General features: G+C 34.6%; 3 protein-coding genes across 5 annotated transcripts; all 3 read left to right on the forward strand.

Annotated features, from left to right (window-relative positions):
- Positions 1-11,078: 11,078 nt before the first annotated feature.
- LOC120334656 (uncharacterized) lies at positions 11,079-15,128 on the forward strand. 2 transcript variants are annotated; one of them, XM_078109619.1, is made up of 6 exons: positions 11,079-11,313; positions 11,500-11,614; positions 11,963-12,090; positions 12,509-12,588; positions 13,022-13,090; positions 13,285-15,128. In XM_078109619.1, the coding sequence occupies exons 2-6, from the start codon at positions 11,501-11,503 to the stop codon at positions 13,395-13,397; spliced, it is 504 nt and encodes a 167-aa protein (XP_077965745.1). In that variant the 5' UTR covers positions 11,079-11,313; position 11,500; the 3' UTR covers positions 13,398-15,128. The 2 variants fall into 2 exon arrangements, with proteins under 2 accessions (XP_077965745.1, XP_077965744.1); XM_078109618.1 differs by lacking the exon at positions 11,079-11,313 and having other exon boundaries at positions 11,483-11,614; positions 13,285-15,126.
- A 324-nt stretch (positions 15,129-15,452) lies between these two features.
- On the forward strand, positions 15,453-21,590 carry LOC144411894 (uncharacterized). 2 transcript variants are annotated; one of them, XM_078109579.1, is made up of 2 exons: positions 15,453-18,390; positions 18,529-21,590. In XM_078109579.1, the coding sequence occupies exon 2, from the start codon at positions 19,075-19,077 to the stop codon at positions 19,663-19,665; it is 591 nt and encodes a 196-aa protein (XP_077965705.1). In that variant the 5' UTR covers positions 15,453-18,390; positions 18,529-19,074; the 3' UTR covers positions 19,666-21,590. The 2 variants fall into 2 exon arrangements, with proteins under 2 accessions (XP_077965705.1, XP_077965704.1); XM_078109578.1 differs by having other exon boundaries at positions 15,453-18,251.
- Positions 21,591-26,550: 4,960 nt separating this feature from the next.
- LOC144432471 (uncharacterized) lies at positions 26,551-34,554 on the forward strand. Its single transcript, XM_078120640.1, has 5 exons — positions 26,551-28,201; positions 29,432-29,494; positions 29,566-31,322; positions 31,384-31,528; positions 31,682-34,554. Exons 3-4 carry the CDS (start codon positions 29,795-29,797, stop codon positions 31,509-31,511), a joined length of 1,656 nt encoding a protein of 551 aa, XP_077976766.1. The 5' UTR covers positions 26,551-28,201; positions 29,432-29,494; positions 29,566-29,794; the 3' UTR covers positions 31,512-31,528; positions 31,682-34,554.
- Positions 34,555-72,089: the final 37,535 nt, after the last annotated feature.

Below are 72,089 nucleotides of genomic sequence, written 5' to 3' on the forward strand. Positions count from 1 at the left end.
TTAATAAACGTATGTACATTCAAACTTTATAATACCGAATATAACCTTGAGTGACTTGACATCACAAAGTTCTCACCAACACTTAAGATCAGGTAATCTGCAAGTACATCTCAAAGCTTTTTATTTTACATAACACACGAGAAAAAGAGCTTGAGATATGAATTTTTCGATATAAGACATCTTTAAGATCGCAAGAAAAGTGCAAATAGATTGCCGATGCGAATATAAATTTGTTTGAAGAAAAAAAAAATTTCCAAACAAAGTTCATCTTCGGTTTTCGTCAGATAGATTTCAATGTTTATGAAAAATTTATGAAAAATGTATTCGAATAATCTGTTATAAATGTGTCTTCATTACACAACCCAGCATCATATCACAGCATGCAGATAGATGCACAAGGTGTTCTACGATGTATTATGAGATTTGATAAATGTAATCAACCGATAAAGTCTGTATGAAATCTATCTGACGAAAACAGAAGATGAACTTAGTTCGGAAATTTTATTCTTTGTCTCCAATCAAATTTATATTCGCATCGGCAATCTATTTGCACTTTTCTTGCAATTTCAATAGAGAAAATTTTTAGATTTGTTTACTCCACAAATATTTAGCTGATTACAAATTGAACTTTTTTGACATCAATAAAATTTTATAAACAGTTCTCTCAACTGTAAATCATTCAATTTTCTAACCTGCTTTGTTACAAATTGTCAGGATTTTGTATGTGGGCAAAAAAATGAAATTGAATAATTATTTTATTCTTTAAACTTCAAGAACTAGAAATTTCAAGCAAAATATTTTGTATCTCAAAACGACAAAAACTACACCAATACTTTTTATGGACTGAATTATTTAGCCTACAAGTCAACGTTGCTAGCTAGGTAATGTTACTAAGGTCATATTTTTGAATGGATAATTTTCATCTCTGGTTTTGATAATGCCCACGTACTAACATTTCATATTTGACTGGTTTTGGATGATTCAGTTTTAATTCAAGGAGTGGAGATGCGTCGGGGTCAAACCTTGTATACTTTTCCAGGTTATTTTGAAGCATTTAGATTAGATGAAGTAGCCCATCAATTTACATTCGTTTTGAGCTTTGAACATAAAAAAAAAAAAATAGGTAACCCTCAATTTTCTTCCAACCTAAATGACTTTGCCATTTTTTTCCATTTTTTTTTCCATGTCTTCAATTTTAGATATCGCTACCAAACTCGAATCATGTAATTATTGTAGCCTATATCAAACTCGCCATCCTAGCACATGTTTTGCCTGCGATAGCGATATTGCCCATCGAGCTGATAAGACATTGCGGTCTTGTACAAATAATAGACACCACTCAATATAGCTAGGGCCGGGTACCGGCGAGTTAACCATTGGCAGCAGCAGATGTCAGCCTAGAAGAGCTATTCAAGAAAATTGCTTAAATTGATTTCAGGGCGCGCGGTCAGGTAGAAATCTTGTACGCGGGCATACGTCATAAAGCAGTTATTAGAAAATATATTTGGAACTATAAGCGCGTCTGGGTTGTTACAATTTTGGTAATATGGGAGCAATTACAAGACAATATATGGCACTGTGGCATTGTTTACAGGATTGGAGTCATTGGAGATAAAGATTTAAATTGGATAAAAATACACCGAAAATCGAAGAATATATAAATAACAGGTAAAAACATTCTCGGATGTGAACTGAGAAATCCAAAAAGTTAAAAATACCAGACTACACAATCAGACAACAATATGATTCTTTGTCTTGTAGGATGTTTCAGCAATTGTGTTTATACCAGTGTCAAGAAGGCGTCCCATGTAGAGTCATCGCGATAACTGATATTCTACTGAATATAAAAAAAAATGTCCGGCATTCTCAACACAAACAGCAGGAGAAAAAAAAGCAATGAATTTGACCATAAATATTTTCCTCTCGGTAATCAATTGTTAAAGTTCATAATTGATTATAGCATGATAGTCAAGCGTTCCGTTGATCACTCATGTTACCAACGTTAAAACTTGTAGCGTAAAGGAAAATCTATTCCATTTAATAATCCGTTTTCTATACGACTATCAAACTAAAAGTCCAAGTAATTATACTAATAAATGAAAATGCCCTAAAAATAAAAATTAATTTTTCATTACTGAGACAACATTATAATAATATAGGCCCAGTCCATATTTTACTTCTCTCTTGTTCATGTTGGAAACGTTAAATATTTTTTTTTGCTATATTGAGTTATATACTAAACTGATCGTGCTTGTTTCCGCCATTTTGATGATGGTACAAACACAAGCGCATTAAATATACAATCCTAAATTTATCATAACACGACATAACATATCTTTCTGCTATAACAAACAGGGTGGTTACATTTATAAATATTATATTATTTCATTCATCATCTGAGTAGAATATGCTGACAAAGTCGGCTTACTGAGACGGTCACTTTCGCTCAGCGAAATACGAATAAAAAAAATTCTAAACTACATACTAAACAATGAAACATCATCTTAATAATTTCTTCATATTCAGTGATAATTCAGCACGTTTTAAATTGACGATAATAACAAAACTACTTGTGATTTTATTTTGTCGTTACTTCTGCGATAAGAAGATATGGTAATTGGTGATTAGTAAATATCCATAATTGTTACCAGTCATAGGTTTTGGACAGTTATATTTTGTGCTTGCTATCCAGACTTATACAGATGAAATAAAAATTGTTTTTCAACGGTCAAAACGTTTTGCTAATAATGATTCGGCAATGTTTCATATGCGCGGTTTAAGTTATTCATTAGATCAGTAGACAAGCCTTGGGCGCATCAGATCCCAAAAAATCGATGTCTGGCGAAAGTTGTGGCCTATTAGGGTCATTCGAGTTAAGCGCATTCTGTACACACTGACTGACAAAGCAATCAAAACCCCAAAAGCTGTGATTGGATTGATCAATTTTTGCTTAGACGATTTGCAGGCCATTTAGCTGCCCGAAAGTGCTTGATATGTTTATACTATTGTCAAAAAGAGAACCAAAATTGGGTCATTGTGACAGTCATTATTCAACTCATTATAAAACAAAATGTCCGAAAAAGGGAAAAAGTAATGAATTTGACCACACATATTCTCATCTAGGTAATCAAATATTAAAGTTCATAATTGATTGATTGTAGCATGACAGCATGACTTTTCTCACGCGGTTGATGACTATGTTAAGTTTGTTTTTTTTGTAACATTAAGTTATATACTAAACTGGTCGTGCTTGTTTCGTTATACTGCACCGCCATTTTGATGATGATACAAAGCGCAGTAAATATATAATCCTAAAATTACCATAACACGACATAACATATTTTTCTGCTGTACGAAACAGTGTGGTTACATTTATTAATACTGAGAACCTACTATTTTGCAATATTGTCTGAAAATTAATTTACATCATCATTACAATGAAGTGATGTGTGGCGACTAATCCAATAAATTGACTTCTGAAAAAAATATCTCATGTCGAACGCTTTTTGAAATGAAATGCTGGCTTGTTTTTAGTATTTTTTCTAAAATGCAAAAGTTATTAAAATGCATTCTTTCATATTATTTTGTAAAAAATATACAACTTTGTATAATATTATTGAACTCTGCTTCACAAACTGTATAAATTTAATATGATAAATCTGTTTTATATGTACAATAAGAAGTTTAAAAAACTCTGCAATAACTCCGATAATTTTGAACTGTATTTTTTTCCTTCGCCGTCACTTATGCAGATTCCTGTTGCAGTAAGCAATACATTTCAAACATTCAAAAAATTCAACAAAAAACAAATGAACCTATCTGTCCACTTTATCAGTAACTTATATAATTAGCATAGCAAATAAATACTGGAAACTCGCCTGATAAGAAATTATTATACAATATAGTGTGGACTGTTTTTCCTCGACACTGATTATTTTGTATGACGTCACGCCCACAGAGATGTCATAGGGCTAAGATCACATATATATTGTAAGATTACATACGTCAGTCCAGAATTATAATTAAACTCAATTGTTTTTTGATTAATGCAAACTCTGCATTTGGATTTTGTGTGATATCTTCGTTTTTATTAACATTATCAGATGTTTTTTCTCGAAAACGATGTATGAGTTCTTTTATTCAAGCCTGTTGAGTATCTTACGGTGGTGCTCCAGAAGTATGCACACCAAAATGTCGTACAACCTGAATCCTAACCGGTACACACATACTATGTTCATGTTGTGCGCCATCTTGGTGCGCGTACTTCTGGAGGTCTCTTACGGTTTTTACGCGAGACATTGAACGGGATGGATCATCAAAAATGGACTTTCAAAAAAATCAGAGTGAAAACTGGCATTCAAATTATATCACGCCAAACCTGAAACTCAGATAATACCGTACGCTATTGTCATGAAATAATTGGTTTGTATATACTAAAATTCTGTTACCACACTGTTTGCTGTCATACAGCTGAATGTGATCTTGCGTGCAATGGAGGTTTGAGGAATATATATTTATTGAACATGTGTTTGTACGATAACCTAAATAATTGCCAATTATATATATACATGTCACCGTGACAAGTATTTCTAAGCACATTATTACACAAAAATAAGTTTCACATTTCTAACATGATCAAGATTAGGAAATGAACAAGGAATGAATTGTTCCTAACCACAATACTTTTCCCCTGGTAATCAACTATTACTCATTATCCAGTGATTTCACAAATGAAGTCTTCTATTGTATACATTGTTGTTTTATTACATGCGAACGATTTTTTTACTTTTAAGATTTTATGCTTTCTCTGTGAATTTAATTTTGGCAATATGATTTGTATTGATAGAAAAAAAATGTTAAAACTATAGATGTAATATCTGAGATTTTAATTAGCTATAAAAGTTTGAAAAATACAAAATCAATGCATTCGATCTTTACAGATCTTTCACAAAAATTCATAGTTATCATAGTTACCTTTTCATAGTTTATTGCTAATATAAAATTGAACTATATGTTTGTCTCCATTTCACGATTTTCTCGACAAAAAAAAGGAATTTTTTTTGTTATAGCTGACAGGCCCATTATACAAACTTTCAATCACGATTTCTTTGCTCATCGACGTACATGTATATCATTTATAGAATAGCTCGAAGCCGTAGAATCAGACAGCGTAACGAGGAGAAAAAATCATATTTTCCCCGGAGAGCGTCAAATTTTTTCCTAAGATGTATTTAGAACCTACATTTTTTAAAAAAAATTCACTTAATCAAGTCATTTCTTGTGAGTGGTAAAATTTCGTGAAAACACGCAGATGTCAAAATTTATAGTTTGGAGAAATGAGAAAAGCTACTAAATAAAGATAAAGCTCTAAAAATGAATATAGTAGCAATATATATTCAATACATTAAAGAGTCCTTGTATTGTAGTACAATATCGAAGATGTTATAAAGGTATAAGTACAGGGTGTCCAAAAAGTTTCGCCCGATTATAAATATATATATAAATATAAAAATCAGAAATTCATATATATTGAACCATGAGCTTCTAGTACAAAGCTGTTAAAATTCCCTTATTAAGTAAATATTATTGACGTCTAATCAGGAACTATTAAATAATGGTGGGACATGCTAGCAAAATTAATCTTCAAAAATAAAAAAAATTGTGTAATTAAAAGGTGAAAGTACTTACAAATAATTATCTCATAAGCAGCTTTAACTATCATTGATAGAAAGCATGAAGCTGAGCAAACTCGCAAAAACATATATTTGTACCATACGTTAGCTCTTGTAACTCTGGATCGGAATGTGTCACGTCTTTTCCAGCTAAAGTGGACAAGTTATATTATTATTTACGTTATTTTATTTTCATGTCAAAATGATCGATGTCAGGTAATTGCATAATATAGTTTAATAACAAAAATCTCATTTGGTGTTCCGCCACAATTTTAGATTAAAAAAAGTGTTCCGCGGTACAAAAAAGGTTGAAAATCACTGCAGTGATAGAACTCTGGACACAAAATGGCGTGTGTGACGTCACGCAAGCGCTTATAACGTTACCAATGAAAGATCCTACGAAAGTTAGGGTAAGAAGTGCATGCATTTAGACCAGTGATTTTAACCGCCAGTCCTTGGGCTGATGTTGGTCATCGTAGTGTTTTGATGTTGTCCGAGAGAATTTTTCTGTCGGCGCAGCGCCTGGTTACAAAGTTCACACAGTTCGCAGATTAGAAAACATTTCGTTGTATAAAAAAGCATTGTCGGCCGCCGTTTATATTGAATTTTGACAATATAATGATTTCCAGACGGTGTATAGATAGACAGACCAGCAATCAATCTTTTCATTTTACAATCCATTGCTGCGGCCTTATGTTGAATTTATTCAGTGTTGAGAAATACATGTTTTAAATCGTGAAATAAGAAGCGCGTTCGACGCTTGCACAGATCGATTCACACAATACCCTGAATGGTCGGAATTATACGATGAGAGAGACATAATTTCACATGTATATGGTTCACCAAAAAACGTTTAAACAAAAATATGTGTCCTAAAAAACATAGACAGCCGTCAAAAATACAAACGCCTTTAATCCAGCTGCAATACTGAATCCTACAACCACGGAAAATGGAAAGTTGATTGAACATATATTGCAATAAATAGATTTCAATTTCATTTCATCATAATCAGCAATAAACTCGATTATGGGAATAATTTGATTGGTTTCGTTTGAAATCGACAATTTACAATATAGCGCATTGTGCAAAGTTAACGTTTTTCTTTTTCGGTGCTATGGTATAGCTGCCGTTGGCAACTGAAATTAGGCAGGATATGATAGGATTTACGGGAAATTTTCTAACGTCATAATTTGCGCATAACTTTGAAAACAGTAAAACATTATTTCGTCTGATTCTCCGGTTCTGTAATCGGTCCTTCTGTTATATTGTCGAAAGAGAAATTGTAACTTTGTGATTTATGTACCTACAGTCGTCTCGACCTCAGATACGTTTAGCTCAAAGCGCCATATTAAGTTATTGACTAAGAAGTAATTATGTATTTAGACGGGGTTATTTATTGTTTACGTTCGGTTTTCTAGCGAGGAGAAAATGATCCAAGTCTGATATGAATCGACGCCATCTATTGTTTACGTTTAAACAATCGGGACAATGTGCTTTTTTTTTTTATCCCGGCTGGATTTCGGCATATAGTTGTGTGTTTTGGGATTTTTATAACGAGTTGGGAAGATGAGGTAGTGGTGAATCTGCCTGAAAAGTTCACGCGACACAGGCCGTATCCACTTGAAAGGCGTCTGGAAAGTAATATTTCCGGTATTTCATATGTTTTAATTAATCTGAAGTAAATAACATGCAATTTTAAAAACATAATATAGTATAGCAGTAATTTTTATATTAAGTTAAGCGCATTCCTGATAACACAGTATGTTTTAGGTAAAGCACAGTATGATTTCAGGCAATGCCAGTCATTCCCAAATAATACATATCGTTAATATCAGCATATTTCGTTCTGTGCTTTATCGAAAGCGAATGCATGAGTCTGAATTAGAACGTATAAACTATTTGAGATGTAAGTTTGAGTTAGTCTGGGTTCGAATGTAATGATGAAGTTTAGTACGACATGTTGTTAAGAGTTTTTATTCTGTTCTGTATTTAAATTCTGCGCATTATTTGGTTCAAGGTTATCCTTACTAAATCACACTATAAATATGAATAAACATACATGTGAAATATGCTTGAAGCAAATCTCATTAAAAGATATAATGACGACACAGCAGAGTTCCGTACATAACAAACGAAAATATAAAAGGGTTATAAATGTAGGAAAATATTTTCAAGGACTGACAGTCTAAAGAGGCATCGTGAAAAATTTTACAGACACCACAGAAGATGGCGCGTTTCACAATCTTCGAGTGTGCCCGAGTGGAAGAAGAGACAATGAACCAACCTTCTGAGCAAACTGGTACAGCCATGTGTGTTTCAAAATCTATTGATATGAGCCTGGAATTTAACAATAGGAAACATTCTTAAAATCAAAGCCTCGAGAAACACTTTTTGTCGGAATTAACGACAGAACCCCATGAATCGGGCTCACAAAAAATATCGCCACAAAACTGCCGTGTTCCCCCATATACTCTAGAAATCCTAAAAGTTAGTAATATTTGTCATATGCGTTAAAACGTTATCCATTGAATCGACAATTCGACAAATATTCCTACATGAAAATACGGAGGTATTCTATTCTACATATCTCTCTTTAATAATTGTAATAATAAAGAAATTCTGCATCGCGCAGTTTGGACCAGAGCAAACTTTAGCGCACCGCACCAGCTTCAACTGTGTTTTGACTGCTTATGAATTTCTTAATTGGACTGCAACAATTTTCTGAATCTCAAGTGAAGTCTGTCTGGTATTTAATCAGCCTTTACAGAACAGATAGCAAAGTTAAAACAAAGAAATCCAACAATGAGTATTTTGGGAAATTGTTATTCCCTTCAGATAACTAACGAGTACTACAAACTATACTGAACCTGCAAACACTGATCCACACCAAATACTATGCCAGACTGAGACAAATCATCCATCTATTTCGCTTCCAATTGAGCAATTATCGTAATTAATACCATTGTGTATAGTACGTCAGACGCGCCTTCATTGATTAACGTCAAAATTTGCTCTGGCCAACATAACGATGGAACAATAACAAGCTATGATGAATTAAGAATGCATGCTAGTAGTGATTTCAGGATAGCGTTTACATGATTTTTGACTTCTCAATTGGGCACACGTTTTGTGCCTTCTTTTTAGTAGGAACACTCCTCTAGTTCCAAGCCTTGGCTATGTGACGAACCGCAGAGCTGACTTTTTTAGATGTTTCCGTTGTCCCAACTTAGACGGTCTTGGTTGTCATTTGACGACAGCAACAGACCTGCTCACGTTACAACTAATATAATTAGTCAAATATAAGAATTCATCATACAATGAGTGTAAAAAAGTGACCTAGAAAACTGGGTAGATACGTATTTCATTTCACACAACAACGTTCAACCACAGTGTCTGGTGTGTTTTCAAGTAATATCTGTCACGTGAGAACAAAATTTTTGAGCACATTACAAAATCAAACATGAGAAAAGATACCGGTATTTGCGCTGTGCTATTGGTGTTCTTCGCAGTCATGAAAAATTACCAGCATGCAGAAATTGCTCAATTACGTCTTTGAAATGTTACGATAAGACTTCGATTTGCACAAAACGATGTTGATAACTGGAAATTCGAAGTAGGCAGTGGTATAAATATAACTGGTAAAAGCAACATCAAGTACATACAACTTTTCAATGAAGTACCATAATGCTAATCTTTTCAACAATTGCCCCATGACCTACGGTTTAATTTTTTATGTTTTAAATCGACTCCGAAGAGAAGCAACTAGATGGAAGCAGGTCACAAGATTCTATAACGCACATGCACGAATATGCCAATTGACTATCAACGTTAAGTTGCTTTTATTTAAACATCATTGTTACAGAATAGGTGACGAACCAAATATATACTCAATTAAACATTATCCAAGTCATCCCTGAATATTTACTAAATTTCATAATACTGACCTAATGGGCCAGTGAATGCGAAAGACTGATCTGAACATAATATAGTCAGTATTCAGTCGGAGACCGAAATTGACATTAATATATGGCATTTGAGAATATTTTTTTCAAATGACGGAAATATGCAGAGCGTACAACGACTTAGTAGTAACAGATTTAAAACTGAACTGAATTGTCTGAGCTTTCATATCTCCAAAGTTGCCTTTTTTCCTTTCTACCCACACGAGTTATACAACATAAAACATCTTTCCAATAAGTCGCCTGCCGCGACTCCATTGTGGCACAACAATGGTTATTTCGATGGAGTGTATGGACGGACATCACAATGATCAGGTGGTTGCTAGTTTGTCCGAAAAACGAGAAATTTGTTAACAAACATGGGCACATTGTCGGATGACTATGTGCAATTAATAGTTCTCTTGTTGCAATTTATGTTCCTTATAAAGTTTTGGTTGCGCCCCTGGTTTTAACTGTTCAAGCGATCGGGATCCGACAGCAGCATACATAATAACGCAGAGGTTTGATGCGTTTGCAAAGTTTAGGATCCACTGCTCTAACCGCATACCGGAAATAACGTTGAAGTCATAGACGCTTATGTTTTAACTCAAGAAGCATTGAATAGGTATAGCATATCAATTCACGGTTTTGCTGAATTTTTATTCACATGTATGAAAAAATTGGGTATGTAACAAATTTTCAATCCCAACATAGGCATATGCCCTGAAAATATATTTCCGTAGCCAATGTATGTGGGATTTTCGTGAATAGTCAATTGATAATTCCCAGGCGAAAATTTTAAATTGTAATTCTATTGGAAGAGATAAAAAAAATTTGTTTTATTCTTTTGAATTCTGATGTTGATAAATATCTTCAATATTATGCATCTGAAGTTCAATAATATTTTCACCCTAAAATTTGATTCTCATCGAATTCTCATACATATGTGTAAACAATGAAGTGACGTATTTCACAACGCACTTCCGTTCGTGACAGGTAGAATTTGATGTGTTTCAGAGTCTTAGATTTCTCGATTCTCAAGTTTCATTATCAAACAAAAAATGTTTTAAAACAATTTGCACTCAGCGTATCCGTTCTCTTTTAGCAAATAGCTCTGCCGTAGATTTGGGTACAACAAGGACATATTAAGGAGAGAATATAATCTAGCACAATTTGTTGTTTTTCTGTTTTCCACAAATTTATCACCAAAGCGGGTCTAAATTCACACAGAGATTCTCCACGTAGTCCACTCAAGGACAGCAAAATTGGTTTAAATAAAATCACACTTTTAGAAATATAGTGCACGTATTCTCGCGCAAGTGATGGCAGTTTAGTACAATAGCGTGGGCCAAAAATTGTAAAAACTGGTAACATATTTTGGCCCACAATGTACATGTTTCAACCTTTAGTATATCAAGCGAATAGGCTGGCTTGAATTTTGGAACTTACAGTATATATTGCGCAACAATAAAACAAAACCTTCATCTCAGTCTCCACGTACGATTGTTTGTACATATTGATTGTGAACTGTGAGATATTCATGTGTGCAAGGTATAAATAGGAGGCATAATAACATTTTTGGTTTGCAACTTATTTTGTGGACATAGAATTGTGAACTGCGAAAAAAGCATAATATTGTGCTCATTATGCTTATAAATGCTGTAGTTATTTGCAGTGAAGCATTTTCTTCGAGGAAGTAAAGAGTAAGAATCGTTTTGAATATTTTATTATTTTGAATAGCAAATTAAAATTATTTGATTTGTGAATAATACTTGGATTGCCTCTTAATACTGTTCATTTATCATCGTTAAAAAATAAAAAAGTTGATTATACGGAATCTTATATATCACAAGTTTGTCGTCAGATCTCTACATGCGTTTAATCTCCAGAATGAACATTGTCGCAATTTTGGCGGTGTGCCTAGCAACATATGTTGGAGAAGCTGCATCCCATGCAGATAGCGAATGCAGGTTGCCTGTTACAAACAAAATCAATTTTGCACAGGTAATTTTATATACGTTTATTTTTTACGTGAGGAGAATAACAGGTTCTTAGTTTCTCCATAGTTACCTCTTGGAGTGAATGGTTTAACAAAGTCCATATTAATTCTCAAAGTATAAGCTTTGTTGAATTATCTGAGAAGAGTAGAATGAACACCACGAAATATACATCAATTGATCCACACTCTTGCTGAGATCTATTTTCTGAGACCAATTCAACTGAAAGAAACAATCCTACTTCAAAACTATTTTTAAAACAAAGATTTCTTCGTATAAATTCAATACAATTGAATTGCTTTTATGGTATATACGAAAATATTGGCAAATGCTTTGATATACTTTACCTTTCCAGCTTCGAGGAAAGAACTGGTTCACTACGTTACGTAATATATATAGCGGGACCAGAAAGGGTGTCTGTGTTGTTATTTCTGATGTAGAAGAAACGAACAGAGGATTGGATATTTATTTTAAAATGTTCAAGTAAGATAATGTGCTATTCATTTTACCCAAAATAGTAAATTTCTAAATCAACGACTTAACAACCAAATATACAGAAAGTATACGCTTTGTTTATGTACCTTTATTTCTGCCTTGCTACAAGATTCGCGGCTTGTAGGAAACATAAATGAGTCTTAATAGAAAAATCCAAACAAACAGTAAAAATGTTTGTGTTGTTTGACTCTGTTCATCAAAATGGTAGTAATACACACGCAGTTAAACCCGAATTGTAGCTGTGAATTAGTATGCGGTTTATTTATGGGATCATTAATAAATTGAATTATCTTCAAATTCATATTTTAATTGACAGAATTTTGTCTTAAAAATACGACTTTTCAAAAATTTTTATGCTCAAACCCGTTGTTTTTGATTTTACAAATTATTTTATTTTCTGTCATAGAAATTCTGAAATTGTGAATAATTTCACAATACATAACAAGCTTCAACCCTCAGGAAGATACATCTGGGAACCAACATCGGGTAAGGCAACTTGATCGTTAATGTTAAATAAAATGTTGCTTAATTTTCTTCACAAATTTAACATGAGCAACCTTAGAAAGGAGTGCAAACATTTTCTTCTCTAAATCTTTACTCAAATCCTATCAAAAATCCGACTAATTTTCTGAGTTAATTAAAATTGTATTTCTGACTCAACACGTGAAGAAATTTCAATTCCCATTTCGGATCTGAGCTTAGTGGTAATGAAAATTTTTATTTCTAAGTTTGTTAAATTTGACTGCGACAAACTGAAGACTCGAGTACTTGGGGCATACCTTGGTAAAACCAATCACATCCGGCACAGTAAAACATTTGTTTATGGTGTTATTTTTAACTAGATTTATTTGTTTCATTTCAATAAATCTCTAATATTTTGGAATAAATGGAATTAAAAGTTTGTACATATATATCACAGACACTGAAAAAGACCCATTCTCACCTATCGGTGAAGAGACTGAAAGGAAAAAGGAAAGAAACCATATAAGTAATTTATATATTGTTTTCAGTATTCTATGTCTAAATCGTGGATGCACACTTCGAAGATTCGTTTAGGGCAGTAAATGTATTATTCCTTTTATTCATGTTTGTACGTTAAAATCATTCGAACTTCGAGACAGTAAACAAGGGTTTGCTTACAGAATGAATATTACCTGACGCAAATTCGCAAATTTTTTTTAGAGTGGCTTTCCGACTACACGAAACAGCATACCTATCTGACTGATTACAAAACATACCTATTTGAACTTGAGTGTGATTTTGAAGGTAAGGATATTTCTCACAAGCAGCAATGAGACCTAGAAAATCGATTTGTCTGTGAGATGGTTGGAAGGGAAGTAGGTGACTAAGGTGGCTTTATGTGGATTACGCTTGGATTCATACTTCAACTCAATATCCTACAGCTGATGACATCATTCGTATTCATAACCGTTTGTTGGATATCGGATTCAGATGGAGTGATATTTATTTAGAGTCTTCGGTTTGCACTGTAATGCAGCCAATTGACTTCAACTCCGAATAATACTACGGAAAATTATATAAATATATATATATATGCATATGAAATTTATATTCGGCACACATCTAAATACATACGTAGTCTTATATATTAAGGCAAATATCAGTGTTATCGCATTAAAAAATTTACCCAAGATATTTTTGTTGCACTTTTTACCTCGGGATATCACATGGTGAATAGAGGATCAGGGCATTGTCACTCTAACTGCGTCCTGAAAAGTACAGTAAAGTAGTAAACGCTTTTGCATTTACTTGAGAATCATACATTGAGTTTGTATAGCATAATAATTCACAGCATCACTGAATCTTCGATTAATATGCAAGAACAAAACGCATGATGAAGTTTGTTTAGTGTCAGTTAAAAAACACATCGATCTGATGCCCGTGTAAATTTATTACTGTGTTGTACTCTTGAACAATTTTTTGTCTCAAATATAAACATAGTATGCATGAAAAAACTCTAAATTGTAATTCTAATGAACGAAATTACATTTTTTTATTCGATTTTGATGTTGATAATTGTCTTCATTATTATGATTTGAAAAGTAACATTTTTATTCTTAAATCTGATTACACCGCGAGTCCGAATAGCACCAAAAGCATTCGTTTTATTTTTATCCAATATTACTAGGGCTTTTATACATAAGTGCAAACATTAAGACTAGGCATATGTGTTCTTGAAATATATATGTCACAACAATGAAGTGACGTATTTCACAACGTACTTCCGTGCGTGCCAGGTAGCTCTTGATGCGTTCTGGAACGAAGACTCATTGATTATCAAATTTGAATTCGCGTAGAACAGAGTTCACTTCTCATGTTCCACTATATATAAAGTTTTCACGGGATTGATTATGTAGGTAGGTAGGTATAATCTTTTCCACGCAGTTCAGATGGGAATGCGCGAATGTATCTAAGAATCGCTAATATTGGTTTGTAATGCGATGAAATCCCATCTTGGCATTTCTGCCTCTCGCAATTGCTGTGTATATTTTTCGGAGAAGTCCTGTGGCGTGGTTATCAAATAAAGAAAACATGGGAGTATTTTTCTACTTCTCTACTACTCTCAAACCTTGACATTTCGTGAAAACTTTTTTTCATTCAATCTTTTTTTGAAACATCCCCAACAACCACAATTGATTCTGTCATTAAACTTCCGAAACAAACACATAAAATCATCAACAGATGCATATCACCAAGTCCTAAGTAGATATTGCTGAATTAATCTTTATTTTACCATTTTACATGTAATGCTTTTGGGTAACCCTGTTATCTGTCGTAAATACAGCACATTTGACTATGTTGTAGTGTAACTTTTTTGGCCTCACTTTTTGATATTTGTAGTTAGATCTCTTGGAGCTCTGTCAAACAAAGTTATAATATTGGTTGTAAATTGCAAAACATGATCCTGTTGTTGGAATAACTTGGCATTTTACCACCCGTATATCATTCATTGTCGAGAATATTAATGAAATCTTAAAATCTAAAACCCGTTTTCGTGATTTTTTTGTTGTAGCTGAATTCGAGGGACAGCATGACAACAGGCAAGAAAAACACGGTCGCCTCTTTTAGTTTATGACAGGGTTTCTTAAAATGGGACTCCGGCCTCCTTTGAGGCCACGGATCGGTTATCTGGGAGCACGAACAAGCAGATGGAAATGCGAATATATAAAATCTATGTATTTTTATAGAAGAGAAGAAGCAAAAGGTTTGAGGGTCTTTGGTAGTTCGAAAAGCATTGGCATGGAAACAATCATGCATTCTTTCCCAGGGATATTGTATCGGTAATTGCAACACAAGCGGGTATTTTTAAATAGTACTCCTTATTTTACGCGTATGTTTCAACAGATTTTCCCTACTTGATTACTTTTTCTTTTTTTTTTTTTGTATATATTTATTAATATATAAAACACAGTTGATCGGTACATCTACAACAATCACTAATCATGGACAATACACAATTCATCATATAAAATTATCAGTAAATGTATCATAAAATTTTCCATTTTTGATCACGTTTCTTTATTTTGCCAATTTTATATGCAATGAATCGTTCAATTTCCCCCACTTCATACAGATATGAGGTGAAAACATTAAACAGTGGTTTCGTTTTCTGTATCTTACAACGATATAGATAAAACCGAGCAGCGAGAAGTATACAGTTACACAATTTGTTATAAAAGTTACAAACATATCCCAACATGCAATCTCTCTTTGAAAAGTTAAAATTAATCCCTGTTTTTGAGTATATCCACATGTTTAGAGTTTCCCAAAGCTGTTGAACAACTATATAATCATAGAAAAAGTGGCTGGTAGTTTCAACATTAGAATGACAGAAATCACATGACTCTGATGAAACAAGTTTAAATTTATACAATCTGTCGTTTAGTACTATGGCACCATGGAACATTTTTACATGAAAAGATTGCAATTTGGTTTCAATTGTACAATAAAAGATATTCATATACAATTTATTCCAATTAAATTCACTCTTTAAAAAAATAAGATCTGCCCATTTTTTTCTTGATTTATCAGGGGATATAAATTTGACCAGGTTCAACTTTTCAAAGATACTTTTATTTACTTTTTCTGATTCGAATGTTTCAGAAATAAAATGAGATACATTTTTCTCAGGGTCACCTAATATACTAAAATCAATACCGTTTCCAATATTGCATAACCAATGGTCAGGTAAAACTCCAGTGATGCGATAATAATTTACATACTCTACATCACTATATTGCATGCTATATTTTTCAGTCAACTCTCTATAAGAAAACAGATTACTCACATTTGCTAAGTGTCTTACTGCTCTTATACCATGATCATACCAAGAATTGATAAAAAATGTTTTCTGGCATAAGAAATACTTTTGTTGTACCATATAGGTTGATCAAAATTTGACATTTTCCAATCAAAAAGCACATTTTTACAGAAATACCAGTTCTTTAATATATTTCGTATGAATGTTAAAGGTAAATGTTTCACAACATAAGAATTTGAGCTCAATTTTCCTCCAAGCATTTTTTGTAAACAGTATTGGTCAAGCATTTCCATCTCAATCAATTTCCACACTGAGTTAACGTCCTCATTCAAGAGGACACGAACTCTACAGGAAATACAAAGAGCATTTCAGGATTGACAAAAAGATGACTCGCCAACCACAGCAGGGAATCAATAGAAAAGATTAAAACTCAAACGGAGAAGTGGCCTTAACGCAAATATAAAACCAAAAGACAAACAGTACTATCAAAAAAACAACAACAATACAAACAAATGAGGTTCAAAAACAAACAAAGGAAACTACACAAGTAGACGAACCACAACCCAACCACATCAGTTAGACCGGCTATTCTACGATGATATGATAGCATCCATATCCAGTTATAGGAAACTCAATAATAGACTAAATTTATATGATCTTTAATATTTACAATTATATCTTGTATTGTTTGAAGAAGTTAGACCATGATCGAAAGCTCACAAATATACCTACTATTTCGTTGAAAGAGATCATGTTATTTTTACTAAATAAACAAGTTGATTGTTTTTTACTGCTTGTCTGGGGAAGTCTCACTTTTGTCAGACAAAATAATACAGAAATATACCTGTGCAGCAGGACTCTCGAAACATCGCGAGTTTACCTTGATATATATTTAGACATGCTAGTTTACCGTTATAATTAGTTTTTCAATGATCATATGAATTCAATTCATATGAAGCCTTCAATTATTTCCAAAATACTTCCCGAGAAATACCGTGGTATTTTCGGTATCTTTTCTCAAGTTTGATTTTGTAATGTCGCTCAAAATTATGTTCTTACGTGACAGATATTACTTGAAAACACACCAGATCCTGTGGTTGAAATACGTTTCTTCCCAGTTTTTCTAGGTCACCTTTCTACACTCATTGTATGATGAATTCTTATATTTGACTGATTTTATTACTTGTAGCGTGTGCAGGTCTCGTGCTATCGTCAAAGAACAACCAAGTTCGCCTAAGTTGAGACAACATACACATCTAAAAAAACTGGATTACCCGGAGCCAAGTCAGCTCTACGGCTCATCACGGTTTTTACGTAAACAACGGCGCGTTTGACGTACTACACAATGGAATTAATCACGATAATTGCTTAATTGGAAGCGCGATAGATGGATGATTTGTTTCAGCCAAGCTTAGTGTTCGGTGTGAATCAGTGTTTACATGTTCAGTATATTGTTTGTAGTACTCGTCAATTATCTGAAGGGAATAACAATTTGTAAATTTTTAAATTAATGTAAACATTGAGGATCTCAAGTGTAATTCAAATATAATTTAGGGCAGTATTACAGTCAAATTAGAAAAGTAACTGCTGCTTTAATATTTAATCATAACACTTGGATTGAAATTCCTTTGTTAGACAAAGCACGTTTGCCCAATAATAGACGATTGCATGATGAAGTAAATAAAGGCGCTCATGTATCTTCAACGTAAAAGAAGAATGCATGATAAATCGTAGTTTATAACCAAGGCAAAAAGAGCCACATGAAACCGGAGCAAGGGCCGCATGCGGCTCGCGAGCCTCGTGTTGGCCACTCCGGACCAAAGATCATACGCTTAAATTGGGTATTATTACTTATCGATTTTAATAGGTAAGTATGTTGATAGGTATATATATGTCTGTCTGTTTGTCTGTCTGCCTGTTAGATGCACGCGATATCTCACGAAAGCGAGATTGAATCTGCCTAGTAAGCGACTATAAAGAACAAATATTTTACTCGGCATCTACATGTAAGTTATATGTTCTCGTCAAACAGTGGGTATTCTGAAATGTATTTATTAACGGCACTGATGTCCATCATTTTTTTTAATTAAATCGAAAACTAACCTTTTGTTTGATTATTGTCTTTTCCATTATATATATTTCAGCATCCTATTCGACAACGGTGGAGATAGATGACGATTCTGTGACATTGCTAGTATATTTTTCCACATTTCGACAACCATTCAGACATGTGTACCCAAATGTTTATGCATAAACGACTAGTTCAAATTTTGAATGAGGTGGTAAAATGTTATTGTTAATGACAAAGTCCTTTGTATACAGCAGCGTTTCTCAAACTCGGTGCCGCAAGAGATTCTGAGGTGTGCAACGAACCTTTTTGGAATTTTAGAAAATAAGCTATTTGTATTACATACATGCATGCAGTGGGCAAACTTGTGAGTTGTGAGACTTGAGTATCCAGTATTAGACTGGTAATGTTATTTGCATTTGCTTTTTCTTATAGAAAGGGTGATTGTCACGTTACAATTATTAGGTTAATGAATTTGTAAACAAGACTTCCATCTTTCCACATTTTGACTTGCTCGCTTAGTTGGACTAACAGGAAAGCAGTTTTGGGAAAGATTTGGCGATCTGCTTACAAATTGAATTCAGTTACAAGAATTGTTGGGTTTCGGAATACAGTTTTTGGCATGTTGAACTCATACTTTGAAATATGTCTGAAAGATGACGGAAGTACAATATTTGATATTGCATATGTCTTGGATGCAAGATACAAAACGAAATCCATGAAGCGATTTGCATCGAGAAAAGTCAAAAATTTGTTGCAATTCGAAGTGGAAAATATTTACACATCAGAGATAGAACAACCTGCAGTCCAGCAGAGTGGAATGGCAACAGAACTACACGAAAGAAATAATAAATCATGTATTGAAAATCTAATCAACGACGGTATGGACAGTTCTGAAGAGAGTGGCGGCGATGTTGGTGAATTGACTAGGGAGATGGAGGTTTCAGCTGAGATTTCTAAATATTTAAATGATAGATATCTTGGCTTATCAGCAACCCAAGAAGAAATGCTGCAGTGGTGGAAACGAAACAAAAAAGTGTATCCAAACATCGCAGTTGTCGTACAGAAGTACCTCTGCATCCCAGCAACATCCGCTGCATCCGAAAGAGCGTTTAGCTCAGCGGGTCTTACCGTCTCCAAATTGAGATCGAGACTCACAGGAAGGCATGTAAATGAACTGAACTTTTTACATTGTAATAGATTTTTACTATGACTGTCATTTTTTTGAACATACAGATGGCTTTGTTATTACTTATCGATCTTGATCGGTAATTACGTTGTTAATAGAATTTTTGTTATAAAAAATATATTTTCTCATTAGTCATTACCTACCTACTGGACCAATTGCTTTGATGTTTTTAGTGGTCAAAATTGTATTGTGCTTTGATGTTTTTAGTGTTTAAAATTGTATTTTTTGCTAGAAGACTGTTATGTTTATTTTTTTTTTAAAAGTTCCTGTGGGCTCTCATTTTTGCCCGATTTTGTTATCATGTTGTTGTTTTTAGTGTTTAAAATTGTATTTTTTGCTAGAAGGCTATTACATTTATTTTTTAAAAAAGTTCCTGTGGGCTCCATTTTTGCCCGATTTTGTTATCATGTTGTTATTTTTAGTGTTTAAAATTGTATTTTTTGCTAGAAGGCTATTACGTTTATTTTTTAAAAAAAGTTTCTGTGGGCTCTCATTTTTGCCCGATTTTGTTATTATGTTGTTGCTGATGTTTTAGTGTTTAAAATTGTATTTTTTGCTAGAAGGCTATTACGTTTATTTTTTAAAAAAGTTCCTGTGGGCTCTAAGCAATTCGTTTTTGCATGATTTTATCTACTGTGACTACTGAATACACATACTACTTAGTTTCAGCTTTTTTGTGTCCATTCCTTTGAGCATTGCTCTCTTGTTTGATTTCACATGGTATGGTTTAGGTGGGTATCCATTTTCAATAATTTATGTCGAGGAATCGAGAATCGGAATCGAGAATCGGAATCGAAAATTTAGGAATCGGATAAGAATCGAATACTTGTAAGTACTCATACTTAGCATCCTTAGTTATTGATGCAAACGCCATCAAAATAATCTAGCCGTTTGCATCTAGCTGTTTGCTAGCCAATTTGTATTTTATTTGCCAAGTGAGCCAGGAGGTAACATCAAAAATGGGTTGTAATGGGCTATACGTAGGTTCAAATGCAAATTTATATATTATGTATGTTTTGAGCATCCTGTGTTGAATGTGCATGTATCATACAAAACTACACATTTATTTGTTTATGATCTTTTTCCGCTTTCATTTCTCTTTGCCTTTTTTTACGATTGTACTTGTGTCAGTAATCAGTTGGATATATAGCGAGGAAGACCGTAACGCAGATATCTAAATCAGATTGACAGTAAAGAACTGGCTGCAGTAACAGCGTGATGAAGGTAACGACAAAGTGTCATTGTTATTGAGGCGACACCTGTTGCAATTAAAATAATATCCTTCAAACCTGTAAATACTAAACCTAAAACTCCGGCTTAAAATATCCATTAGAAATGCAAATAAATGCGGCAAAGCATGCATGGGGATTCCGGAATATTGAAATTCCAAACCCTGTATATTGAAAAAAAAATATAAGACTCGGACTAAACGATTGTATACGTTGTGAGGCATGCATATCGCCTAGTTGGTATACCTTATACATTTTTAACATCCTTATCTTTAAAATAATTGTGTTTCAAATGTATTTAGGAATGTGTGGCAAGCGATGTAAATAGGAATAATTAAGAGTGCGCGCATGTGCCATTGTCATAAACTATAGCCATCGAAGTGAAGTGAAATTTGACAATGTCTATCTTTTTTCTCAACTGATCAATAAATAAAATGGCAGCACATAATTGTTATTTAAATCGGAAAAATGCATTTCTACATTTAATTAGGAAACGTTATGGAAATCAATGTCGTTTATAAACATATTTTAGAATATCCACTGTTAGGCGAGAACATATAACTTCTATGTAAAGGTGTCGAGTAAAACATTTTGTTCTTTAGAGCCGCTCACTTGGTTTTTTCGATTCGGAATTTTGTTTTGCTACTGGAAAAGATATTTGGTTTCACTTTTATTCATTTGATTCCGAAAATTAGTAAATAAAACGCATTGAGCTGGTCATTGAAAAATGTAATTGACAATACACTATTCTGATGGAATTTATATTGCAAATTAGAATAACACGTCTGTATGACTGATATCAGGCTTTTATTTAGTTAACACTGGCAGTTATTACTCCTGACCAGAGGATACAAAATTCCGAAGTCCACGATAGTCTCTGTAAGTCAGTCAATTGGGAAAGTGAATTCAATATGTCATTGCATTGTATTGACAAAATTATGTAACAATACTCCTATTGGCAACTAAAAGAAAAGATTTTTCCTAAATATTTTGCTTGACTTAAATCCATGACAGGGTAAGGAAATGTGAACATACGGTAAATAAACTTCTTAATCTTACTGTCTTTATCATAAAAATCATCTTGTCGGCTAAGTACATATGAAGCAAAATTTAAATGCAATGAGTGAAGCGTAATTATTATTCTTATTATTCAATATTATTAGATCATAATAACAATAATAGTAGCACTTTTTACTCACCAGCGTATTTAGCAATGCTGCCGTTTTGTCTTGTTCCCATAATCAATTTTGAGCTCATGAAACAAGAACATGAATAAAAGCAATGAATAAATAAATACACCTGACAGATTGAATATTATTAATTTACCAACTGCAGTACAAGTACAACGATAATGGTAATTTAATTTAGTGAAGTTAAATATTGAGATGTCAATGCAAAGGCCATATAGAAACTATATTCGACAAATGGATAATTGGACAAACTTCAAGTCATTACTAAGTTCAACTCTGATCTGTTTTATGAATCAAAGGGGAAACTACTTAAAATATGATATTTATACCTCATAACCTTAGTAATTCAATTAATTTGTTTTTTCACAACTTGTCAAACCCTTAATACCAGATTGCAATGGAAATGTACGTTGTACAAGGGAAGCGTGTATCTGTTCAATTGGAACAATGCTTGAGAACAAATCTAATTAATTTCAAAAATATTATCGCAAGTTGATTACCAAACACAGAACACGCGAATGTTTGACACTTTATTAGAAAAAAACCTTCAATGTTCGAAATTTTGGCATTTGGACAACATTTTTCCCTATTAGCACGGCGGTGTGGGCATCGATGATTTTTCTTTTATTCGGGTAACAAATATTTTTCGAACACTATTTCAGATGCTTGAAATTTTTTTTATGTATATATTATTATTTATCGATCGGTGGTGAACATAAAGCCCTTAGATTAGATCCATGAGGTTTATTTTAAATGACAAGAGATTTTGCTCGTCCAAAGTGTTTAGCGAGTTATTTCGAACGCAACGATTTTATGATACTTCAGTTAAGTATTGACAAGTTAAAGCTGTAATAGATTAACAATCGTATAACTGGGTATACACGCCACGGGTCACGCTAGCACACTGCGGCACGCCCTCAGCTCAAACATGGTACGCGAACAGTTTTGTAAAAAATAATCATTGTATTTACAATATACCTAATAACACATATATATAGTTAAATAACCATGTTTATTCACACAATGTCGGCTCGTGGCCCTGTTATCAGAAGATATTAGTCATTAATAAACTAGTAGACTAGTTGAAATAGTCATTATTGCATAAACATTAGATTAAATATTAGTTGATCAATAGTTAAAATGGCCGCAAATATTTGTGATTTAAATCGGCAAAATGCATTGCTACATTTAATTGAGAAAAATTAAAGAAACAGTGTTTTTTAAACATATTTCAAAATACCCACTGTTTGACAAGAACATAGAACTTACATGTAGGTGTCGAGTAAAATATTTGTTCTATATAGCGCTTACTTGGTTTTCGATTTGGAATTTGTTTCGTTTCTGAAAAAATATAATGAGTTTTAATTTTCTTCATCTGATTCTGAAAGTTAATAAATAAAACACATTGAGCTGTGTCTTGAAAAAATGTAATTAACAATACGCTAATCTGATAGATAGATATTTTAAATTAAAACAACATGTCTATATGACTGATAACAGGCTAATAGTTAGATAACACTGGCATTTATTGCCTATGACAAGAGGCTACAAAATTCTGAAGCTCACGATAGTCTCTGTAAGTCTTTCAACTGGGAAAGTAAATTTAATATGTCATTGCAATGTGTGGATAAAATTATGCAACAATGTTCCTATTGTCAACTAAAAAAAGTTTATCCCAGTTTAATCCTAGTCATTTAATTAATTTGTTTTTCGAGAACTTGTGTCAAAACTTTGACGTGTAACCTCATTTGAGTTGTTACACCCCTGTTATATAACATAGGCGTTGAATATATATATATATATATATATTTCTATTTTATCGATTTGGTCGACAACACGGGTTTATTTTTGCTGTATTTGGGCGACGGGAATTTTGGGGCGACATAATGCTGTAGCCCAAATAGTTTGGGCTTTATTTTCTCCAAGAATCCCTCAAGATAAAGGTCTGAAACTTTTCGTCATTTTCAACATTGCCCTTAACCATCACCACATAATGTTGGATAAGAAATTCGAGCAAAAAAACTCTGTTTTTTGCCGACAGTTTCTAGGCATAGCCATAACCCGTGTTGCTAGTTTTGCTAAATTGTGGCTACAAAAATAAATCATGATTTTCTCTTTTCTAACCCGGTTTTCTTTTGGCCAGAATTAGAGGATTAACAGAAAAAAATTTTCGCTATCGTATTGTATTCCAATAATTCACCGGAAACTTATCTGGAACTTGTTACACTGTTATGGTAAATTTCACCTTAATAAAATTGAAAACTTGCAGACGGGACTTATTACGTCATATATAGTCTGAGTCCGCTTTGTCAGATACGATGGAGGGTTGATTTTATCCCTCAAATTAATAATGAATTCAGTTTGTAGAAAGAATCGTGCTCGCTTTACCGTGCATAACATAGGTTTTCCATTTGTATTGGAAAAGAGGTCGATGGTTTGGTTGGCAGAAATGGAACACATGTCGCTTTGTAGTACAAACGCTCTAAAATACGGTATACAAAGACATAGTTTTGGATATAACCTTGGGTAGACCTACCATACTTCCCGGTTTGGCCGGGACAGTCCCGGTTTGAACGCCTTTCCCGGTGTCCCGTCCCGGTTAGCGAAATGTCCCGGAATTTTACTTTAGTGAAATTTTCAAAATTAACTCTAACCGGACGCAAAATTATGAAATAATTCCGTCCCAAAAGGCATAACTTTGCTTTAAGTCGAGTCTTATTTTAATATCTTATTTTTTTAGCTTATTAGGTTGAGTGAAATATCACACATAGCTTGAGAAATCTTTTAGTTAGGGAATAATGAGTGACGTTTATTGCGTCATTATTCTATTGACTTCAATGAAACTACAGCAACTGCTGCATTAGAACAAATGTCTGATTTGTGACTTAGTGTTGCTTAAATTTACGTGCATTTTCCTTTAAATAAAGTAATAAAAAATTTTATTCAATCTAAGTAGAATACTTTATTATGCAATATTAAAGCTTATAAATATAAATATGGAATAAAAATTTGCCAAGATCAGGCCTTCGGCCTTTCGTCCAGTTATTTCATTCATAGTTTTGAGTTTGTCCCGGATTATGCCCAAGAAATTATGGTAAGTCTAACCTTGGGTATCTCACTACCTCACTATGGGAGCTTCAGGAATATAACCAGCATTCGAGGCAGTACCTTCCGAGGCGGCATAACAGGTTTCGCATTAGCGATAGTTTCTTCGTAATAGTGAATTCAATATTCTGGGATAGTATATATGGGCACTGTTTTGAATAGCCAGCTGGTTGCGTTCCCTAAATTCTCATTGGCAGGTCGGTGGAAAATAACCGGATTTTATGACAATTACTTATTTATAATAACTTTATCATGTTGCTCTGTTGTGCGAGATAATAAATATAGTGAGTAGCATAATAATAGTTTTATTTAAACAACTAGACAATATATATATATATTCCTAGTTCCTTTATTTGGTCGACAACGCGGGGTTATTTTGCTGTATTTGGGCATCGAAAATATTTGGGCAACATTTTTCTGTCGCCCAAATAGTTTGTGCTTTACTTTCTTTATGAATCCCTTCAGCAAAGAGTCCGGAATTCAACTTTACTCTCAACAATCTACGACGTAATGTTTGCTATGAAATTCGAGCAAAAAAGCTCAACTGGACAATACTGTATATATATATTTTTAGTTTCTTTATTTGGTCGGCAACGCGAAGTCATTTTGCTGTATTTGGGCGTTGAAAATATTTGGGCAACATTTTGCATTTTTCCCACATAGTTTTGTGTTTCACTTTCTTTATAAATCCTTTTAGCAAAGAGTACAAATTTCAACTTTATTCTCAACAATCTACCACATAATAATGTTTTATTTGATATTCGAGCAAAGAAGCCGAAAGTATTTAAGCCTAGGTATCTTTCCTGTAGTTGTTTTTGCTACATTGTGGCGACAAATATACATCATTATAAAATTGTTAAAATAGACCACATAAATTCTATTTATCAATGTTTATAAATACGAGCCTATAAACATATTTATCGTAAAATTTCCCAATATAATACTAAATCTTCGAGGTTTGAGGCTTTAATTCCACGTTGCCCCGTCATAAGAAAAGCATGGGTCTTTCCCCAGTCATCGATTTCCTCGTTTACTTCGTGACATTGGCCAAAAGGCAAGATCCAAAAAGCGACGTAGACAACGTTTTTACATTTAAGGGAGGGGGAATAGGGGGGCGCGCATTTTCAATACGTCGATAATATCTTTGTCGAACAATTTTGCAACCAACCACCGTGTTTTTGTCTGTTAGATTGCTACGATGCGGTGCTTTGTTTATATTATGACGAGTTTTGTTCGAAATAACCGTCTTCTTTAAATATGTGACGGTCAAAAAGGCAATCAGAAGCCCAATTTTTCACGCATGGCTGCGTATGACGTATGCGTATGACGTATGCGTATAAAGGGGTGTATGCCGCACATCTGTGTTTTAGGCCAATATGGTCTTGTGCATACATCCCGTCTTCAGTATTTATAATTACTTACTCTTTTATATTGCTTTTACGAGACGAATAAACATACATACATACATGACTAGTCTCGACGCAGCAGAAACGATTTTCAAGGTCGTTCGGTCCCAAATACGTCTTCCTGGTGTCATGCTTTGGTGGTTTGTAAAGCTTTAACCCCTGGCCGTAGAAAGGTAATTCGAGGTTTAGCGTGTAGAATAAATGCCAATGCACCTACGGTAAAAAAATTAACGGGTTAGAAAAAATATTGGTTTTTGTTTTATAGCGGTTTGAATGAAATTGTCCGCAGACTGGCTACAGCACCCTAGTTTTTGTCCGAAGTAGGCAAATCTGAATTCATTTTATCTGAATCTGAAAATTCATTTCATTACCAGACTACCTGTAGGTACCAGGCATTCTGACATTTGATTGATTTGCATATACTGGCATAACACAGTACAGTACAGCGGCGCGGCGGTGTGGCTCAACGGGCTAAGCGTTAGGAATACGCTCGCCACCGCACCTCTTAACTACTCTGCGTGGGTTCGAATCCCATGCAGGGATGGTTATGTGCGAGAGGATTGCTGGACTCCTCGCCGTCGTTGGGTGGTTCACGTAACCGCTGGTCGGTTACGGCTTCCTCCACCACCAAGTCCATGCTTCCGAAAACAAACAATACAGTAAATCTAATCCCATACCCGACTTGGAATGGTAACCGGACGAGAGGCCGTGGTTCGCCATATGGATAAGCCGTCTTATCGGCTTTCCTCTCCCCCGGGATAAATATGTATTATCCTATCCTATCATCATTTGCAAAGTTATAAGAGCTCACATTCATAAATATTTAAGTGTTACTGTGAAGTATAAAGGTTTTAATATATTTAAAGGTGCTCATTCAAAACATTTAATACCAATAAAGTTCAAAAAATTAAATGAACACAGTCCTATAAGTCAACAGTCAAACTTCGCTAATATTACTCCAATTTCGTCTGTAGACTGTATTTGTATTCATAAAACATGATCAAAATAAGCCACTTATACAAATAAAAATGCTTTCTAGAGCATATTTATGTGTTTTTCTCAACACTTGAGCACTAAAAATATCAAAAACGCATTTCTATAGACCTAAAACACCACCGTAGAAAATGTCAAAAGACGGACAACTCACCAGGCCTCTAGGTCTGTAGGTAGTCGAGTTGTCTCTGGTGAGTTGTCCGCCTCCCTGGCAGACTGGTCACATTCCATTACTGTGGACTGTGGTTGGCTATAATATAATTTCAGATCAACTCCAATGTCAGAATGTGGCGAAAAGATTAAAAGATGATAATTCTTACTACAGTACTATGCCACAGGTTGAATGTAATTGAAAGTGATAACGTATGTCTACTTAATTTTGCTCTCTTTCCACTGCCTGACTGTTTTATCCCAATATCATTTATAGCTAAGTACCGGTAGCCTATTTCTTTTTTAGCGTGTTAATAAAATAATTCATATTGACTATATACAGATATATATAAATATAACTGTTCCTTTGTGCTTCGCAATCTCCAGAGTAAGATCAGTACTAGTTTTATTTGTTTGTGTGGACATTTCCAACTATTACAGTATTGCCCGTGACAGAAAATGGATGACTCTCTACTTGAAGTTGAAGGTGGTTATAATTTTTATAACATAATATAGTGTTAATATTTCCACCATTCGAATAACAATATCGCTTTATATACATCAGCAGTGTCCAACCCGCGGCTCTCGAACCGGTCTCGTGCGGCTCTTTTCGCCTTGGTTATTTTATGGAAAAAATAAGTTGCAAACTACGATTTTTAATTTTTGATTAAACACATTATGAGTCATTGTGCATTCTTTTTTAACGTTGAAGATACGCTTTCATCCACTTTACAATGCAATTGTTCTTTATTAGGTCACAATTAAATTCTTTGTTGTGAGACGCACTCTCGTAATCGTAGTTCTGCGAGAAATTTGTTTGCGTTTGGGTAAATTAGTTTATGTCGTCGACGACTCATTTAATTCTGAGACAGTTCAGCAGTTAGTTTAAAATTCCTTCTAGCCTCAGATGAGGCTGCAACCGAGTTGAAGATAATCTACATTTTGATGAGGAAGACCAACTGCAATGCGCTTTAAATTATGGGAAGAAGCCATTGAGTTAGTGAGAAGCATGCCCATGGAAAAATACGCCAATGTTAAACGAGCCGCACATATGGTATTGTCAATGTTTGGATCAACATACGTCTGCGAATCTGTGTTTTCTACCATAGAAGACGTGAAATCAAAGCATTAATTTGTTATGATGAAAACCCATGTAAAAGAACTGCTTCGATTGACTACAACGACATATCATAATTCCCACTAAGTAGCATGCATAAAAATAAATGGCTTTCAAATTTATGTCATAATCATGTTGGTTAGTGATATTTAATAAAATAAACCAGCATTGTCGCACAGCTGAATATAGGTATATCTGATGTTCATGTATGTTCCGGTTTATAATGTGGCTCTTCGCGTTATCAAAATACGAAAATGCGGCTCTTCGTTTCTGGCTGGTTGGCCACCCCTGATATACATCTTGAGTGTAGTTATTGCAAAAGTGATTTAATTCGTTGAATTTGATATTTTTTTTTTAATTTGCAATACAAAAGTTGCTTAATAGTGTGATGAAATATAGCTTAAGCCAAACCTTCAATTATCAGTTTCATTTATAAATGTATAGAGAGAAGATAGGGAGTTAGTCTTGTGCAACCCCAACTCAAAAGTTTCATTCATAATTGCCAGCAAGAATGCGGCCAAAATTATTTAACAAACTGATTCTGTTTATATCTATAATTGACTGAATCATACGGGTTAATTTTTACATTTCACTCTTCAGATAGTCAACAAGAAACTTCTGTTCGACATGCAGTTCAGATCAGACACTACTCACACGATACAGGTATGTATTTTATCAATCCTCAATAATTCATTCCTTTCTGGAATAAATTGAATTTTTGTTTCCATGTTAAGATCCAGAAACTGAAGTTGCTGTTATCAGTGACTATGATAGTGAATTTGTGCCTCTGTCTTCCACATCTTCAAATTCGCCATATGATCTACTAATGGTCATTTCCGATAGATCAAGGAAAGGGAAATCCCGTAAGCAAAGAAATGAAGAATTGAAAAAAAAAAAAAAAAGCCGAAGCGTCCTTGCTTATATTGTGGGAAACTACGAAGCCAGTTAACACGTCATTTGAGAATGCGTCATAAACATGAGGAAAGGGTAAAATTGGCAATGTCTTTGCCAAAACATTTACAAGCCTTTGAATTTGAGAAAATGCGAAAGGATGGTATGTTTGGGCATAATATGAAGATGTTGAAGGAAAAAAAAACCTTATTGTGTGAAAGAGGCCAGATGGAAGATGGAGTCAAAATATGTACTCAGTGTAAAGCTTTTGTGCGCAGAAGATATTTTTTTAGTCATTCAAAAAATTGTGGGAAAAAAAATGGTATACAGGGAACAAAGCGGTTAGCTGCAACATTGATTAATAATGATACAGATGGGTTGGAATTCACTGATTTGCTATCGAGGTTCAGCGGTGATAGGATTGGTAAATTCTGTGAGGAAAATGATGTAATTAAACTGATTGGAAGAAGCCAGTTCAATAAACATAAGCGAAAAAAAGACAAACTGGCTGAATCTCGAAAGGCAGTTATGTGTAAAATGCGTACACTTGCTAATCTATACTTCCATTTTATATCTTATACAAATGATAAAACTCTGCCAATTGAAGAGATGTTTCGCAGGCAGAATTTCCCTGCTTTAGAAGAGGCTATACAATCAATGACAACCCATGAAGATGGAACACTTAAGGCTGGTCTTAAAGTGAGTGTAGGAAATTTGCTCAAATTGTCTGCGAAGGTCGTCAAGGGAAGTTATTTAATTGGTGATGATGATTCTAGCGCAGATTTAATCGACAAGTTTGTTGACGTACTTGAACTAAAATGGATCAGCATATTTGGCGATGCTGAGTATTTACTGCTGCAAAACCGCAACCATAAGCAAAGAGATCCTGGTAAATTACCAGACGAAGACGCTGTGAAAAAAATACGAAACTACACTGTAGATAAATTGCAACAGATTGTGAATAATCAGTATGATTTTTTTTGTCCAGAAACATTTGTATTTATTCGGGACCTCACAGTCTCTAGACTCACTCTTTTTAATGCTCGACGAGGGGGTGAGCCATGTAGACTCCAAATGAGCGATTGGTGTGATGCCAAAACGGAGAAATGGATTGACTCTCAAAGAGCCAAATATGTTAATGACGCTGAGAAAAAACTTCTTAGTATATTTAAAATAATGTACCAAGGAGGAAAAGGCACCAACCGTATGGTACCTGTTTTGGTGCCACCCGATTGTGATTCAGCATTAGATATGCTTGCAAACTCCGAAATTCGAAAGGATTCTGACATCAATATTCGAAACATGTTCCTTTTCCCAAGCACAAAACAATTCCTAGATCATTGTAGCGGATGGCATAGTGTGAAAAATGTAGTTGATGCTGCTGGAGTAGATCCACATATCACAGCCACAGCAATGCGCCATCGAGCTTCAACTTTATATGCCAGCTTGGAAATATCGGAAGATCAACGCCTAGTGTTTTTTAAGCACATTGGACACACAGAAGATATCAATAAGAATGTATACCAGTGTCCACTCGGTATACAAGAGGTTACGAAAGTTGGGAGTTACTTTGCATCATTGGATGGCATGCAAGTCGAAGGTGAGAAATTTGGTATGTTATTATAATCATGGGTTGGTATTGATGAACCTTTTTAATTCAGGGACGGAAGAGCCAGACATAACAGGAGATTTAGAAGAAGGAAATAGCGTAGAAGGAGAATCATCTGGAGTATCACAAACGCCGGGTGTTGAAGGACAGTATGCCATCAGAATTGGGATTGAATACTGAATTTGAGATGTGTCATGGTAAGTATTTCTATCCAAGTCTTGAAAAGTGCACTAATATATGAAACTACGTATAAAAGCTAAATAGTGTAAATAGTTTGGTGTTGGGGCTAAATTTAAAAACTTAAACATGTAGAAAATCATTTAATGAGTGTGTCATTTATTTGGTTTCAGATATGCCAAGTACTTCAACTAAGCGCAGAAAACGACAACATGTTAGATGGTCAAGCAGTGACACTGCAGCTTTGTTAACTCATTTCAAGTCTTGTATTGAAGACACTTCTGGTGAAAATAATACCGGTAGCTTACCAGGTAAAGTTTACTTTTTGTCTGTTAATATCAGTCAGAAAATAGAAAGTTTGTTGGATGACGAGGACTTGAGCAGTTTACATTATTCTCAGACTAATGCGTTCTAAATTGCTATGCAGGTTACAAAGACATTGAAGAATTTCTCCAAAAGGAGAATATACTGTCAGGCGTTAAAGACAGGAAAAGTAAATTGAGAATAATTCTTGCAAAGCTATTTAATGAGAGAAAGAAATTCAGAAAGGACTTTGGGAAAAGACTTGCAAATTTAAGTTAGACATCAGTGGCAGCAAATTTATCAGAAAAACAGCTGACAGCATTAGATTGCATCAAAGACAGATTTCTTTGCTCAAAATACAATACTGAGCAAATACATTTATTCTAATTAAAATACTGACAGCATTAACTTAATTAAAATGCTAACATAATTTTGGATTTGCCAGTAGAATTACAGTAGCTTTCTGTGAATAAAACCCTCTTCGATAGTTGTGAAAAACAAGTATCATGACTGAAAACAAAAAAGCGTTTTACACTCCATGATAGTGGTTCTCAAAATTTTTAAGATGAGCCCCCTTTTTAGAATTTTCAAGTTTTGCAACCCACCTTAAAAATAATTGTAGCTAAAATAAGCTACGAATAACAGATAGTAAGGCGTATGTATGTTTTATTCACAGCATGTGTGGATGGAACATATATATTCAAATTAAGGCGGGCAAATTCAAATCTCACATATTTATTCAATTAAGCTTTATACCCCCCTCAAAAATTGTCAAAGACCGCCAATTCCCCACCCCCATCGTTTGAAAACCACTTCTCTATTATATCATGTTCCGGTGGAATACTTAAATTATATCGATTATGTAACATTTCTTAATTTAGTTTTATAATATTTTTGTAAAATCATGTCCAAACGTCGGACCTGTGTCAGTAATTTTTTTTCATATCTTTGTATGCGAATTTCGTTGACGAATTAACTTAGGTGTGACGAGTTCTACTCGCTTACTTATTTTTATTAATAAATTTGTAATTTCATTTTATAGTATTTCTGTAAAATCATGTCCAAATATTGAACCTGTGTCAATAATTTTTTTCCATATATTTGTATGCGAATTTCGTTGACGAATTAACTTAGGTGTGACGAGTTCTACTCGCTTACTTATTTTTATTAATAAATTTGTAATTTCATTTTATAGTATTTCTGTAAAATCATGTCCAAATATTGAACCTGTGTCAATAATTTTTTTCCATATATTTGTATGCGAATTTCGTTGACGAATTAACTTAGGTGTGACGAGTTCTACTCGCTTACTTATTTTTATTAATAAATTTGTAATTTCATTTTATAGTATTTCTGTAAAATCATGTCCAAATATTGAACCTGTGTCAATAATTTTTTTCCATATATTTGTATGCGAATTTCGTTGACGAATTAACTTGGGTGTGACGAGTTCTACTCGCTTACTTATTTTTATTAATAAATTTGTAATTTCATTTTATAGTATTTCTGTAAAATCATGTCCAAATATTGAACCTGTGTCAATAATTTTTTTCCATATATTTGTATGCGAATTTCGTTGACAAATTAACTTAGGTGTGACGAGTTCTACTCGCTTACTTATTTTTATTAATAAATTTGTAATTTCATTTTATAGTATTTCTGTAAAATCATGTCCAAATATTGAACCTGTGTCAATAATTTTTTTCCATATATTTGTATGCGAATTTCGTTGACGAATTAACTTAGGTGTGACGAGTTCTACTCGCTTACTTATTTTTATTAATAAATTTGTAATTTCATTTTATAGTATTTCTGTAAAATAATGTCCAAACGTCGGACCTGTGTCAGTAATTTTTTTTCATATCTTTGTATGCGAATTTCGTTGACGAATTAACTTATGTGTGACGAGTTCTACTCGCTTACTTATTTTTATTAATAAATTTGTAATTTCATTTTATAGTATTTCTGTAAAATCATGTCCAAATATTGAACCTGTGTCAATAATTTTTTTTCATATATTTGTATGCGAATTTCGTTGACGAATTAACTTAGGTGTGACGAGTTCTACTCGCTTACTTATTTTTATTAATAAATTTGTAATTTCATTTTATAGTATTTCTGTAAAATCATGTCCAAATATTGAACCTGTGTCAATAATTTTTTTCCATATATTTGTATGCGAATTTCGTTGACGAATTAACTTAGGTGTGACGAGTTCTACTCGCTTACTTATTTTTATTAATAAATTTGTAATTTCATTTTATAGTATTTCTGTAAAATAATGTCCAAACGTCGGACCTGTGTCAGTAATTTTTTTTCATATCTTTGTATGCGAATTTCGTTGACGAATTAACTTATGTGTGACGAGTTCTACTCGCTTACTTATTTTTATTAATAAATTTGTAATTTCATTTTATAGTATTTCTGTAAAATCATGTCCAAATATTGAACCTGTGTCAATAATTTTTTTTCATATATTTTTATGCGAATTTCGTTGACGAATTAACTTAGGTGTGACGAGTTCTACTCGCTTACTTATTTTTATTAATAAATTTGTAATTTCATTTTATAGTATTTCTGTAAAATAATGTCCAAACATCGGACCTGTGTCAATATTTTTTCCATCTCTTTGTATGCGAATTCCGTTGACAAGTTAAATTGTTTGACGAGGTCTACTCGCTTACTTGAATTTTTTAATAAATTTGCTTACTGTCCGTTTCGTTTTGGCAATAAAATGCTTACAATGAAAAAATTGGTTGCATTGGAATCGAGGGTCGTTAGACATAACAGTCACTAAGTCGCAAGGTGCACCACAAACAACATGTGTCCTTTTGCCGTTATGGGTTGAGGAGTGATTGATCTTGCGGAACGATGTTCAAACATGCAAATTTACAGTGACAGCTAGGGCATACATTGCAAACCGATTGATTTTTTCTCGTTTATTACCTTTGAATCATGGCTGGTACAATCCCAAAGGGTATCGGAGAATGTGGAGGTAAGGGCAATGATGGAGATTCTCGTTGCCTAAATAGAATTCTATAGAATGTTACATTCAGCATCTTTATGCGTATGCGCGGAAAATGGCATTGTGGTGTCACATGCATTTGCTCATTTTAAATAATCCTCTGGACTGCTCAAACGATACTTTACCTGCAATATCATACATAAGCGATTTTACAATTAATACTAACCTATTGTCGAGCAAGCCAATGCCAAAAATCTCTTTAGGTAACTTGCAGTCACAATTGTGGTGAAAATATTATGCCAAAAAAGAAGACAGTTTCAGTGATTATTTCAGTGATAACAACTGAGATACAACTTGTTACTGAACTTGCATAAGACGCAAAAAATATGACATGTATTTATATGTCGTCGATGCTGATATCGTGTTACAGGGGAGTATTCAGAAATTTTCGAGGGAGGTTCTGAAATTTCTATTTGCCATGTTAAATCGAAACAACTAGCGGGCTCGACCAAACGCTGTAAAACGTGTGTTCTCATGGAGTCTCTGGGATATAAAAAGCTTTTCGACCTATGATAAATTGTTATGTATAATACAAAAAAAAAACCACCTGGCTACGTCCCCGTTGTATTACTTTGTTTTTACATTCTGTTTTTTATTTCGTATATTTTTTTAGATATCTTTATCGTGGTAACTCACAATTGAAAGAATATGGAATAATAGGTGAGCGAGCGCGTAATACCCTTTCAACAATACCTTTCCATCGGAAATCTGTGCGCTTTTAACCTCACTTGTGATTTTGTTAGCTCACCCGATTCTAGAATTCATCTCATTTTTTTTGTTTTCATCAATTATCTTATCGTCCATTATGCGGATTATGGGCCAGTTTATACACCGTAGGTCAATTAACCCATGCAGATGCCGAGTTATTTCTTTTTCCACGTTCATTCCCTTTGTTCTCCAGTTTTAATTACATAATTATGCAAACTCACGGTCATCACAACAAGAAATATTGCATTAAATAGGAAAAGTTTATTGCCTTACTAGGCCGGTCTATTGAACTTAATTCTGCGGGAATTTGAGTTTTCATACGTCACCAATTCCTCTTCTCGTTCCCGATATGTTAACTATATTTTTTAAAGGAAGGGGTAGTAATTCAGGTGATGGTTTGATTTAATAGTATAGAGTACCAAAATACTGGGTATAGGTATATCCTGCTCATATAAATACTTTCAATTGCTAATACAATAAATTATCGCAAGACAATAATTATGGCGAAAATTGCGTTTGCGAGACCTCACCATCATAAATCGATATTTTCTAGTTCCTTTGCTTAGAAGTGGTGTAAAGCACGTGTAATGCACTCATTATAGTCAAATGCATTTAAATGCAACAAAAAAAAAACGATATTGAAAGCATAAAATTGTGATAATCGATGAAACCCTAGTACCTTCAATACGCGTAACTAGTTTTCTAACCCCATTTATTTGCAAATTTCTAAATTCTCAATTTCTTTTCTAGAAATCCAATCTTTTCGAGTAAAGTATCGTTGAATGCGTCTCTGAAATACCAATTGAATGGTATTAACATTTTTGGTTTTCATTGTTTATATCAAAAGTTATGACCAAAAAACGATAAAAAAAAAATTTCAAATTCAAATTTTTCAAAAACTATTCAACAAATTTTAATGATAATGACATTTTTAGCTTTCTTATGTCGAAATCTATTCGAATATACCAAAATTTTTAATCTAAATGCAACAGAACAAATTTTTTATTTTGAGGTCAAAGGTCAAATGGTTAATTGGAACCACTCCCTTAAAATATAAATACAAAATTCCCACATCGACTGATGCAAAAATTTTTAAGTTTGACTGAGAATTCCCTGATTTATATGTGTTTTAAGCTTAACGCACGACTTCCTAACTTTCAGCAATAAGTCATATATCAGACAATCCAATTTATGAAATGACGGAAGATTTGTCATCTGTTATCTAGAATCCACTAAGAACAACTTTCAAATATCGCTATTGAAGCTATTTTCAGGTTACACTGTGGCCTACGTACATACACAATATATATATATATATATATACAGTATATACGCAAATACTTTTTATACTTTCGTGTGAGGGCATCGAGAATTGAAGATACAGGCAATCAAAATCAGCGGCGGATGAATATCACATCACTCAGCGAGCGATCAACTGTGACGCCAAAATAACAACATATCATGCTGTAAATATTGTCAGACGCCAAGCCTCAGCCACGCCCTAAAACATGCAAACCCCTGTTCTTGGCTCTTTCAGCGTACAAATTGTAACCGGGGTTTAATTTACCTCACAAGCAAAGCATTTAGCGGTAGCTGTGAACGATTTTAATGAGGGACAATGAGTAAATATTCAATGACTATATCTATTCCTTGCGGTGACGACCATATCCAATAATGTTCCTCATTCCCGCAAATAGGCTGAAAAAAATAGTCTCGCGGAATTGGGCGACGACGATTGGGCCCCAACTCGACTATATTTTAAACAAACTGTATTACTTGCGTGAAATTTTGTCAAAACATTTCCCACTGAAAACCACCCAAATTAACGCTGTGAGTAGCTCACTATATGCCACAGAAAACGAGTGGCCCAAATGCAGCAAAAAATAATATGTAACCTCAATGCAGCAAATAGATATATATATACAGAAAATTTGAGCAATGCGAATAAAATATATTTCATTCAAACTAGTTCATTCAAATGTTACTGAATCAGGATATTTTATGTGGAACTGCCACAGATTTGTATCGTCGCAACATGAATTGATTTTTTGCCTGTATCCTGTGCGTCTTCTGACTCAGAGAATCTTCACCCAAATTATAAACAGTTCATTTTGACGTAAAGTAAACATAGAAGGATAGAACAAAACAATAAGTAAGATTCTACTCAAGAACTATGAAATGAAAAAGGGCCTTGGGAGACATAAAAGCAGCACAATAGAATATAGACTATAGCAGCATTCACATTGCAGCTATGTGAACAACAGTTCATTCTATTTTTGGTTGTTTCATTGAAATAAACTTCTAATTTTTGATAATATAGTTGAGATGTTTTGAATAAGGCGTTTTAAAGAACCTTTGTTTGATACATATAATACAGATGAACTTTTATACAAAGCAAACCCATATACGAACAACACGTTTTCCTATTTGTTACAGGTAAATTAGAAAAATCACGAAGCGTTCATGGTCATAATGAGCATGATTTCAATTGTTGAATTACTCTTACTATTGTCATCAATTGCGCTGATAACAAATGCAAGTCAGTTACAGAAAAGCTGTATTTCAGAGGGCATGGAAATCGATGCTGGAAAGGTACGGTGGAGATGGAGATAACAACTCAAATTGAGACTAAATTATAGAAGTGTGTTGAACCCACTTGTTGTTGCTGATTTTAATGAAAAACATGACTCTTTAAGTTAATATTAAAGTGATTACTTCTAATCCGTTATTAGTCAAAACCATTTTTGTGTAACTAGTATTGAATTCTAATCAACCAATGCTAACATACACCGTGTTTCCCAAATATAAGACAGGGTCTTATTTTAATTTTCTTTCGAAAAATAACACTAGGGCTTATATGGGAGGATGCCATTTATCAAAAACAAAATTACGAAGTAGAAAATTACGAGATTTTCAAATATACAAAATATGAAACCCGATATCCATTTACTTAAAAATAACACGTTTTTATTAAACAAAAAACTGCCATTATTCAAAATTGACCATATTATCATCCTCTGGAATGTCATGCCAGTCACTAGATTCATAAATTCCAATGAAGATTTTACTCATTGAACCTTTTTCTTTCTCACGCGTTTTAGTTTAACCATTTGAAACGTGTAAGAGAGATTTCTTGCCTTCGATTAGGTCAAAACAAATTTCACGCTATCGGCTAGATCTTATTTTAATGGTAGGGCTTGGATTGAAATCATTTTTAAATTTGGGCTAGGTCCTATTTTCAGGCTATAGGACTTATTTTCGGGGAAACACCGTAATTTAGGTTTTTCCCATTTTGTAGTTATCAAAAACTACGTGGTATTCTGGACTGATGAAATAACGTCTATGGTCTCTTGTGCCAGATTCACTAATATCACGTCTACAGAAACTGGATTCCGAGCTGTTTCAAAGGAAAATGGGTCCAGGTAAATATATGAAAACAAAAAACAAAATCTACAGAGTATAAATGTGTTACAATAAGTAAAATATTGTTGAAAATAGCTAAAATTAAAAATAAATTATTTACCTATTATTTACTCGTCCAAGAGTTACGAGTCTATTGCCTCGGATCTGATAGCATACTAATTAATAATGCTTTCCAATAAATTCTCGAAAACACAATTATAAAATTAGATAACAGGTTGCATAGGACAATTTTTTTAACACCGTTTTATTTGCCAGATATGTTGAATTTTAATTTCATGTTGACTATGAAGGAGATGGAACTTATCATATTAGGAAATCAGACGATGGTATGTTGTGTAAGAAACTGACTGAAGTCATTATTTGAGCTAACCAACTATTATTTATCAATGTTAGTTACATATCTATATATATATACTAATTTCATCAACAGTCCTCGATGTTTGCTATTATTCAGAATATTGTATTTTAAAAAATAACGCTGATTACGTTGTTTTATAAGTATCTAAATATATTTTATCACACCAGTATATGAATGAAAATAATGACTAACTCGTGACCTGTAAGATAATATCACTATTTGACAATTTAGCCATTGATAAAAAAAATGCTACAAAATACGTTAAATATAATTACTATCACCAATTTTATTGTTAATTAGGTTTTGATTTGGGTATTTTGAGAATTTCGAAAAGTATTGATATTACGTAAAGCGAACTCGCCACGAATTAGCTTGGTTTGAGACAAGATTGTGTTGTCAGTTTAGTTCATGCGATGTGACTGCTATACGTTTCTTAATATAGACGCCGTCGGTAAAAAGTAATGGTCAGAAGGATTGGCAAGATTTACACACAAGCCATTCACAGATTCTCACTTTTCTTTTTATTCACGTTTCTATTGCAAAATATACTAATAATTTTAAAAATTCGAAATCTTCTTTACGGTCGATAGAGTATAGTCAATGATTCGAGAAAATTCATTCCAGTATATATATACATGCTCTTATCCTCTACGTTCATAATGGTCTCCCGGCAGCTTATGCATATACGTACGGTTTCACAAAACATTTTCATGCTTCCGAGTCTTATTCCTCTGTTTTAAATCATTTCTATTTTAACATGTCAATTTGACGTACTATTTTCAACTTGACAAGCTGGATATTCATCAAGTACATCCGCTTGCTGTTGCCAATCCTCGTTTTTTTTTTCAGAGCTCCAGAAGTATATGCACCAAGATAGCGCACATCCTGAACATAGTATTTGTACCAGGTTATGGTTCAGGTTGTGCGCCATCTTGGTGCACATACTTCGGGAGCGGCGTTTTTTTGATCCTGCTTAAATATAATTTTATCAAAATATTAAACCACATTACAAAATATCATTTTTTTAAATTTTAGCATGAATATCAATCGAAAACAAATTTAGCACTTTGCCTTAGCAATGATCCATCACAATTATATATACCAGCTTTTCAACAGGATTTCGCAAGTAAAACCAGAGCCAACCTATTTTTAGAATGAGAGCTAAAAAATGACAAAGTTATTAGTAGATTATCAGTAGCATTGTGCATTTCTTTATGTTTATATATTTATTGGTATTTGTTATTCACCATATACTTTCTTTTCATATAGTGGGTAAATCATTATTTACTGATAGCCTAATAAACAAATAGTGATATATAATTATCTATGATTTACCCTATGTGGGATACCTTGTGACATCAAGATGCCAAAGATCAGATGCCCAATCAACAAATGTAAATTTGAAACAGAGGATGAGGCCTCTATTGTTGCTGCATTGCTGAATTTACACGCTACCACACACAGCGCACAAAAAACTCAACAACCCACAACCCAAGTTGAGAAAGTAAAACGTCCAACCATCACATCTGCTAGCTCAACTGAAGAATGGACATATTTTGAATCAAGATGGACAGACTACAAAGCTGCCACAAAAATATCTGGCCAAGACATAATTTTCCAACTATTGGAATGCTGTGACGATCCACTGCGCAAAGATCTAACTCGCACCTCACCTAATCTTACAGGAAAATCAGAACAAGACATACTGAACGCTATCAAAGGAAAATGCCATGATCGCCAGAGTCAAGCTCGCCAACATGAAACAAGACAGAGACGAACCTGTAAGAAACTTTGGCGCCCGCATTCGTGGCCAAGCGACAGTCTGTAATGCAGTCAAGGTGTGAATTATACAGAAGAAATTATGCGCGACATCCTCTCTAGAGGAATAGGTAACTCCGACTTTAAACTAGATCTTCTTGGGGACCCGAACCAAAACATGACCCTGAAAGAAGTCTTCAAATTTGTCAAAGCCAAAGAATCGGGCAACAGATCCGCCTTCAGACTGTTCGATTTCCAGTCCACAGACGCCATCAGCTCATATCGAAAGGGGCGCATTCAAGTCAAGCCCACATCCGATAAGATGCAAGCCACATGTATCTACTGCGGAGAAACAGGACACGGCAAAAGTTCTCCACTGAGAATCAAATAACGTTCCTGTCCTGCTTTCAATCAGACTTGCTAGCCATGCTTGAAACTATACCATTTTGAATCAGGATCTATACCATACCATATCAGGATCTATACCATTTTGAATCGGAATGGCTCTGGACCCCCACCAGTATGTGCCAAAGATGGGAAAAACGCATATCAGATCCACAGCTATTTTTTGATATTATGATCGACATACTGCCATCTGACTTTGCTAAATTGGGGTTTAAAAAGAATTTCAAACCCCAACAACAATGACTGCGACCAATAACAAATGGATACATATTCTTGGCGCCCTAGTTGCAAAATTTTCAGGAACAACTGATAACGGGAAAATAGTTCGTTCCCGTCAGATCATTTACGTTACCGACAGCTCGGACAAGCTGTTCTTGAGCAGGAAAGCATGCATTGAACTTGTTTAATTTTTCAAAGATTGGCGGAGTCAACAGGGAAATGACATCAATTAGCATGACGGACAAAACTTTGACAGGGACTAAGAATGGTGACATATAAAGATGCACATGTCCCCGCCGCAAACTTCCCCCACCAATCCCAACGTCGTTACCATACTCGCCAAATGGGGAAAACCGACAGAAGCTACAGGAGTATCTAATCGAATAATACAAATCTAGCACTTTCAACACCTGCGAACACCAACCGCTCCCTATATGATGGAAGGACCGCCAATAAAACTTATGATAGACCCTGAAGCAAAGCCTGTCGTTCATCACACACCAGTACCAGTACCCCTCCACTGGAAAGAAGAGGTAAAAGCCGGCATAGACAGGGACACTTATAGGACTATAGGATATTGGGTAAACTATCTGCTTTTGGTTAATAGATTACGTGTTTAAACTTAGTCACTCTAATCTTAAAATTAGAAGTAATATCTTAGTCATAAAATACGTAACAATTAGACGTACTGTAGGGCAGGGGTCCGCAACTACGGGGTCGCGATCCAAATTTGGGACGCGAAACCCCCCGCTCTGGATCGCGAAATAATTTAAATTTTCCATAAAAATGAGCATTGCGTCTGTGTAGCGTATTTATGTATAACAACTTTATAAATCACTGATTATAAATATGAATGTTTCCCCAAGTATACACTTCCTTATTTACTGTCGTAACATTGGCCAATCAGCATAATTGCAAAAATGAAGTAACAATAAACGTTTCAGAAGCGCTCAGATACTTTTTCCATTCAGACAGTCTTTCGTGGTTGTGGATATTATCTCGTTTTGGCAATTTTCGCGTGTTGTTTGTTAGTTTTTAGTTGTGTTTTGGTAAATATACGTCCTAATCAAATAACTAAGTCCTAATTCTTGAAATAAGAACCAATAATTTTGCAATGGTAGAGTGTAGATTCAAGAGGAAGAATTCAAGAGATCAAAAGTCGAGGAAACATTCGTTACTTAGTTGTTCGCATTGTTACATCCTACTACGTAGACTTTAGGTTTTCAAAATGCTCCGTACGCACCCTCAGGACTCCGTTAAAGACACTTAGACCTCCGCGAGCTATTCGTTCACTTGAAAACTGTCCTCGACCCACTGCCCTACATCAATCTACTTTCCTATCCTCAACCCACTGCCTTATCTCCCTCAACCTTCCTATCCACGGCCCACTGCCCCATCCCCCAACTTTCGCATCCCTGAACCTTTCCCCTCTAGTCCTACTGCCCTATCTCCCTCAACCTACCTATCCTCGACCCACTGCCCTATCTGCTACAACCTACCTATCTTTGACCTACGGTGCTATACTATTCAGTACTATTATTTACTACCCGATTGCCACACTGAACTTTACTATCTTGCGACCAACTTCCATGGGTTAAACTGGTCGTGTATGCCAATGAGATGATTCAATTGTACGTCGACAAAACAGGATTGACGGCATTCGTATAATATGTAGGCTGGAATCTCAAATGCTAAACAATAACCATAATTGACAGTTTAAAAATGTGTTACTAATTGGGCTACTGATGGTTTCTCGCTGGGAGTGACAGTTTTCTAAATTTTAACATGCCGTTTTATGCCCTCAATAATTGGCCATGTCGTGAGTCTTGTGACAATATGATGCCGATCCGAAATGAGCAATAGTGCTCCTGTTCGTATAAAGTATTTTTTTTTTGACATTTTATAGTAAAAGCTGCGTCCTTTGCAGCTTCCTAAGTTTCAGATAAGATAAGCTCAATTTTGGGACTACACGCTGGATTGGAGGGAAGTTGGCAACGCTAGCTACGACAAAACATTTCATGTCTTAAAAATAGTTTGGAAGGAAATACACTCACTAAGCGACTTATATTTTTGACTGTTTTTGACTATTCAGCCTCCTCAACCACGTAAAAAAAAATTGTATATACAACAAGGATATGGCAGAACATTCGTTGAAAAAGACTAAGCGTGCAAATATTCGATTACTTCCTCGTCGTTTTGCCCTGCACGGAAATACAGGCGACATTAAATGAGTTTCTGAAAAGGAACTCAGATATTTCGATATCGAAAGGCCTGTTAAAATTTTAAAAACAGTGACTCCAAGCCCGATGCCATCAGTAGCCTAATTAGTAGTACATTTTTAATCCACTAATTATGGTTATTGATTACCAATTGAGATTCCAGCCTACATTTACGAATGCCGTCAATCATGTTTTGTCGACGTACGATTGAATCATCTCATTGGCATACTTGACCAGTATAACACATGGGAGTTGGTCGCAAGGTGGTAAAGTTCATTTTGACGGTCGAGTCGTAATTTTAGCGCCGTTAGGTTAGGTACTCAGTGGTACAGCGTCGTGGTCAAAGATAAGTAAGTTGAGGGAGGTCGGACAGTGGGTCGAGGTTGGGAAGTTTGAGGCAGATAGTGCAGGGGATTGGGGGTAGAAAAGTTGAGGGAGATAGAGTGAGTCGAGTATAAGAAGGTTAAGGGAGATTGGGCGGTGCGTCGAGGATAGGAAGGTTGAGCAGTTGGCCGAGGCGAGGGAGACAGGGCAGCGGATCGAGGATTGGAAAGTGGAGGGAGATAGAGCAGTGGGTCGAGGATTTGAGTTGGAATGACTGTATAACTTCACTGGCTCTAAAGTCTAAATCAGAGGTCGGCAATCTTCTGTCGTTCGCGGACCAAAATAAAGGTTGCAAGTCATTGGCCGGCCGCACGTATTTTAGAAAGTTAAAAACCAAAGGAATGACCAATAAATCACATTTTTTCACCCAGAAATTTCAAGCAGTGCGCGAAGACTGATTATTTGAATATTTTCAGCGTCATTAAACCATTTGCGCTCAGCATCAACTTTTTTACGTTCTGTTGTCATTTCTCTAATTATAATCAATTATAGGCTCAATAAACGAGTGAATGCGAATTATATACTTGTTAGGTTATAGTATAATTTAGTTTCTCAAAACAAATTTTGACACGTAAAGAATATATTCGTCAATAAAGCTGTTTTGTTAATATAAATCAGTGAAGCGTCGCGGGCCGAATCCGAATGTGGTTTGCCGACCCCATATTTAAACCCTCCAATGAAAGTTTGATTATTTTACTGTGTCGGTCGATATTTGTCTCATTACTGCATCAAAAATCACTGATACATTTATGCATAGACCGAATTCGATATGAAAGTATCAAATATAATTGGCTTCATAACTGCAAACTCTGCCTTAACAACGAAACATTGCGATAATCCTAAGTGCTGAAAGAGCAACTCAAAAATACGATTTCAATCCATTCCTTGCTAGTAGACGGTTGAAAAAGTATTCCATGGTTGCCTAGTGTAGTATATTAGTCAACTCAAAGGCGAGCAACAATGAACACAATTGAATTGATATGACAAGACATTTTAAATTCACGGGTCGGCCATGGATTGAGCGATGAGTGTTGCTCGGGAATTTTCTATTCTGAACCCCCTCCCTTATAGACAGGGTTGCCATACCGTGCTTATTTCTAAGATTTTTGCTTATTTTCTAGCCCGCGTCTTATAAAGTAACGATGTGCTTATTTCTAAGTAAAGTGCTTATTTTTGAGTCGCGTGCTTATTTGGTCTTAGAAACGTGGATGACCAATACTTGTTTTGCGTACAAAGCTTGCGTGGAAACGATGGACGAACTTTTTCTGTCAACAATGGGGTTTGCGGTATTTTCAGGCAAACTGTGACACACACAATAGTTGCTGCTAGTTTTTAGGAATACTGTTTTTAGGGAAAAACTGCAATTTAGAGTAAGCGTAACCATGAGTTCTGTTTCGAACATGAAAAGAATTTTTTTTTATTAACTACTGCTATTGCGACATCGAGAAAGGTGGAAAACAGTAATCGGTGCCCACAATACTACCATAAAAACACAAGAGGCATTGTGGGAAACCAAAGTATGAGGACTTTAGGTTAGAGGTCGGCCGCCTGCGGGCCATATCCGCCGCACGGAGTAAAATAATCCGGCCCACAATGCTCACTTAAACCTACGGATCGTTGATATGTTATTCTTGTTCTTCATTAATAATTCGTTTTCCAATCTTTATGAAAAAAAATCGCTTTTGTTTTCAAATACTTAACCAAAATAAAATTTTCCTTGCGAAGAACTAGGATTAGTGAGAGACATTTAGAAAATTTTGATTTTATCTAGTGTGTCACCCAGTGTCGCATTAAATATTATTTGTAAATATTTTGTATAATAAGACGACTTGAGTCAACGAGTTGTCGCAGTGTTCGCTCGCTATTAAAGTCCGAAATTTGAATTTCTAATCTGTATGAATAATGTGGTTCATCAGTCACCCGTTCAGTTTTTAACTTTCTTGAAAAAATATGTGCGGCCCGCCAAGATTCGTAACACTTGGCTTTGGCTCGGGAGCGACAAAAGTTGCCGACCCTTGTCTTGGAGATTGCGTGTGGCAGTGACTTCGTCTCTTTCCATAGCTTTTTGCAATTTTAGAGCTGCGTACAACGTAGTAGTAGATATTTACGGTACAACCATGTTCGAAGCGACTTCTAATGATAAAAAGTGAGAGACTCGTGTATGATTTCATGCCTATTTTTGGCTCTGGGTAGATGGCAACCCTGCTTATAGAAAACCATGGCTGCTGCGCCCTTAGTTATAGATAATTAGGCTTCCCGCTGCTTGTCAGCAGGGAACCTATTGTATTCCTGTGTTTTATTATTATTATTTATTTATTATTATTTATTTATTTTTATTATTTTTTTTTTTCAAATTGGTCCTACAAACTTGAAATTCACCTCAAATGTGCAGAAGTTCTCAACTAGCAATAAAATGCAAATTTTATGTATGACTGACCACGCTTTCACGCTCCAGTGAGCAAAACGCGTCTTCAGTTTTTTTGCGATTTCTCAAAATTGATACATGCTATTGGGTTGAAATTCATAACAATGATTAATGGACATGTTCCGGATACAATATGTCAAGGATACGCATAAGTGACCTCGGCGATACGCTCCAGTGAGCAATATAGGATTTTACATTTTCATCTTCTTCTCGAGAACGACACTACTTAGAGACTTGAAATTTACATCACATGCAGATAATAAGTCCCCCATCATAAATTGCAAATTTTATGCATGACTGATTCGCGTTCACGCTCCAGTGAGCAAAACGCGTCTTCAGTTTTTTTTACGCGGGAAGCCTGTTAAAGCTGCACGCAGCTCTAGTTTTATATTTGAATCACTACCACATTTCGAAACCACCGTCGTCAAATTTTATTAGTGATGGTAATGCTTCTTCACAGATACAAAATTAACCAATCAGTTTTCCAAGTGAAAGAATAGCTCGCGGAGCCCTGAGGCTCCGTAGGAAGCACTTATAGCAGTGGGGATCAACGCCCGACAAATAACTCATCTTCTCACCCTCATCGGATAGAAATACATCACTCAAACCCTCAATATAAGCGGAATAACAGCAAATATTGTATAAAGATTGGTTCCACGTGTATCTTACAGCAAAGCATCCAAAATTCATTAAAAAACCAATACATTTTTCCCGCCTATCAGCGTTTTCATACATAAAATACAATTACAGATCAAGGCTAGAGGTAGAAAAATATCTTCGAGTTGCTGTCTCCCAAATTAAACCTCGATTTGATATGTTGTGTATTATACAAAAAGCTTATAATTTGCATTAGTCATAATAAACGCTATTATTCACAATTTTATGTGATAAGTTTCATATATTTTGTGCAATAAAAATGCCAGTGTCGACAATAGTCTTAAAATCGATAACTAATCACATGTTTTCCAAATGCTTGGGTCACGAGAAGTTGAAAATTTTTTTGGTCGCGCTAAAATGTAGTTGCGGACCCTTGCTGTAGGGTACGATGACGATAATGCGTCATGCCCTAAGGATACCTAAGCCAGCATAAAAGCGACCATTCGTTAGGAGAGAAAATAGGGATAACGATAGTCTTCATAAGATCATCACCTTTCCACCAAGCTCACCAGGTACCTCGTAACAAAAAGAATACAGTTTTCGATGCTTGGAGCGGCTACCATAGCCTACCCCTACACAAAGATGACCGCCATCTAACAAGTTTCATCACACCTTGGGGCAGATACCGTTACAAAACAGCCCCACAGGGATATATTGCATCTGGCGATGGCTACAGCAGACGTTTTGACAAAATCGCCTCCGATATTTCTGACAAATCGAAGTGTATCGATGACACATTATTATGGTCGGACAGCATTGAAAAAGCATTTTTCCAAGCTGTTCAGTGGCCCGAGCTTAACCGATGCCCGGTCCTGGTTTGGCATGGTGAACCAGGTATCATACGCTTTTGCATCAGATAAAAAGATGTTACCATTCCGTCAATAGCTCCAGCCGTCGACCAAATTTGTCTGGACGGAAGAACTCAACCAGCTCTTCGAGGAATCGAAAAAAACAATCATCAGAGAAATTGAATCGAAATCTATGACAAAGATAGACCCACATGCCTAACCACTGATTTTAGCAAAACCGGGATAGGATTCCGGCTTCTTCAAAAACACTGTTCATGTCCCACACAAAACCCATTCTGCTGCAAATCAGAATGGAAAATAACACTTGTCGGTATCACGCTATGCATCAGTAGAAGGCGAGGCCCTAGCTGTTGTTGACGCCCTTGAGAGAGCGCGCTGTTTTGTTCTTGGGTGCGAGAACCTTACAGTTGCTGTTGATCACAAACCACTCTTGAAAATATTTGGAGACAGATCACTGGAGAACATTTCGAACCCTCACCTAATGAACTTAAAAGAAAAGTTGCTACGCTACCATTTCAAAATGATACACGTTCCAGGCCTAAAAAACCTAGCGGCTGACAGCATGTCAAGACATCCAGTTGGTAAAGCAACAAAGATGACATTGATTAATGACATATCTGCATTAGATAACGCAATCGAGCATTCTAATGATCATAATTCGATACCCTTTCTACCTGGCTCTTTCATTGCTAACATCTGCATATCTAATGAATCAGAGAAGTTTCTCACATCCTGCGAAAATGCCACCACAATCCATGCTCTCAACAGCCTACAATCAGTTACATGGGACGACGTAAAAGTAGCCACTAATAGCGACCCAGGCATGTCAAAACTCATGACTATGATCAAAGATGGCATCCCAGAATTCCGTATGAACTCCCCGTGGAACTACGCGAAAATCATAGATTTCGTAACGACCTCCACACTTACGACGGGATAATACTCTACAACAGGGGTGGGCCTCCCCTGGCACGCGTGCCAAACTTGACTACAAAGAATTATATTATGACGTAACAAAAGAGTGAGGTCCCGAGAAATTTTGTCGAGAAGACCGCAGCATTCATTTGGCTACATTCTTACGTAATATAGTTCGTCTGTGCTGCCCTTTATCTTCATTTCTGCCTGATTTATGAAGTATAGCTCATGTTGGTTAGAGTTACCATTTGCTACCTTACTGTTATAAATTGATTTCGAAAGAACTATAAGCGATTAGGAAAGGGAATACAAGAGAGAAGTGCAGAAAACGAATTATTGCATGATTGGAATGCCATTGCCGAAAATATTTCGTGTCTTAAAGACTTTGCAACTGCATTACTCATGTATATTTTCATTTACATATGCTTGTGAATCTCTATTCTCAATTATGAACTTTATTAAGTCTCGTAACAGGAGTATCCCAAAAGATGAAACGAGTAGTTTGTCTATTTTTTTGAAAGTTACCAAATATAAAACCAATGTAGAATCTCCATCAGCGGTAATGCAGCAGCAGAAGGCTCACTGATATAGAATAAGAAAAGTAATCAAATCTATTTGCCGGACTGATATTTTACCGAATAGTGGATCTGTCTGTACATGTTTAAAAAGTTTTTTGTTTTTATAGTAGCAAAGCATTGTTTCTGTATTGGTAGGCACGCGGAAGAATTATGTCGTTAAATTTAGCCGATTTTGGCACCCGAGCCGAAAAAGGCCCACCCTGCTCTACAAGAACCGGATTGTGGTTCCACCGTACCTCAGGGAACACATCCTAAAATCCACTCATTCTGCCCATCAAGGGTATCATCTATGTCATGACATCACGAGCAGAGACATCCGTTTTCTGGCCAGGCATCCCAAATGGTATCATAGCTGCGAGGACAAGATGCAAGCACTGCAATCGTATGGCACCATCTCAGCCAACAAACCCACCTACGCCCACAATCCAACCAGTATATCCATTCCAATTTATATGTGCAGAATATTTTCACTATAAAGTGTTTAACTACTCTGTCATAGTCGACATATATTCACAAATGGAGAATTAAACACGGATGCATTCCAGCGAACGATGCTACAATATCGCAACATCCCAGATCAGGATACTAAAATGTCTCCGGCCATGCAGGTATTTGGTAGGCCAATTCGGGACTTTATTCCTATTCCACCCGGAAAATACGTACCTCAACAGACATGGCGAGAAAAAAGAACAGCCAGAGAGGAAGCCTTGAGGAATCGTCACATGAAGGCTGCGGAACGCTGGACTGAACACATGCGACAACTCCCTGCCTTGGAGATCATGTCCGAATTCAAAATCGAACTGGCACACATCCGAATAAATGGGATAAGACTGTTTGTTTGACCAATACATGGTTAAAGTTGACGGATCTGGTCGAATTATCATGAGGAACAGAAAATTTCTTAGGCGATATGTACCAATGTATCCTAGGAGCCCAATTATCTACCTTTTTCAAAATATGGCATCCCCATACATGCCACAAATTCAACATGGCCGCACGTCCAAAAGCGTTGACCGGTCACGAACAATACCACCTGATGATGAAGCAAAAATTCGTACTCCAGAAGAATAAACACCAGAGAGCGAACCCAACCACCCGCAGAAACCAACAACTGAGTCCCCGATGACACCAACATCTTCAAACTATAAGAAACTACGTAGAGCAGGGTGGTCCAAACCCAGCCCCGCCGCCGCTTCATTATCTGTGGCCCGCGTCACATTCGGAGAGTAATCAATAAATCGCATTTCGTGTTGTTTTGTAATCAAATTAATCAGAAAAACATATTGTTACATATTAATGATACATATATTTGACACTAATGTCACTGAATTGACTATAGTGTTATGGCTAGCTGAGGCAATTGGCGAAGTTGAATGATGTGCTTGGCAGTCTAAATTATTATCTGGCTTTCTATCTTTTTGGTCGGGAATATATGCTAACAATATAGGCATCATAGAAAACTGAAAATCAAATGCGGATTCTATTAGCCTGGGATGGCTATGTCTGATAACTATGTGTTTGCACAATAAAAAAGGCGTTTGTTTTGTATTGCACTGTTTACCTATTCTTGGCACTATTGTGGCCCGCAAACAATAAAAAAATAAATTTGTGGCCCGCGGAGCCGACAACCTTGGATCACCATGACCTAGAGCGTTATCCAGGCTTCAACCTTATAACAACCCTGGTCTACACGAATAGACACGAATAACTTCACACAGGCCTAATACCTTGCCAAATCAAGATCTACCACTTCATTCATTAAGACACAAGAAAACCGACTAATGACAGAAATTTAAAATAATTTGCAATTATTGATATTGCAAAATTGTGTCAAACATTTATTTGTCACAATGCTCATTTATATATCAGTCTTTGTCTAAACTGGAACGCTATCCAAAAACTTGGGAGCGCATAGTGGATTATCAGTAGCATTATGCATTTCTTTTTGTATATATATTTATTGGTATTCGTTATTCACCATATACTTTCTGTTCATACATTGTTTACTGATAGCCTAATAAACAAATAGTGATTTATACTTATCTAGTTATAGTCGTCAAACATCATAACTTTACTTGAAGCAAAGATAAAAAATATTCCGTAAGAGAAATATTGTCAGACAAGCCAACTCAATTTGAAAACCTGCATACATTTTGTGATTTTCATTCAATGCTTCGGTAAGATTATGGGTTGATGCGACAGAATGTGCAAAGAAGTTGACAAAATAACAAAAGTAAATTACCTTAGATAATTAGGTCCTCATAATTAGCGCCTTTATAAACAGACATGAGTTATTTGTATTCGTGTCAAATAGCTATGAGGCGAATTTTATCCTATAATAGACGATGCCCACAATGAACGAATTCATGAATATAAATTTCGAAAATCGAATGAGGCCGCAAAATGTAAAACACTGACCAGGTGAGCTACTGGTGCGATCATGTCTTTCACGTTCGCATTTTTTTTTTCAATTTTCATGATATCCAAAGGTGAAGAATTAGCCTTGGTGTTTCCGGCGGAACCTTATACATGCATGAGAATCAAATATTTCACTTTGGCCATTCATTTGCGTCCCATATTCAGATAATAAACATATATAGAATGGCCTTTAAATTTTTATCAATTTTATCTATGTTCGATCAAGATTCGTCTGAATATAGAGGTTTCATCTGCGTCCGAGGATATTTTACTGATGCAATAATGGCACAATCTGAACTCAAGCTGTGAACAACCAAATGCGCAATTGCGCAATCTACCTTACGCAAAGCGTTACGCACGAAACGTCGGTGAACATTATCACGACAATGTCGTCGTCGCCCTTTGCGTTGTTACGCAAACTTGGCGTCAAAATAGTTGATCAATTTTGTTCACAAACCATTGGAATCGATAGCACAAATTCTGCAACAAAATGAGTTATGCGTAATTTAAGAAAGTCATCCGTATATCTCCTGATAGGTAATTGAGTATACTTTTCAAAATTTTATATAAATTGATGACACATTTCTAAAAAAGTTGTCAAATCTTACCAAAATACAAAAAAATAGTAGATGGGGCTAAAAATAGGCTTACACATCTCACCAAAACATTTCGTAAGAAATGATGCCAGTTATAAATAAAAGACTAGATTAGCTTTTATAAGACATATTACATACCATCTGATATCTATTGGTTTAGAAGTTACATTGATTTAAAATTAGGGATATTACAAATTTTTAACGCGTCGAATTGATGAGACGCCGTGGGATGTCAGGGTGAGAGAGTAGCGTCGTTCTGTGGATTCAGAGTTCAAGGAGTTAATCTGCACCAGTCTCTCTCGAATTTGGCCAGTACAAGGTTAGAAAGTGGCCATTTAGTAGCAAGCATACCGTTTATCAGACTTACCAAAAAACGCCTAAAATCAAGATGATCGTACACAAAATCATCTTCATCCACAAATATTTTGCTATATGGCGCATATTCATCAAACTTCAAAGATATGTGTTTTTATGTTGTTTACAGTCGGTTCATGTTCAAGAAGTCGGCAATTGCTTGTTTTAACTTGTGGTTGTATCGCGCGAAATATTTGTAGTATTATCAAAAACATAAAACTAAATCTCTCAACATGCGACTGCGACTAATGATTCAACGTGTTACTTCAATACAAACTCAAACCAGAATTTGAGCTAATATCTGTGTTTTTATCTATACTAATTTTATTACATTTAATTGGAAATACATAGCATACTAATATATACATATTTTGAGTTTTAAACTGCACCAGAGTATAAACGTTGTATTCATGATTTGAATATATTTTAACGCTCCAGATAATGAATATATTTGAGAGGGTAATATTAGCCATCAATTTAATTTTTTGGTATAATTGTCTAAGTTATCAACATAAACACATTTGGAAAAATGCAATTTCACAATTTCCCATCCATTCCCTATTTCAATCATTTTGTTGAAGACTCGCAACAAATCTTCTGCTGTCAGGTGCCGATTGCGCATTTGTAACCAAACACTTCTCGAGCTTGCTTCGATATCATTGTTAATAAGATTTCCCGTGTATATTATATAATTTTCGTAATCATTATGCATAGAACACATCGGCGTCGGAAAATCCTCTGCGACTTTTTCATCAGTTGTTTGCTGTTCCGACGAAGATGCGTCGATGTCTTTTGTTAATTCACTTTCAAACCTGTTCCGATCACCATTCATAATTCGATATCTGTTGTCTCCTATATAAACCTGTTCCGATCACCATTCATAATTCGATATCTGTTGTCTCCTATATAATCAGAGATTGGGGGAATCTTTTTAAATCTTATCTTTTCGATATTGTAATCTAACTGATAAAAGAATCTACCACGTTCGGTTGATTTATATTCGTTCGCTGCAACACACCCTGAGATGCTGTCGATCCTTAGGTTAGCATTCAGAACATCGAACCATTTACCGTCCAATCTGCCCCAGTTTATCTGATACGCAGTATCGTGTCCCTGAACACTTTCCTCATTGCCATACGTTGCTTTTCTTACAAAAAAAAAATACAAAGCCCTGTGTTACTTCAAGACAAACTCACCCCGAATTCGAGCAAATAGCTGTGATTTACTTATATCCGTTTCATTACATTCACATGGAATATATATAGAGTTACCATATTTTAATGACTTCAAAGCGGGACGCCTCCAAAGACCAAAACCCGTTAGCTGTGATTTTTTTGACTTCACATTTCCCGATTTTACCACATAAGCCAACATTTAAAGCCATCCCGGCAGTCTTCATTGACCATATTGTAAACGAGAGTTCATGCGCATATTCTCTGTCTAAATATCGGGTTCAGTTCGAAAATAGCAAGGAATTGACTTTAACGATACAAAATAATTTGAATTTAGATTTTTTTTATGTACAGCAAAAAGAAAAAGAATAAGAAAATTGCCTGCCGCTTTCAAGCAACGAGAATTTACTTATTATACTCTATATTACTGTTTACTAACGATACAAAATAATTCGAATTTAGAATTTTTTATGTACGCTTTCAAGCAATGATAATTTACTTATTCGCCCAACCATACTGTTCTGTAGATAACACCTTTTTTAAAAAGACGTTGTTCGATGTTACATTCTTGCGTACGACTTTTACGTCCTGCTGACTAGCAACCTCTTGACGTACAGGGATTACACGTAACAAATTGTACCAATGAACCGCCAACAATGTTGGCGGAAAACAAGGGAACAAACAAAACCGCCTTCAGTAAGTATAGGCTTCCGGCACGCTAAACAGCAACAACAGTACCAAGAACATGCTAATTGGTAATGTTCGTGTATTATGCTGACTTAACGCCAAAACGGAACTTTTGGCTGAACGGTCGGGACGCCGGGACAAGACGTGAAAAAGTGGGAATGTCCCGCTTAAAACGGGACGTAAGCCTAAATATAAAGCATATATATATACAGGGTGTCTCAAAGTAAGTATACACTTTTAATTATGATTTTCTTTTCAGGTACTCATCATAGAGCGTTCATTTCATCAGGAAACATCCTAAAAGTAAAATTTAGATATTGTTTGCATTTTTCAACAACCCACAGAATAACAAGGAGATTGACCCAAGAAATGAGATGAAAAATTGCTGTTTGGCAAGAAGCATATAAATTAGGAAGGCAAAGTATTATTAACTAAGAAATTCTCTAGCGACACACATCTTTTCACCAAAATGCTTTTAAAAACGTCTGTCAAGTGTTCCACTTGTGGGACACATTCGGACAGGCCCTGGGGACATTCAAAAAGAACAAAAAACAATGATGTAATATTTAAAATAAAACCGGCATTTATATATTACCAAGCAAAATTTCTAATTCCGGCCAAAGGGAAGTTATTTACTTTTTCGAACCTGCATCAAAACAAATTGAATCTGGTTTACATTTCATATTGAGCTATGGGTCAAAAGGTAACCTAATAGTGCTCAAAACATAACGCATTTCTAGACTTCCAAGCACTTGATAAATCAAAAACTGTCGAATTGTGCCCAGTGGAGCATGTCCCACTAAACCCCGGTCCATTGTTTCCCACAGGGAACAAATATTTTCAGACTACCCCACGTCGAGATTAGGAATGCACATCGAAACGCCAACGTTTTGAATGTTTTACAGCGGACTGAAGCTGAAAAATATCAGACGTTGGTTTGTCATGTTGGAAAGGCTATGGTAGAAAAACAATAAAACTTCAATGCTAAAATTTTAGTTTCAAACCTCCAAACAAATTTTATCCCATAACTTACGTCGCTCACAGCCGTTGTCCGTTTGCGAGGACGTTGTAACTCAACGAAGGGCGGATTCAAAAATTGAACCGCAGACCTGATTTCGGGTATAGTATGAGTGTGAGAGTTGATTTTCTGTTGTGCCCCGTGGCCCACCTTCCCTTACTTACTTTGAGGCACCCTGTATAATATATATATCAAGTATTTAACTACTCATCAAAGATAAAAGTTGACTTGAATATATTTTAACACTCCACTGAATATTTTAGAGAGAGTAATGTCATACAACACATCGTTCTTCGGAAAAAATATTTTTATTAGTGTTCTACATATACAAATTTAAAAATACAATATTATACGGCATTCCATCCATTTCCTATTTCAATCATTTTGTTGAAGACTCGCAAAAAATCTTCTGCAGTCGGATATCGATTGCGCATGCCTACCCAACCCCTCTCGAGTTTCCTTCGATGTTTTTGTCAATATATTTTGCATTCATTATGTAATTTTTATAATCAGTATATATAGATAAATCTATATCTTATCTTTGAATAATTTTCGACAAGTTCTTCTTTAATTTTACGTTGTTTTGGTGAGATTACATCAATGTCGCCTTCAAAGCCTGTTTCCAATTTCTCCAAATTTTTATGCATAATCCGATATTTTCCGGCGTCTATATATTTGTAATGAACTTAAACTTTTTGTATTTTTCTTTTTCGATGTTATAGTCAACCTCATACGCGAATCCTTCGCGCTTGTAATCGTTTTTTAATGCATCCAGTAATGCAAAATCCATGATGCCTCTTCCAATCCATTTCTCAAGATTGAGAGTGTGTGCACTAATTAGATTCGTTCAGATTTCAGAATAAAAATTCATATTTGTAGTGCAAATTCCCGTGGTTTGCATGGATGACATAGATTACCCTATAGTTGCTGTGAGCAGGGGCTGCGTGTCAATTGATTAGCTACATACAAAATTATGCGATGATAGTGTATGTTTTTTGAGATTACAGACCCTGTACGAAAAAATGTTTCCACAAATCATTTCATGTTTCTTTTGAAAGCGCAAAAAAGGAACATATCATGGTTATGCCCTTCTTGTCGTAGCGACAGACGCAAGGATTCAACAATTTAACGTTGGTTGCTAAAGATGAAAATAGATATATCATTCACAAGTTTGCTGCTATTTATCCTTTGCATTTGTCTGGATGGTACCCCTGTCACCTGCATTACTAAGGATAAAAGTATGTATGGCAATGGGCAATTACAAATCACCGAAGTTCGGAGGATTTGCTGATACGATTGGCACAACATCGAACGAAAAAAATACAAAAAAATTCCAGTTTAATATAAATATATAGACGACGGTAAATATCGGTTCATAAATAGAAATTTAGAAAAAATGGAAATTTGCTTTGAAGGCGGTATAGATGCAATTTTACCAAAACAACGAGATATTGAAAAAGAACTTGTCGAAACTTTTTCTAAGATAAGATATAGATTTATTTATACTGATTATAGAAACTACATAATATACGCAAAATACGTTTGAAATATGCATTCAAGATATGCTTAAAATTGGTTCTATCATATATATGCCTAGAAAACATACATCAGATGGTCGTGTGAATTCACGGTATATCGATATACATTCCTTGCTTGAAAAATATCATATCATTACAATCTTCAATATCATTACAATCGGAATAAAAAACACATAAAGCAAAACGACATGTTATTCTCTTGCATCCAGCAGCATTGAGTTTTCACAGGTTGCCCTGGCAAACAACTGTACCCGAATAATTTTATTGTTGGTTGGTGAAGATGGGAAGGAACATTTTATTTTTTGGCTTCATGTTCTCTCATGTTCTCATATTTTTAACTGCAACGTATGGCAGCAATGAGTAAAGTGTTCAGGGACATGATTCGGCGCATCAGCTGAACGGAGACATATCAAACGGAGAATGGTTCTATGTTCTAAATACTAACATAACGATCGACAGTATCGCAGGATGTGCTGTAAACATCGACTATAAATCAACCGAACGTGTAGTATCATCACATTTGTACGATTACAATATCGAAAAAAAACAGTTTTAAAACGTTTCTTCTACATTCTGATTACATAGACGGAAAAAAATATCGATTCATGAATAGAGATAGGAAGAAATATGAAAGTGACTTAACAAAAGATATCGACCGGATATCTTCACCGGAACAGCAAAAAAATGATAAAAGTTGTTGAGAACTTTCCGACGCTGACGTATTCTATATACACTGGGTACACGCGGGCCCCACAATTATTTTTGTATTGTTTGCGGGCCACAATAGTGTCAAGTATAGGTAAACAGTGCAATACAAAACAAGCACTTTTATTGTCCAAACACATTGATCGTTATTTGTCATTTATCAAGCTAAAACATGCAAAAACTACCAAAAAACTCACTAAAACGTACAAAAATCTCACTATATCTACATTTAGTGTAAGATTTCACACTCATAACTGAGAAAGTTTCCGTTTTAGATTGTCTGTTTCAATTGGACAGCTTTATTTTCATTAATATTTAGTTATCAGGCATAGCCAACCAAGGCTAATAGATTTCTCAATCGAATTTAGTTTTCTATGAAGCCTGCTTTGTTAGCATATATTCCCGACGAAAAATCAACTTCTATTCAATATTTGTATAGTATGGTGGCCCATCGTTGTCACGCGTAAAATTGAAAATAAAAATAAAAAATAAAATAAAAAAACGAAAAAAAAAAAATTGTTGTAAAAAAACATAAAAATAATTAAAAAAAAAAATTAAAATTAAAAAAAAATAAATAAATAAAAATGAAATGAAAAAAAAAAAAAAAATTAAAAAAAAAAAAAATTGAATTAAAAGAAAATAAAAAGGTTGACAACGATGGTCCGCCTCGTGGCCCATCGTTGTCACGCGTTTTTATTTTTAGAAAATTTGCTTCTGCTTGGGACCAACGTTGTCAGGCATAATCCTACGCGCACAAATGTGTTCCCTGAGTTTCAAACTCACTACTGATTTTCTTGAGCAATATTCAATATGAAAATATTCTATAAATTCTCCATGCTACAAGTTCAACAAGAAGTAATATATTTATAATAATGATAAGAGAATATAGAATTGAATACGAAAATTCGGAAAATTTGTTTTTACGTGTATAAGGTAATTTAATTGGAGAATGCTGCTTAACTACTCAGTTGTCTGGACACTCGCGATGCCGGTACCGTCTTACCAAATACCGGTAGTCGGTTATAGTCGCTTTGCGTCTGACCGTACCGGTAGCCATACAATCACTCATGAAAGAATGGGAGATACGGATAGTCTCGTAGAATATAGACTACTGAAACACTCTCTGCGCCTGCCCCATACCGTACAGCCGTAACGTACCGATCCAGACAAATGATAAATCGCCCGTGCTCAACCATTTATTTCAATCCATACCTCGATCCTAGTAGAATATAGTGAGTCGAGGTATGGATTGAAATAAATGGTTGAGCACGGGCGATTTATCATTTGTCTGGATCGGTACGTTACGGCTGTACGGTATGGGGCAGGCGCAGAGAGTGTTTCAGTAGACTATATTCTACGAGACTATCCGTATCTCCCATTCTTTCACGAGTGATTGCATGGGTACCGGTACGGTCAGACGGTACCGTACCGGCATCGCACGAGTGTCTGAGCAGTTAAGCAGCATTTTCCAATTAAATTATCTTCTACACGTAAAAACAAATTTTCGTATCCAATTCTATATTTTCTTATTCTTATCATTATTATAAATATATTGCTTGTGGTTGAACTTGTAGCATGGAGAATTTATAGAACATTTTCATGTTGAATTTATTGGATATTGCTCATGAAAATCAGTAGTGAGTTAGAAACCCAGGAAACACATTTGTGCGCGTAGGATTAAGCCTGACAACGTTGGTCCCAAGCAGCATCAAATTTTCCAAAAATAAAAACGCGTGACAACGATGGGCCACGAGGCGGACCATCGTTGTCAACCTTTTTATTTTCTTTTTTTTTCAATTTTTTTTTTTTTTTTAATTTTTTTTTTTTAATTTTAATTTTTTTTTTAATTTTAATTTTTTTATTAAATTTTTTTTGTTTGTTTTATTTTTCAATTTTTTTTTTAATTTCAATTTATTTTTTTATATTTTTTTTTTAATTATTTTTATGTTTTTTCACAACTATTTTTTTATTTTCGCTTTTTCATTTTTTTTTGTATTTTTTTTTTTAATTTTACACGTGACAACGATGGGCCACCATAGTATAGAATATTGTCCAAACACATTGATCGTTATTTGTCATTTATCAAGCTAAAACATGCAAAAACTACCAAAAAACTCACTAAAACGTACAAAAATCTCATTATATCTACATTTAGTGTAAGATTTCAAACTCATAACTGTGAAAGTTCCCGTTTAAGATTGTCTGTTTCAATTGGTCAGCTTTATTTTCATTAATATTTAGTTATCAGGCATAGCCAACCAACGCTTATAGATTCCTCATTCGATTTTAGTTTTCTATGAAGCCGGCTTTGTTAGCATATATTCCCGACGAAAAATCAACTTCTATTCAATATTTGTATTCGCTGCCTCATTTAATCGCCGAAGGAATTCATTTATGATATATTCCTCATCGGCTGGGTCATACGAATTCTGGAAAATAACGTCATTAACATCTTTAACAGGGTTGATGAACACTGACAGAATTATATAATTTTGGAAATGATTGAAAACGAATTGGATGGGACAAGTTCAAGAGATTTTCACCGCCAACAATATTTCTTCCCTAAACAATTTTGGTGCAAACAATTACAACGTAGATTAAGCGGCATTCGCCCTTTCCCAGAAAATGCTCGAACACAATACAACACAGACAGGAGTTTTCAACTGGTTTACTGACCCATTGCGTGTAATATAAGATTATATTCTGAAAAACATGAGAAATTTTCCATTTTTTTGTTTGTTTTTCAAATTGAAACTCAATTCAAACTAAAAATGATTCAAAATAGATGTATTTGATAGTGTATAGCAAATAATAACAAAAAAATATTTTTTATGAATTTATCAAGTCAAATTTATGGCTATTTAACGACAATATCCCAAATGTAATATTTTCCTTACTTTTTAAATTGCTCCTACAACTTTAGTAATATCTGTTATAGTGAATGATGCATCATTATTTACCTAAAATGAAATCTTGCTATCTAACTAATTTTTTTAATGTTGTTGCTCTGTAGCTGAATTTCACATTCTGAAGTTTGCAAATAACTCTTGCTAAGCATAAAGCCGTAAAGAATTCTTTTGGAAATCAAAAACTAATTGGATGATTTTTTTAAAGCTCCTCAATAATTCACAAAACAAATGGTGCTGTTTTGTTTTGTTCCTGTAATACATTCTTCATGTAATTTTGATTAATTTCGTTTTGTCTGTATGTCAACCGCAATGATACAAATATTGAACAAGATGTTGGAATGTCCACAATAGCTTTTTTAATACCTCGTTATATGATAAGAAGAGTTGAACGATATCTCCAACCCTTTGCAAATATTTTTCAAGCCCATTTTTTTCTCTGAAAGAACAAATAATGGGAAATATATATTATATTGTAAAAATCATAGTTACATACCGTGTTGAGTCATATCAGGTAAACTTAAAAGTAAAAGAGGATAATTCTCGCATTACAAAACTGAAATGTCAAAATATATATGAGGTAAAGAAAGGGCGGGATGCACGTATTTATTAGAAACAAAAACATTATAGTGCGTTTTAATTTTATCAAAAATTATATACGAAAATAGACAACTTGTACAGGGTAAATTACCCTTTTGTGAAGTTGCTTAATTAAATATTGCCAAAGACTTATCTAACTTTCTAAAATTAAACTATTCATCTAAATTGTGTAAGAAAAGAATTGAGAGAGCCTTGAATCATTATATTCCGTGAAAAAGTTGGAAATTCAATGCTTGAATCTAGTCAATGAGCCTGGTCATATAGTTACGCGGTTTGGAAATATAATATACTTTGCCGTACAGACTGTAGAAATTACGATATATATTAAAATTTTGATAATCACTGTTCGAGATGCTTATGACTTTTCTAATTATTCAAGACTTCGCATTAGGAACGAATAACCTGGGAACTATCTTTTTTTATTGATTCGGATTGGCGACTTAAATTAAACTTGGCCAGTTAATTGACTCAGCTATTTAGACACATCAAAGGAAAAGAATATTTTTCGAATTGCGACACATGAACAAAGACGAGAGTTTGAGGAATGTCAAACTTCTATAAATAAATGTGTTTCTAGATTTGATTTTACCCTGTGATAATATTTTTCATTATACGCCAGCGTTCTTACCATATCATTATTCCTTGATTAAGTTTGTCTGCATTGAAACGTCACCAAATTATATTAGGCCAACACCAAATTAGAAAAGCGCCAACAGACTTACTCAACGTATGAGTCGCTCGCTATACGGAGTCTAGTAGAAATTTACTGCATTGTATACTTTGAAAGTCGATTTTCTGCGATCTTTATTTCGCTTTGCACTTTTTTCATACACAAAGCATATTGCCTACAGCACATGCGCTCTAGAATGTGCCACTAGCTACCTCATTGCTTCAGCCAATACTTCCTTGCAGTATATTGCACCATGGACATACTTACACGTCAGCAATTACTTTACCTCCTTCTATACATCTTCAGCATCAGACTATATTTGAAATAATAAAAGAACGATACTCAAATAGATGGACACGATAGCCGGTGCTCCTTAAGTACGCGTAACAAGATGGCGGACACCGGAACGTAGTATATGTACCACGTTGGGGTTAGGCCATAATTTCAGGTAGAAATACTACGAGAGTATCTTGGCTAATCCCCTAACTTGAAATAAAACAAAATAAGGAAAATTGGAATAAAATTATAGCCTAACCCTAACCTGATACGCATACTTCTTTCCGGTGCCCGCCATATTGGTTTACATACTTCGGGAGTACCGAAGTCGAATACTTAGTCATATATTAGGTGCAAACGTTATGTGGTGTATGTGGTCGCCTAGTTCGCCATATTTCATTTTACTTGTATTGTATTATTTATCGACTGACGATTTGCTTGGTCGTTTTTATTATTTTCGTCCGCGGGACCGCCCTCGCTGATTTCTATTCTCTACCCAGGTTTCTACCACCACCATTTTTATGTTTCTTGGCCTGCTGTCATGCCCTCCCTTTTTACCACGACCACCTGTATCGTGTGCTGATCCTGCCCTGCCCTGGTGTATCAGAATCTAGCTTATTCAATAACAATAACGTCACGCATGACAACCCACGACTAGGCTAATTAACTCTCAAAAATTACAATACACATACTGGATTGTTTTAAAGGAAGTGTTGTTATAGCTGAATGGAAGTCGTTCATCTGAAACTATCGTTTGCGTTTGCTTTACACTTTTACAGTATTCCTGGAAATAAAATGATATCTCATTTTAGCTCTTGATCATTTTAGTTTTTTTGATAAAAATGCGTAATTGCGAAAAGATGCGTAAGATAATTTGAGAAGTGAATCCGCGAACCAAATTTCTTACGTTCAGTCAGCTTTTTCATCCTTCACAAACAGATTCAAGTTATTATTTGAGTATTTTATTTCAACCGGCCAATATCGAGGTATATGTTGTTTGACTGATTCGAATCTGCCAATTAGTCTAATTCTAAACACTGAGCCTATTGAAAATCGTCTATAGAAATTACTGAAATGCAGATATTTCTGTGGTGCCCATTTTCATTATTGCCAGAAGCACCTGATTCTATTACTTAATTCAGTGGTTCCCAATCATTTACGGTAACACGTCCTAGCAGCCACAGCCTGTCGGTACTGGACTATATATGTTTCTTTCTTCTGACAGCATTATCCAAGTCTTCATTACGTTTCATTCCACTGCTCTTTACCTATAAATAATAGACTACAATCTAATTTACAAACGTTATTGCGATTATTTTGCAACTTTGTGATTCTTCCGAAACTATGCCAGCAAAAATTAATCAACTGAAAGTAGGCTGCCGTACGATTTGGGCACAGATAGCAAACGTCAGCTTCAATAACAGATGCATCGTATGACATGGAAATTACTAAATTGCAAAAAATCTTAGCCCTCTGCTTCAGGCAAATACTTGCTTCACCTATGTTTGAATATTGTGACAAAAAACAAGCATGGGGGGAAAATGTTAGAAGTCTTTCACGTTCATTATTATTCTGGTAATTGTAAATAAAATTGCAAGCTGGTTCATATTTTACACAATGCCATAAGTTTATAAGTTATATATTTCCGTAGTATGTGAACTGGGTTAAGCCATACCTTCATTCAGATTTTCCTTATTTTAGGTATATTTTGAAATCGGGCTGCCTGTGTTGGCCAAGTAAATATACTCCTTAACATAGGTTTTTGTCCTTGATGTAAAGTGGCCCAACAAAATTAGTTACCTCCATATTTATAACACACTTCTGGAGCGCCGTTTATGGGGCTTGATCTGGCATTTTAAAACCTTGTGCAAGTTTGAATGCCTGACATTGGGTTAAATAACTATCTTAAGCAGAGACTAAAATTAATTGATTACCATCTCGACGTAGCATGTTACAGACAAAGTTTCTTTGTTTTATTTTGTATATATTTGACAGGGTTTATTTCAAGATATCGGTCATTGAGCTTTGTTATTTGGTTGACCGCTCATAAATTACTCCCTTTTTTGAAACAATTTCACATCTGTTTGTGGGCAGGAATAGGCCTGTCGGCGTAAACAAAACCCTTTATAGATCTTTTCTTTTTCTCTCATTCTTGTTTATTTATTATTTTGAATCATTGCCAGTCGGCTGTTTATTTAGTGTTAGGAGTTTGATTTATTTTGCATAATTTAATGTTGCTATTGTTTGCATATTTTAGAATAAAGTATGTTTTAACCTGCCTGTTGGGTTGGTCGTAAACTTTAGCAACCCTCAACATTACTATATCCATTTATTGGGCCATCTATATTGCAACCCTCAACATTACTATATCCATTTATTGGGCCATCCATATTGCAAAAATTATTTACATGTCTATATCTACTATACTGGAATCATTTGTTTTTATCACCACACAATTTTGTTGTTTCATTCATCGCATTTACTTGTCGGTATTTCATCGACTGCAATATATTTCAATCATATTCAAAGTGATGGAGTTTTTAATTATCGAAAAATCTGGCAGGTTATACATCAAAGGAAGTTAATAGCGCAAATATCACCGCCCAACACGGTATAGGCTTCTTGTAGAATGTAGATCCTCATCATAAGTACTAAGTCGCTTATACCCTACATATCATATTGACACACTCTGTTGTATTGCTCAACATATATGTACAAAACTGCGTGTCGAAATTGATTGTTATAAATTGTCACGTTTCTGGTTTAAACACGGAGATCGTCGCCAAAGTGACCCTAGAAAGAAAATTTTTTATAGAAATGATCACTTGCACAAGTGTACATGCAGAATGAGATATACTTATGGTGATGTCTCTCTTTTGTCAAATATAAATTTTATTGGGTCTCCTCAAGCACGACTCTCTCGTCAAATATTTATTTTATCTGATTCTTCCCAAGCACAAAAAACGAATCCCCCCTTTATGGTTTTTAACTTGCTATACTCTGTCATGCTAGTCAGCAATTTCTTTGGTGTATCTACGTTCACCCATGCATGAAGTTACAAAGTAAAACTGACTACGCTCACTCATGCATGGCGTTACAAAGTAAAACTGACCATGCTCACTTATGCATGACGTTACAAAGTAAACTGACTTAGTGCACTCATGCATGACATTAGAAAGTAAAACTGACTACGCTCACTCATGCATGACTTTAAAAATGTGAACTGACTACGCTCACTCATACATGATGTTACAAAGTATAACTGACTATGCTCACCCAAGCATGAAGCTACAAAGTACGCTCACCCCATGCATGAAGTTACAAAGTCAACCCCATGTATGAAGTTCCAACGTAAAACTGACTTTGCTCACTCATGCATAAAGTAACTAAGTAAAACTGACTATGCTCATCCATGCATGAAGTTACAAAGTAAAACTGACTATGCTCACTCATGCATGAATTTACAGAGTAAAACTGACTACGCTCGCCCATGCATAAAGTTACAAAGTAAAACTGACTATGCTCACCCATGCATGAAGTTACTAAGTGAAACTGATTCGCTGACCCATGCATGAAGTTACAAAGTAAAACTGACTATGCTCACTCATGCATGAAGTTGCTAAGTAAAACTGATTCGCTGACCCATGCATGAAGTTACTAAGTAAAACTGACTACTCCCACTCATGCATGAAGTTACAAAGTAAAACTGACCACGCTCAACCATGCATGAAGTTACAAAGTAAAACTGACTATGCTCACTCATGCATGAAGTTACAAAGTAAAACTGAATATGCTCACTCATGCATGAAGTTCCAAAGTAAAACTGACTACGCTCTCCCATGCACGAAGTTAAAAAGTAAATCTGACTACGCTCTCCCATGCATGAAGTTCCAAAGTAAAACTGACTACGCCCTCCCAAGCATGAAGTTACAAAGTAAAACTGACTATGCTCACCCATGCATGAAGTTACAAAGTGAAACTGATTATGCTCACTCATGCATGAAGTTACTAAGTAAAACTGATTTGCTGACCCATGCATGAAGTTACAAAGTAAAACTGACTATGCTCACTTATGCATGAAGTTACAAAGTAAAACTGACTATGCTCACCCATGCATAAAGTAACTAAGTAAAACTGACTATGCTCATCCATGCATGAAGTTACAAAGTAAAACTGACTATGCTCACTCATGCATGAATTTACAGAGTAAAACTGACTACGCTCGCCCATGCATAAAGTTACAAAGTAAAACTGACTATGCTCACCCATGCATGAAGTTACTAAGTGAAACTGATTCGCTGACCCATGCATGAAGTTACAAAGTAAAACTGACTATGCTCACTCATGCATGAAGTTGCTAAGTAAAACTGATTCGCTGACCCATGCATGAAGTTACTAAGTAAAACTGACTATGCTCACTCATGCATGAAGTTACATAGTAAAACTGACTATGCTCACTCATGCCCGAAGTTACAAAGTAAAACTGACTACGCTCGCCCATGCAAGAAGTTACAAAGTAAAACTGACTACGCTCACCCATGCATGAAGTTACGAAGTAAAACTGACTTGCTCACTTATGCATGGAGTTACAAAGTAAAACTGATTGAACCTAATACGCTTACTTACTCATGCATGACGTTACAAAGTAAAACTGACTACGCTGACTCGCGCATGACGCTATAAAGTAAAACTGAGCACGCTCACCCATGCATGAAGTTACAAAGTAGAACCGGCTACGCTCACCCATGAATGACATAACATTGTAAAACTGACTACGCTCAGCTATTCATGACGTTACAAAGTAAAAATGGCTATGCTCACCCATGCACTCATGCATGACGTTACAAAGTAAAACTGACTACGCTCACTATATGTTACAAAGTAAAATTGACGGAAGTTATAAAGTAAATCTGACTACATTCATCTATGCATGAAGTGATGTTCACTCATGCATGAAGTTACATAGTAAAACTCTCACCCATTCATGAAGTTGCAAAACTGCTATGCATGAAGTTGCAAAGTAAAACTAACTATGCTCACCCGCGTTTCAAAGTAACATTGACTATGCTCACCACCCACGCATGAAGTTGCAAAGTAAAATTCACCCATTTTCTTGGAGACCTTTCAATGCATTTCTTTTTGTAGTCTTTCGGGAACCCTCATCAATTGCGAACTTATAATATTTGTCTAATACAGACAATTGCTGGGTAGATTTATATAATTCAATAGCCCGACTAGATCTGCCATTTCGATACGGAATAGAACAAAACAGTCAAAATCGTTATTTTATTAAACAGATCTATTTTTTCATTTATTATATATATGCAAAATACAACTAAAACATATTGCAAAGTAAGTGCAGTAGTCACATATTTAATGAAATAATAAGTAATATATATTCATTGCAAATAGTAACATTGTATTTTTTAATAATTAAAATAAAAAAGTATTTTCTAAATTGTCAAAATAAAATACCGATCTTCCATGTGGACCCAAGAGGTGTCGGTTTTTCCACTCGTTAGGACTTGTTGATGGGGTCCTATCGCGCTCCAGAAAAATCTGAAACGCCCTATGCCCATATTTAAATTCCAAACGAATTAACTAATCTGGGATACAAGACTTTACCAATATTATAAAAACCCAGTCATTAATGCATTATATTAAACCTTATCGTGATTGTCTTCACAGATATTGTTCGGCTTCTTCTATTTCTTGGTAAGTAATCTTCTGAAAAAAATATCATTTGATAAAATATTCAATAAAATCGAACTTATTAATGAAATTCACCTAATTGAACTTCTTATCATAAAAAATATCTAAGCCTAATAAATTTGGTAAAAATATTTACATGTAATTTGTAGATTTTCCTTGTATCCGTCTTTTCTTAATTTTTCCAGTCCATTCATAGTTCTGTGCCTGAGAAGCTAGAATAACATTAAAAATATCTAAGCCTAGTAAAAACTCTAATATTCCTAATGGCGGGAAAGGGTCTAAATCTATCTATACCAAATAAAATATTGAAAACAAAACAAAAAACATGGCAAGCCCTGTTAATACTTTTCTTCTTCTGTCGGTGTCACAATATCTTGTTTCCTGTTGAAAATATCTCTAAAATAAAAGAGAAAATAATGACTATGACAATTAAGATATGGAAATATGGATACAGCATATTATCAAGAAAAGCTTTATTAATAAATATTCAATAATAATAATAACATATTTACCGGTATTTTAGATTTGTCTCAGGTTCCGTCTTTTTTCACTTTCTTCAGTGCCTTTAAAATTCTGTGCCTGAGAAGCTAAGATAATATTAACAATATCTAAGCCTAATAAAATTGGTAAAAATATTTACATGTAATTTGTAGATTTTCCTTGTATCCGTCTTTTCTTAATTTCTCCAGTCCCTTCATAGTTCTGTGCCTGAGAAGCTTGAATAACATTAAAAATATCTAAGCCTAATAAAAACCCTTTTTTTCCTAATGGCGGGAATGGGTCTAAATCTATCTATAACAAATAAAATGTTAATAGTGAAAAAGCCATGGCGATCCCTGTTAATACTTTTCTTCTTTTGTCGGTGTCACAATATCTTGTTTCCTGTTGAAAATATCTCTGAAATAGAAGAGAAAATAATGATTATGACAAATAAGATAAGCAAATATGGAAACAGCATATTATCAAAAAAAGCTTTATTAATAAATATTCAATAATAATAATAACATATTTACCAGTATTTTAGATTTGTCTCAGGTTCCGTCTTTTTTCAATTTTGTCAGTGCCTTCAAAATTCTGTGCCTGAGAAGCTAAGATAATATTAACATTATCTAAGCCTAATAAAATTAGTAAAAATATTTACATGTAATTTGTAGATTTTTCTTGTATCCGTCTTTTCTTAATTTTTTCAGTCCCTTCATAGTTCTGTGCCTGAGAAGCTAGAATAACATTAAAAATATCTAAACCTAATAAAAACCCTATTTCACCTAATGGCGGGAATGAGTCTAAATCTATCTATAACAAATAAAATGTTAACAGTGAAAAATCCATGGCGATCCCTGTTAATACTTTTCTTCTTTTGTCGGTGTCACAATATCTTGTTTCCTGTTGAAAATATCTCTAAAATAGAAGAGAAAATAATGATTATGACAAATAAGATAGACAAATATGGATACAGCATGTTATCAAAAAAGGCTTCATTAAAAAATATTCAATAATAATAACATAATTACCGGTATTTTAGATTTGTCTCTGGTTCCGTCTTTTTTCAATTTCTTCAGTGCCTTCAGAATTCTGTGCCTGAGAAGCTAAGATAATATTAACAATAAATAAGCCTAATAAAATTGGTAAAAAATATTTACATGTAATTTGTAGATTTTCCTTGTATCCGTCTTTTCTTAATTTATCCAGTCCTTTCATGGTTCTGGCCTGAGAAGCTAGAATAACATTAAAAATATCTAAGCCTAATAAAAACCCTATTTTTCCTAATGGCGGGAATGGGTCTAAATCTATCTATACCAAAAAAAATATTGAAAACAAAACAAAAAACATGGCAAGCCTTGTTAATACTTTTCTTCTTCTGTCGGTGTCACAATATCTTGTTTCCTGTTGAAAATATCTCTAAAATAGAAGAGAAAATAATGATTATGACAAATAAGATAGGCAAATATGGATACAGCATATTATCAAAAAAAGCTTTATTAATAAATATTTAATAATATTAATAACATATTTACCGGTATTTTAGATTTGTCTCTGGTTCCGTCTTTTTTCAATTTCTTCAGTGTCTTCAAAATTCTCTGCCTGAGAAGCTAAGATAATATTAACAATATCTAAGCCTAATAAAATTAGTAAAAATAATTACATGTAATTTGTAGATTTTTCTTGTTTCCGTCTTTTCTTAATTTTTCCAGTCCCTTCATAGTTCTGTGCCTGAGAAGCTAGAATAACATTAAAAATATCTAAGCCTAATAAAAACCATTTTTTTCCTAATGGCGGGAATGGGTCTAAATCTATCTATAACAAATAAAATGTTAATAGTGAAAAAGCCATGGCGATCTCTGTTAATACTTTTCTTCTTTTGTCGGTGTCTCAATATCTTGTTTCCTGTTGATAATATCTCTAAAATAGAAGAGAAAATATTGATTATGACAAATAAGATAGGCAAATATGGATACAGCATATTATCAAAAAAAGCTTTATTAATAAATATCCAATAATAATTATAACATATTTACCAGTATTTTAGATTTGTCTCAGGTTCCGTCTTTTTTCTATTTTTTCAGTGCCTTCAAAATTCTGTGCCTGAGAAGCTAAGATAATATTAACATTATCTAAGCCTAATAAAATTAGTAAAAATATTTACATGTAATTTGTAGATTTTCCTTGTATCCGTCTTTTCTTAATTTTTTCAGTCCCTTCATAGTTCTGTGCCTGAGAAGCTAGAATAACATCAAAAATATCTAAACCTAATAAAAACCCTATTTTTCCTAATGGCGGGAATGGGTCTAAATCTATCTATAACAAATAAAATGTTTATAGTAAAAAAGCCATGGCGATCCCTGTTAATACTTTTCTTCTTTTGTCGGTGTCACAATATCTTGTTTCCTGTTGAAAATATCTCTAAAATAGAAGAGAAAATAATGATTATGACAAATAAGATAGGCAAATATGGATACAGCATATTATCGAAAAAAGCTTTATTAATAAATATTCATTAATAATAATAACATATTTACCGGTATTTTAGATTTGTCTCTGGTTCCGTCTTTTTTCAATTTATTCAGTGCCCTCAAAATTCTGTGCCTGAGAAGCTAAGATAATATTAACAATATCTAAGCCTAATAAAATTAGTAAAAATATTTACATGTAATTTGTAGATTTTCCTTGGATCCGTCTTTTCTTAGTTTTTCCAGTCCCTTTATAGTTCTGTGCCTGAGAAGCTAGAATAACATTAAAAATATCTAAGCCTGAAAAACCCTATTTTTCCTAATGGCGGGAATGGGTCTAAATCTATCTATAACAAATAAAATGTTTATATTAAAAAAGCCCTGGCGAGCCCTGTTAATACTTTTCTTCTTTTGTCGGTGTCACAATATCTTGTTTCCTGTTGGAAATATCTCTAAAATAGAAGAGAAAATAATGATTTTGACAAATAAGATAGGCAAATATGGATACAGCATGTTATCAAAAAAGCTTTATTAATAATTATTCAATAATAATAATAACATATTTACCGGTATTTCAGATTTGTCTCTGGTTCCGTCTTTTTTCAATTTCTTCATTGCCCTCAAAATTTCGTGCCTGAGAAGCTAAGATAATATTAACAATATCTAAGCCTAATAAAATTAGTAAAGATATTTACATGTAATTTGTAGATTTTTCTTGTATCCGTCTTTTCTTAATTTTTTCAGTCCCTTCATAGTTCTGTGCCTGAGAAGCTAGAATAACATTAAAAATATCTA

This window comes from Styela clava, chromosome 15 (genome assembly GCF_964204865.1).
Source record: "Styela clava chromosome 15, kaStyClav1.hap1.2, whole genome shotgun sequence".
Lineage (NCBI taxonomy): Eukaryota > Metazoa > Chordata > Ascidiacea > Stolidobranchia > Styelidae > Styela > Styela clava.

Excerpts from the sequence above, each read along its gene's own strand:
- LOC120334656 (XM_078109618.1), top strand. The coding sequence starts at position 11,483 with ATGCGTTTAATCTCCAGAATGAACATTGTCGCAATTTTGGCGGTGTGC. Across the intron at positions 11,615-11,962 it reads ACAAAATCAATTTTGCACAG|CTTCGAGGAAAGAACTGGTT; the intron begins GTAATTTTATAT and ends TTACCTTTCCAG. Across the intron at positions 12,091-12,508 it reads ATTTATTTTAAAATGTTCAA|AAATTCTGAAATTGTGAATA; the intron begins GTAAGATAATGT and ends TTTCTGTCATAG.
- LOC144411894 (XM_078109579.1), top strand. The coding sequence starts at position 19,075 with ATGTTGAACTCATACTTTGAAATATGTCTGAAAGATGACGGAAGTACA.
- LOC144432471 (XM_078120640.1), top strand. The coding sequence starts at position 29,795 with ATGCGTCATAAACATGAGGAAAGGGTAAAATTGGCAATGTCTTTGCCA. Across the intron at positions 31,323-31,383 it reads GGATGGCATGCAAGTCGAAG|GGACGGAAGAGCCAGACATA; the intron begins GTGAGAAATTTG and ends TTTTTAATTCAG.